General features: G+C 50.5%; 1 protein-coding gene across 3 annotated transcripts; it reads right to left on the minus strand.

Annotated features, from left to right (window-relative positions):
- Positions 1–11,290: 11,290 nt before the first annotated feature.
- Positions 11,291–42,072, minus strand: LOC132210521 (utrophin-like). 3 transcript variants are annotated; one of them, XR_009446643.1, is made up of 5 exons: positions 41,980–42,072; positions 33,722–33,883; positions 25,298–25,450; positions 19,341–19,609; positions 11,291–15,239 (listed from the first exon to the last, which is right to left on the minus strand). XR_009446643.1 is itself a non-coding variant. In XM_059650931.1 (5 exons), the coding sequence occupies exons 3-5, from the start codon at positions 25,353–25,355 to the stop codon at positions 15,093–15,095; spliced, it is 474 nt and encodes a 157-aa protein (XP_059506914.1). In that variant the 5' UTR covers positions 25,356–25,450; positions 33,722–33,883; positions 36,312–37,118; the 3' UTR covers positions 11,291–15,092. The 3 variants fall into 3 exon arrangements, 1 of the variants encoding a protein (XP_059506914.1); XM_059650931.1 differs by lacking the exon at positions 41,980–42,072 and adding an exon at positions 36,312–37,118; XR_009446644.1 differs by lacking the exons at positions 25,298–25,450; positions 41,980–42,072 and adding an exon at positions 36,312–37,146.
- Between the last annotated feature and the right edge of the window lie 24,850 nt (positions 42,073–66,922).

The following is a 66,922-nucleotide window of genomic DNA, read 5'->3' on the forward strand; positions in this document are numbered from 1 at the left end:
CTCTCTCTCTCTCGCACACACACACACACACTCACTCTCTCTCTAACACACACACACACATTCTCTCTCGCACAGACACACACAAATTCACTCTCACACAAACACTCACACATTCTCTTTCTCTCGCACACACACACACACATTCTCTCTCTCGCACACACATTCTCTCTCTCTCCCACACATACACATTCTCTCTGTCTCACACACACACACTCTCTCACACACAAACACACACTCTCTCTCTCTCTCTCACACACACACACACACATTCTCTCTCTCTCTCTCTCTCACGCACACACACACACAAACACACATTCTCACTCTCTCTCACACACACACACACACACACACACACATTCTCTCTCCCACACACTCACACACATTCTCTCTCTCACACACACATATTTTCTCTCTCTCTCTCTCACACACACACACACACACACACACACACACACGTTCTCTCTCTCTCTCTCTCACACACACACACACATTCTCTCTCTTACACACACACACACACACCTTCTCTCTCTTACACTCAAACACACACACACATTCTCACTCTCTCTCTCTCTCTCACACACACACACACATTCTCTCTTGCACAGACACACACAAATTCACTCTCACACAAACACTCACACACACTCTCTCTCTCTCTCTCACACACACACACACACCTTCTCTCTCTCACACGCACACACATTCTCACTCTCTCTCTCTCTCTCACACACACACACACACACACACACACACACACATTCTCTCTTGCACAGACACACACAAATTCACTCTCACACAAACACTCACACACACTCTCTCTCTCTCACACACACACCTTCTCTCTCTCACACGCACACACATTCTCTCTCTCTCTCTCACACACACACACACACACTCTCTCTCTTTCTTACACACACACACACACACACACACATTCTCGCTCTCTCACACACACCCATTCTCTCTGTCACACACACACACTCTCACACTTGCTCTCTCTCTCACACACAGACACTCTCACACATTCTCACTCTTAGGAAGTTAGGAAGCATGGACTGGGAGCAGTTGTTCCATGGTAAGGGAACTATAGACATGTGGAGACGGTTTAAGGAACAGTTGTTGGGAGTGATGAGTAAATATGTCCCTCTGAGACAGGCAAGAAGGGGTAAGATTAAGGAACCTTGGATGACGAGAGCGGTGGAGCTTCTAGTGAAAAGGAAGAAGGTAGCTTACATAAGGTGGAGGAAGCTAGGGTCAAGTTCAGCTAGAGAGGATTACATGCAGGCAAGGAAGGAGCTCAAAAATGGTCTGAGGAGAGCCAGGAGGGGGCACGAGAAAGGCTTGGCAGAAGGAATCCGGGAAAACACAAAGGCATTTTACACTTACGTGAGGAATAAGAGAATGGTCAAAGAAAGAGTAGGGCCGATCAGGGATAGCATAGGGAACTTGTGTGTGGAGCCTGAGGAGGTAGGGGAAGCCCTAAATGAGTTTTTTGCTTCTGTCTTTACGAAAGAAACGAACTTTGTAGTGAATGAAACCTTTGAAGAGCAGGTGTGCATGCTGGAATGGATAGAGATAGACGAAGCTGATGTGCTGAAAATTTTGTCAAACATTAAGATTGACAAGTCGCCAGGCCCGGATCAGATTTGTCCTCGGCTGCTTTGGGAAGCGAGAAATGCAATTGCTTCGCCACTTGCGAAGATCTTTGCATCCTCGCTCTCCACTGGAGTCGTACCTGAGGACTGGAGAGAGGCAAATGTAATTCCTCTCTTCAAGAAAGGAAATAGGGAAATCCCCGGCGATTATAGACCGGTAAGTCTCACGTCTGTCGTCTGCAAGGTGTTAGAAAGGATTCTGAGGGATAAGATTTATGACCATCTGGAAGAGCATGGCTTGATCAAATACAGTCAACACGGCTTTGTGAGGGGTAGGTCATGCCTTACAAACCTTATCGAGTTTTTTGAGGATGTGACTAGAAAGGTTGATGAGGGTCGAGCTGTGGATGTGGTGTATATGGACTTCAGTAAGGCATTTGATAAGGTTCCCCATGGTAGGCTCATTCAGAAGGTCAGGAGGAATGGGATACAAGGGAACTTAGCTGCTTGGATACAGAATTGGCTGGCCAACAGAAGACAGCGAGTGGTAGTAGAAGGAAAATATTCTGCCTGGAAGTCAGTGGTGAGTGGAGTTCCACAGGGCTCTGTCCTTGGGCCTCTACTGTTTGTAATTTTTATTAATGACTTGGACGAGGGAATTGAAGGATGGGTCAGCAAGTTTGCAGACGACACAAAGGTCGGAGGTGTCGTTGACAGTGTAGAGGGCTGTTGTAGGCTGCAGCGGGACATTGACAGGATGCAGAGATGGGCTGAGAGGTGGCAGATGGAGTTCAACCTGGATAAATGCGAGGTGATGCATTTTGGAAGGTCGAATTTGAAAGCTGAGTACAGGATTAAGGATAGGATTCTTGGCAGCGTGGAGGAACAGAGGGATCTTGGTGTGCAGATACATCGATCCCTTAAAATGGCCACCCAAGTGGACAGGGTTGTTAAGAAAGCATATGGTGTTTTGGCTTTCATTAACAGGGGGATTGAGTTTAAGAGTCGTGAGATCTTGTTGCAGCTCTATAAAACTTTGGTTAGACCGCACTTGGAATACTGCGTCCAGTTCTGGGCGCCCTATTATAGGAAAGATGTGGATGCTTTGGAGAGGGTTCAGAGGAGGTTTACCAGGATGCTGCCTGGACTGGAGGGCTTATCTTATGAAGAGAGGTTGACTGAGCTCGGTCTCTTTTCATTGGAGAAAAGGAGGAGGAGAGGGGACCTAATTGAGGTATACAAGATAATGAGAGGCATAGATAGAGTTGATAGCCAGAGACTATTTCCCAGGGCAGAAATGGCTCGCACGAGGGGTCATAGTTTTAAGCTGGTTGGTGGAAAGTATAGAGGGGATGTCAGAGGCAGGTTCTTTCCGCAGAAAGTTGTGAGAGCATGGAATGCGTTGCCGGCAGCAGTTGTGGAAGCAAGGTCTTTGGGGTCATTGAAGAGACTGCTGGACATGTATATGGTCACAGAAATTTGAGGGTGCATACATGAGGATCAATGGTCGGCACAACATTGTGGGCTGAAGGGCCTGTTCTGTGCTGTACTGTTCTATGTTCTGTGTTCTAAGATCAGCCAGGAAATATTGAACAGCGGGGCAGTCTCGAGGGGCCGGATGGCCTACTCCTGCTTAGTTCTGATGTTTTTCTATTATAATGTTATAGAGCCTCACAGAAAAAGGATATTTTAAAGCAATTGACCCTGCATTACTGAAGACGCGCCAGCCAGAGGTTCTGGGGAAGGATCACCTGACCCAAAACGTTAACTCTTTCTTTTCCCTCACAGATGCTGTCAGACTTGCTGAGCTTTTCCAGCAACTTTGTATATTTTCCCTGATTTGCAGCATCCGCAGTTCTTCCGGTTTTTAGTGTGTTTTGGGATTTATTTACAAGGGGCTCTTTACTTACAGCCAGCTCTGTCTTTTAGGGTTTATTTGTAAGGGGCCCTGTTTTACGGATAATATCCAGGTCGGCTCGATGTTGGGGTGTATTGACAGGTGCTCTGTGCCTTCGGCTTTGTTTCGAAGGAGCCCGGGATTTCACCTTTTACTTCCTGGGGGATATGTGTTCGTGTTCGTTTAAAGGGGTCTCTGTATTTGAGCGTATCATTACAGCGGGTGAAGTTGATATTGTAGAAGTTTGTTTAAACAGGACTCTGTGTTTTAGGGGTTATTTACAGTGAAGCCCGCTTTTTACGGATTGCAGAAAGGTGTTTGAGGGCCTCTGTGCAGGCGGCTCCGTGTGTGAGGGCGATGAGTGCGGCTGAAGCTTGGTTTAGTTTGGGCCTGAGGCTCTGGTGAGTGCCGGATTGGGCTAGCGTGAGGTCTGAGCTTTTCCAGCAATTTTGTTTTTGTTCCTGATTTTACTGTATCCACAGTTCCTTTTAGTTTTTACTTTTTTTTAGTGTTTATCTACAGGGGGCTCTGAATGTCAGGGTTTATACACTGGGGTTCCTGTGTTTTAGGCTTTATTTCACGGGTGCTGTTTGTTTTAGGAGGCTCTATTCTTTCGTGTTTATTTAAGGGGCATCTGTGTTTGGGGTTTATTCACAGTGAGCTTCGTGTTTTAGGGGTAATTTAGTGGGTTCTGTGTGTTCGGACTGAGATACGGGGGCTCTGTTTTCGGTTTAGTTAAAGGGGCCTTTTTTAAGGAGTTATTTACAGGGCGCTCGATGTTTTGGACATCAGCGACCATCTCACAATGATCACTCCCACAGATCTGACCCGCCGACAGTCCAGCAATCTGTTAGTCCTGAGCATCTAATCATGCAGCACTCCCATCAATTCTGACCCTCTGAGAAAGAGGCACTTTCTCAGACCAACACAGTGACAATGCCACAAGAGGCACTTTCTCAGACCAACACAGTGACAATGCCACAATTCCTCACTGCTGACAAAGTACTAACTTCTGACAGAGGTAATTCCTCAGTATTGAGCCTCCAATAGAAATGCAATACTTCCGTACTGACCTTCTGAATGTGTTGCTCACCATTAATTCTGAACCCGTTCCAATGAAGCTCCTCCTCTGTGTTCAGTCTCTCATAATAATGCACTCTGGCTGTTCTGATCCTCTGACAATGCTGCAATTATGTATGAATTATTATCTTGTATTATCAGTACAGGACTCCCTCAATGCTTCCTCCATTACACTGAGGTCTATCGTTTATATAGGCTCCAACAAACCTGCTCTTATTTATCGGGCCAGGTATTGCTTCACTTGTACAGATTTTGTCAAGTCCTGCTGATGTTTCTGGGAGGACTTTTTCTGACACCTCAGAATTGACCCCTGACCATGTTGCACTCCCCCCTCCCTTGTGACTGCACTTGAGCTGCAAGACCTCGGGGCTAAACTCCTAATTATGTAGCACCCATGAATTCTAAGCCCCGAAAATGAGATACTGCCTCAGTATTGACCCTCTGTTACTAATGCACTGAGTCAGAACAACCCTCCAGCAATGTGACCCTGCCTCAGAACTGACACTGAGAATGAGGCACTCCTTCAGCACTGCATCTCTAATCATACATTACATTGAGACATTCCTTGTGTACTGACCCTTTGAACAATCAGGCATTCCCTCAGTACTGACAGTCTGACGATTGTGCACTCCCTCGGTACTGGACCTCTGATAATGAGGCACTCCCGTAGTACTGACCTCTCATAGACCTGTAACACCTCAGCCCTTATGCTCTGACAGTGTTTCAATACCTCAGTGCTGATCTCCTGACAATGAGGAGCTCCATCAGATTTGACCACCTGACAGAACTGCAATACCTCAGTATTGCCCCTGTAATCAAGTGGCACTCCCTCAATTCTGACCCGATCACAATGAGGCTCTGCCTCTACGGAGTGCCTGAAAATGATGAAATCGCTCAGTGCGGACCCTGTGACAATGAGGCCCTCTCTCATTCTGACCATCTCACAATGCTGCGATACATCATTACTGATTGTGTAATGTGTGGGTCTCTCGCAATTCTAACCCATTTTTCATGAGGCACTGCGTCAGTTTTGACGCTGTGACAATAAAACAGCCCCACAGTTCTGATACGCTGATAGTGATTCAATACCTCCGTACTGACTCTCTGACAACGAGTCAGTGCCTCAGAACTGTCCCCCTGACAATAAGGGAAACCGTCATACTGACCCACTGCTTCTGAGGCCCTCCCTCCACACTGACCTCCCAGTGCAAAACTATTTCAGTACTGGCCCTTGAAATGTGAGCAACTTCCTTAATTTTGTCCCCCTTAAATGGCAGCACTCCCTCAGCATTGACCCTTTGACAATAACGCACTCCCACATTTCTGACCCTGTGACAATGAGGCACTCCCTACCCCTGATGCTCCGACAGCGCTTCAATACCTCAGTACTGATACTCTGGCAATGAGGCACTCTGTCAGGACTGACCCCAGGATAGAACTGTGATATGTCACAACTGACTTGATAATTGTTTCGCAGCCTCTCAGTCTGACCCCACTACAATGAGGCACTGGATCAGTATGGACCGCCTCTGACAAATGCGCTCCATCAGAACTAAACCTCTGACAAAGAGGGACTGCCTCAAGACAATGCTGTGATTGAGTCAATCCCTTAGCCCTGAATCTCTGATCATGTGGCTCTGTCTCAGCTCTGTCACCATTACCTTGAGACTTACCCTCCGTAATGTTCCTCTAACAATGAGGCACTTCCTCAACACTGACCATCCAGCATGGAGTCACTGCCTCAGCACGGACCACTTGACAACGAGACACTGGTGAAGAACTGACCTGCTCACAGAGCTGCAATATCTCAGTACTGACCCTCTCATCAAGGGACACTATCTGAATTCTGACACCTGCATAATGAGGCACTGCCTCAGCGTTCACCCTCTGACAAACTCCTGACGACCCCTGTAAAGACTGACAGCTTCCCTGGACGTCCTATAAATACTGACAGTCTCTCCTGGACCCACAATGAACACTGACACACTCCCCAGGGACTCTTTGTAAATACCCACACACACACACACACACACACACACACACACACACACACACAGGGGCACCCTGTAAATATTGACACACACACACAACCTGTGACACCCCGTAAATATTGACACACGACCTGGCAATCCCCTGTCAAGACCAACAGAGTCCCCGGGGACACACTGTAAATATTGACACATCTGTGTGACCCCCTGGAAATACTGACAAAGCCCCTGAAATCACCTGTAAAACTGACACACTCCGTGGGACCCCCTGTAAATATTGACACAGTCCCAGCAAATCCTGAAAATACTGACAGTCCCTGGGACCCTCTGCAAAGACTGACGCATTTCCCGGGGCCCCCTTTAAATACTGAAAAATTCCCGCGATCTTCAGGGGTTCAGGGACTGTGTCAGTATTGACAGGGGCTCTTGGTGAGAGTGTCAGTATTTACAGGGTGTTCCGCGGAATTTGTAATTATTTACAGGTGCTCCCGGGAGTGTGTCAGTAGTTACAGGCGGTCCCATGGAGGGTCAGTGTTTACAGGGCGTCTCAGGGATTGTGTCAGGATTGACAGGGAGACTTGGGGAGAGCGTCAGTAGTTCCAGGGGGGCCCGTGGACTTTGTTTTTTCAGCGGGTGTTAGGGAGAGCTACAGTATATCAAGGTGGTCCCAGGGAGTGTGCCAGTGTTTACAGGGATTCCAGGGGAGTGTGTCAGTATGCACCGAGCCCCTATAAATTCTGACACGCTCCGCAGGACTCCCTGTAAATACTGACATAGTACCTGAGAATCCCTGAAAATGCCACCACACTCCCAGGGACCCTCTGTAAACGCTGACACATTTCCCAGGGCCCGCTTTATATACTGAAAAATTCCCTCGGCCTCCTCTGTATACTGACACACATACCCGGACCCTTGTACGTATAGACACACTCGACGCAACTAACCACAAATACTGGGATATCCCGTAAATACCGACACACGCCTCACGACACACTGTAACTACTGTCACATTCCCTGGAATCCGCTGTAAATACTGAGAAACTCCCTGGGGCTGCATGTAAATACGGACACATTTCCCGGGGACCCCTCTAAACACGAACACATTCCCCGGGACTTCACCTAAACACTGACACATTCCACGCAACCCCCGTAAACACTGATAAACTCCCAGGACCCCCTGGAAATAACTACACATTCCCCATTCCCCCTGTAATTACCGATACACACCCCGGAACTCCCGCAAACACTGACACACTCCACCCCCTGTAACTGCCGATACTCTCCCTGGGACACCCTGCAAATGCTGATGCAATCACCGGGACCCCTGTAAATTCTGTCACACTCCTCGGGAAGCCCTCTAGATACTGACACATTCCCTAGACACCCTTTAAATACTGGCAACGTCCCAGAGAACCCCTGAAAATACTGCCACACTCCGCAGGACCCTTTGTAAATACTGATATATTCCCCGAGACCAGCTGCAAATATTGACACATTCCCTGTCCCCGCTATAAGTACCGAGAAACTCCCTGGGACTCCCTGTATATAATGACACATTTCCCAGGGTCCCCTCGAAACACTGACACATTCCCCAGGAGCTCCTCCAAATACTGACACACACCCCCAGACCCCTGTACAGACAAACTCCCTGCGACCCACTGTAAATCTTGACATACTCCCTGAGACCCCCTGGAAATACCGACACACCACCCCTCCCGGGACCCCCTGGAAATACTGTAGGGATTCTCTGATTCTATTCTATGATGCCTTTGTCCTGTGAATGAATAAATAAAGAAACCTGGTGAAGCCGCCAAACAGCATAGCCAGCAAGTGATAGATACAGCAAAGTGATCCCACCATCAATGGATCAAATCTGAGCTCTGCAGTCCTGCCACATCTCGTCATTTACTGTGGTGCACAATTAAACAACTGATTGGACGTGAAGACTCTACACATATCCCCATCCTCAACGATGGAAGAGCCCAGCACATCAGTGCAAAAGATAAGGCTGAAGTATTCATAGCAATCTTCAGGCAGAAGGGCCAAGTGGATGATTCATCTCGGGCTCCGCCAGCATCACAGATACCGGTCTTCAGTAAATTCAATTCACCCCACGTGATGTCAGGAAACACTTGCAGACACTGGATACTGCAAAAGGTCACAGGCCCTGACAATATTCTGGCAATAATACTGAAGACTTGTGCTCCAGGACGTGCCGCTCCCCGTGCCAAGCTGTTGCAGTGCAGTTTCAACACTGGTATCTACCCGACAATGTGGAAAATTGCCCAAGTATGTGCTGTATTGCAAACATCGGACAAATCCAACCTGGCCATATACTGCCCCATCAGGCTGTACTCAATCATCAGGAAAGTGATAGAAGGTGTCAGTAACATTGTTATCAGGCAGCACCTGCTCAGCGACGGCCAGTTTGGGTTACGTCAGGGCAGCTCAGCTCCTGACCTCATGACAGCCTTGGTTCAAACATGGACAATACAGCTGCATTCCAGAGGGGAAGTGAGAGCTCCAGCCTTTTACAACAAGACTACATTTGACCAAGCGTGGCATCAAGAAGCCCGAGCAAAACTGGACTCAATGGGTATAAGGGGACAAATTCTCCACTTGCTGGAGTCATACCTGGCACGCAAGAAAATGAATGATCTTATTGGAGGTCAGATATCTTCGCTCCAGGGGATCCCTGCAGGAGTTTCTCGTGGCAGTGACTGAGATATAACCACCTTCAGCTGCTTCATCAATGAAATTGCGTTTACAATAAGGCCAGAAGTTGGGATGTTCCTGATGATTGCACAATGTTCAGCATCATTCATGATTCCTCAGATCCGAAAGCAGTCCTTGTCCAAACGCAACTAGATCTGGGCAATACCCAGGCTTGGTCAGACAAGTGGAAGTTACATTCACACCACAGAAATACAAGGCAATAACCGTCACCAACAAGAGACAACCACCCCTTGACAAACAATTTGTTACATTCACTGCATCCCACACTGTCACCGTCATGGGGGTGAGCTTTGGACAAAAACTGAACCAGACTCACCACATAAACACAGTGACTATAAGAGCAGGTCAGAGGTGAGGAATGCTGCGGCGATGAACTCACCTCCTGATTCCCCAAAATGTGTCCACTGTCTGCAAGGCATAAGTCAGGACTGTGATGGAATGCTCCCCATTTACCAGGATGGCCGCAGCTGTAACAACATGCAAGAAGCTTGACTCCATCCAGGACAAAGCAGCCCAGTTGACTGACACGATATCGACAATCATCCACTCCCTCCACCACCAATGATGAGCGGCCTCAGCAGCACTCTGTACGATCTACAAGATGCACGGCAGAAATTCGCCAAAGCTCCTCATGCAGTACCTTCCAAACCCATGACAGCTTCCATCTCGAAGGACAAGGGCATCAAGTACACGGGAACACCTCCTTCTATCCCACTCCAAGCCACTCGTGATTCTGACTTCGAAATATGTCCGGAATACTTCACTGCGGCTGTTCAAAAGATGGGAATTCCCTCCCTCATGGCACTGTGGGGGCAACCCACAGCAGGAGAACGACAGCGGTTCGAGAAGGCAGCTCACCACCAACATCTCCAGGGCAATTCGGGATGGGCAATAAATGCTGGACCAGTCAGTGACACACACATCCAACAAATAATTGAAGAAATAAACTCTTATTAATTAGTGATTTTTCACAGTCTCACAGCCAGCCATGCCTCATATACACACATCTTAGTGACAATGTGGTGACCGTAACCAGACCCACAGTGAGCCTGGGCTCATCCACACTCCTCCCAGTCACATTTCTGATTTGAAAAATACACCTTTTTCACAAGAAATCTCTTTGTATATGTACAATGTCACAACTGCAGTTGCGTTCTGTCCAGCTGCATATCAAATAAACAAATAAAGCATTGGACTTTGGCTCCACCCAGCAAACCAAAGACCTCTCTTAGACATACAACAAAAATATTTTCATACATGTGAGACACGGGGAGGGTCCGATAACTGAATGGACCCCCATTTACCTTCAGCAGGAAAATCTCAGTGGTCCTTCCCGACTGTGCCTCGGCAGCAGCAGCCCCATCGTCCCAGTTGTGCCCCAAGCTTTTAGTGCATCAGTGGTAGCAGGACGGCCAACCCCTCACTCTTTCCCAGTGGGGTCGACCTGTTAATTACTCCGGGAAGCGTTTCTGTCTGAGCCTGGCCTGATCTACACATCTCCCAGGAACTATATGGTAACTGTAAACAGTCTTAAAGTGAGCCCGATTGATTCACCCTCCGATCAGTAACTTGCCAATGATTATTGCCTGTTTCATAATCAGTCCAGTCTCATCTACTCTTCCTCTGAGTGAATCCTTTCTGTCCTCTTCCATTCAGCCCGTGCCTTGGAGAATACAGCCAGATTCCCCTTCAGGCTGCATTTCATTCTCCTCACTGTCTCGGTGCTGCCACATACATCACCTGTCTCTCCATTTCCCTCTGTAATCGTTCTTGTGAAACCCCTCCCCCTCCCCGCCCCACCTTCCAGCTGCAATGCTGGAAGATCACCACATTGGGCATTGCCATTAGTGCTCCAGCTCATTGATATTTCTTCACAAAACAGAAACACAACTCATCAACAAGAGTAAGTGGCAGGCAAATGAGATACATCATACATCTGAAAGCAGTTTGTTGTTCAAAAGTGGAACTAACTTTAATTTGTATGTGTACAATAGAATCAGGAAGAATAATACATATATAGCATGCAACTCATTTCACTGAACACATTTGTGCAAATAAATGATATCTCTGCAGTTCAACCAATTTCAACAGCATAACATTAGAGACAGAGCATTTGGAAATGATACAGAAATTTCAGATACTAATGATTGAAAGAGGAGTACAGATTAAGATCGGGGAAACTGAACATGGTGTACACACAAAAATCCATTTCGCAAATGGAATGCCTCATTCAGGCAATTACATCTCTCTCCCTCAGTCTCAAATGGTCTTCTTCCCATTCGATTTTCTTGCACTCTCTGGGCCACCCCCAACAAGCAGTTCCCTTCCCTCCCCAGTTTAGCCTCATGCCTTCCTTTGCACTGGTATGTAATGGTACCTTTCTAGTACATGTTTGATTTTCGATGAACACATCACACTGGTTTGTGACCAGGTCGGCCAGTTGAACCTCACAGAATATGAGTTGCCTGATTGGTCCATATTCACAGCCCAAATCAGGGAGCCCTAGCTGACAGATAAGTCGTGTGAGGGTCAGAGATGCTGACACCCTGGCAACCATCTCTGAATGAGGCAGTGCTAAAGTTGAAGACAGTTCATTTGTAAATAAAAGTTGAATTGGAGATCGACACTGGCCTCAGTGTATTTAAAATACATTTCCAGCACTGGGTTTGAATATTATTGTTATCCTTTTGTTATCAAACATCTCTGTGTGCAGTGATCAGCAGGGTTATAACATGGAGATGTGGGAACAGGATTGTTTAGATTCCCTACAGTGTGGAAACAGGCCCTTTGGCCCAACAAGTGCACACCAAACCTTGGAGCATCCCACCCAGACCCACGCCCCTGAACACTATGGGCAATTTAGCATGGCCAATCCACCTAGCGTGCACCTCTTTGGACTGGGAGGAGACCGGAGCACCTGGAGGAAACCCACGCGGACAAAGGGACAAGGTGCAAATTCCACACAAACAGTTGCCTGAGCTGGAATTGAACCTGAGTCCCCAGTGCTGTGAAGCTGCAGTGCTAACCACTGAGCCACCGTGCCGCCCCATATCGTGTTGCTTTTGCACAAACTTTGACAAAGAGGAAAGGCCACTGATAATGGCAGATGCTGGAGAATCCAAAATAACAAAGTGTGGAGCTGGATGAACACAGCAGGCCAAGCAGCATCTCAGGAGCACAAAAGCTGACATTTCAGGCCTAGACCCTTCATCAGAGAGGGGGATGGGAGAGGGAAGTGGAACAAATAGGGAGAGGGGGGGATGCGGACCGAAGATGGAGAGAAAACAAGATAGGTAGAGAGGAGAGTACAGGTGAGGAGGGAGGGAGGGGATAGGTCAGTCCAGGGAAGACGGACAAGTCAAGGAGGCAGGATGAGGTGGTAGGTAGGAAATGGAGGTGTGGCTTGAGGTGGAAGGAAGGGATGGGTGAGAGGAACAACAGGTTAGGGAGGCGGAGACAGGCTGGGCTGGTTTTGTGATGCAGTAGCGGGAGGGGAAGAACTGGGCTGGTTTTGGGATGCAGTTGGGGAGGGGGAGATTTTGAAGCTTGTGAAGTCCACATTGATACCATTGGGTTGCAGGGTTCCCAAGCGGATGAGGAGTTGCTGTCCTTGCAACCTTCGGGTGGCATTCTTGTGGCACTGCAGGAGGCCCATGATGGACATGTCGTCTAAGGAATGGGAGGGGAAGTTAAAATGGTTCGCGACTGGGAGGTGCAGTTGTTTGTTGCGAACCGAGCGGAGGTGTTCTGCAAAGCGGTCCCCAAGCCTCCGCTTGGTTTCCTCAATGCAGAGCGGGTCAGGAGTGAGGGGGGTCAGGACTGCAGGGGCAACGCACTGTGAGCAGGTCAGCACGGAGGGGTAGGTCGCTGTGAGGGGGTCAGAACAGAGGGGGGAGGTCGCTGTGAGCGGGTCAAGACTGAGGTGGCAAGTCGCTGTGAGCGGGTAAGGACTGCAGAGAGAAGACGCTGTGAGCGGGTCAGTACTGCAGAGAGAAGTCGCTGTGAGCTGTTCAGGACTGCAGGGGCGAGTCAGTGTGAGCGGGTCAGGACTGCAGGGGCAGGTCGCTGCGAGCGGGTCAGAACGGAGGGGACAATTCGCTGCGAGAGGGTTAGGATGGAGGGGGCAATTCGCTGTGAGCATCTCACTGAGGCACTGTATCCCAGTTCCCTCGGTCACGGCATCCCAGTTCCCTCGGTCACGGCATCCCACTTCACTCGGTCACGGCATCCCACTTCACTCGGTCACTGCATCCCACTTCACTCGGTCACTGCATCCCATTTCACTCGGTCACTGCATCCATGCTGCGTGGTCCATGCTATGTATAAATGTGGCATAAAATCCTTACTTGGATGTTCATTTTCTCTTGTAATAACATGTGGCATCATTAGCATCCTTAATCACTTGCATTTAATCGGAAAGCATGGTACAAACACCAGATAACATGACAGTCCTAACAGAATGTATTTTCCAATGCTTTAAACATATAGTCATGTGTGTCTCAGTGAATAAAAATCCTCCTCATTTTACCCCAATTATATCTCATGATAAAGGGAGTATGTCTGAAAGTCGTCTCATCCGAAGGAAAACAGACTTGCTCCAGGAAAGCTGCTAAAATATATCAAGAAAAATATATATGAAATGATTCTAGAAATTTCTGCAACACAAAGATCAAAGGAAACAATAGTTTGATGAACACACTGTTAAGTGTTGCACTTACACATCACATTTTGGAAAACAAACCATACTGATTTTCTACTTTATAAAAAAAATTGTTCCAAGTCTTCATTATGCAGCACTGCAGTGAACTGCAAAGGTGTAGACTTTTAACCTGCATGGAAAGCATGTGCAGAAGTTAAAACAAACAAAAAAAAGCCACTTCTGTCCTAAAAAGACAATATTATATTACAAAAGGCCAGGGAAGTTGGAGAATGCAGCATCATGCTTCCTGCAGAGATCAAGTTTTGTCTGTGTTGTAAAAAACAAAAGAACTGTGGGCACTGTAAATCAGCAACAAAAGCAGAAGTTGCTGGAAAACCTCAGCAGGTCTGGCAGCATCAGTGAAGAGTGAGATCTGAGGAAGGGTCACAGGACGCGAAACATTAACTCTGACATTGTCTACGTCATCGTGAGTTATGTCTATTGCTTCAGCAAAATCCAACCAACTCTGAATGAAAATCAATGCTTAAGAAATATCCAAAACATCCGCTGTCCCCGTTGTGGCTTCCTCTACATTGGGGAAACGATGCAGAGGCTTGGGGACCGCTTTTCAGAACACCTACGCTCAGTTTGCAATAAACAACTGCACCTCCCAGTCACAACCATTTCAACTCCCCCTCCCATTCCTGAGAGGACACGTCCAACCTGGGCCTCCTGCAGTGCCATAATGACGCCACCCCAAGGTTGCAGGAACAGCAACTCATATTCTGCTTGGGAACCCTGCAGCCCAATGCTATCAGTGTGGATTTCACAAGCTTCCAAATCTCCTGTCCTCCCACTGCATCCCAAAACCAGCCCAGCTCGTCCCCGCCTCCCTAACCTATTCTTCCTCTCACCCATCCCCCCTCCCACCTCATGCCGCACCCCTATTTCCCTTCATCCCGCTCCCTTGACCTGTCCGGCCTCCCCAGACTGACCTATCCCCTCCCTGCCTCCCTACCCATACTCTCCTCTCCACCTATCTTCTCCTCCATCCATCTTCCATCCGCCTCCCCCTCTCTCCCTATTTATTCCAGAACCCGCACCCCCTCCCATTTTCTGAAGAAGGTTCTCGGACCGAAACATCAGCTTTTGTGCTCCTAAGATGCTGCTTGGCCTGCTGTCTTCATCCAGTTCCACACGGTGTTATCTCGCATTCTCCAGCATCTGCAGTTCCCATTATCTCTCCAAAACAAAGGCTGCTGTCTTTCAAAACCCAATCTCAGATTTTGCAGATAGTCCTTACCCTGAAAAAATACCAAATATGTATAAAGAGGAAAACTGGAGGTGAAACCATTCAAAAAATTTTCATTGGCACAACAAATGTTCCAACTGTAAAAGCAGGTTAAGCACCTGTATATAAGGAAACTTTAAACAGACACTTACAGCCAACAAATGTGAGAAATATCCATTTCTTGCTGGATTACCAATTTTGCTGTTGGGAAAATAGGCCTAGGCTTAGCAATGTAAATTCAAACAAGATGGCCCCCTCTCAGAACTCAACACTCACAGTCGTAGAGTTCTGTTTTCACAGGTTGGCGTATAATAGCATCAAGCACAATACACCAAATCTTCTTTGGTACCTTTTCCTTCCATAAAACCGCTTTTAGTAGATGCGCACAGAATTCATTTTATACACGTTGAACAGTTGGTAAGTTCAAGAGGCCAGTTCCAGCACTTTGACTTGCATCTGCTTCATCATCAAAACAGAACAAAATAAAGACCCACTCTTTGTAAGTCACGTTTTCCATTTTTCGTGACAAGGTGAAGTGCGAGAACTGCTCACTTGATGTTAAAATCTCCGAAGTATGTACCTATATATTTCAATTCTGTGAAATATGTGGAATGAGTTCGAGAGAAGGATTAATTTTCTTGTGCTGGGAGAGAGCTGGGACAGATAAAATAGGTTGAATGGCCTCCTCCCATGCTAAAAATGTCCATAACTGTTCTTGGCCCTGCTAAATTGAAGTGGCCATCCTTTCATTATGACTGTGAGACGCAGCATGTTACGATAGATGGCACAATGAAGAAATCCTTTGTTATTGATGAATTTTTCAGCACTCGGCATTCTTCCGAAGTCAAATGTTCGACATATACCTGTTGCGCTGACTTGGTTCCAAACAGTTATAATGTGGAGGTGCTGGTGTTGGACTAGGATGGATAAAGTCAGAGCTCACATGACATCAGGTTATAATCTGACAGGTTTATTTGAAATCACACAAGCTTTCGGAGTGCAGTCCCTTCATCAGGTGCGGTCAGGGAGGAAAACACACAGAAACACAATTGATAAGCAGACAGATCAAAACATCATACAACTGGTGTGAGTGGAGTGTCAGATAATAAGTCTTCATCCAGGATGTTTGTTTATTTGCATATATTTTGTTGAAGAAACACACAATTTGTAGTTACACTCAGTGTGGTATCTCATAAATTCTTGCTTTTGAAATAAAGGTTAAAACTCTAAGACAGATTCTGAACACAAGCCTCTAAACTACAAGTCAGAGTCTGACCTGAGATGTCACCTTTTGTACATTCCTGTTGCGCTGCCTGATTATCATGACAACACAGCACTGACATGGACTTTATAAACGCTTTACTTGCCTCTAACACTCTTGGTCACCTGTATAGAGTTATTATCTGAGACTGCACTCACGCCAATTCTATGATCTTTTGATCTCTGTGCTGATAAGTTGTGTCTCTCTGTGGTCACCTCACTAACTGCACCTGATGAAGGGGCTGCACTCCAAAAGCTTGTGTGATTTCAAATGAACCTGTTGGACGACAAGCTGGTGTCATGTGACTTCTGACTTCAAACAGTTATCGAATGTGTCTTCAATACTACCGTGACTTGACAATAAGTCAACTTCTTAAAATTTATAAAATGAGAATGTCAAGTGAAGTATGTCTAACCTTGAGCATTTAAAAAAGGAAATATTACAACCATAGTACAGTCAGGCAGTAAAAACAGAAGGAATGATTGAATCGACTGTGTCTGACACCACACAATTAATCCCCCTTATGGAAGAAAGATTGGCTGTGTTCTCTTTCTTCAGGAACATCCAGCTAATACCACCTTACTACTGCTTGTTTTATTCATCTGGTGTTCCATCTCATTTCTTGCAGTCTTGGTCAAACCTTCATGTAATTTATTTAAATTTTCAATGAAATAAATTTAACTTTATATTCCACAAATTTAACATTTCCTTTTAAGGTTTGAACAGTTCAGTTCGTACAGTGCACATGTGTTAATAATTGGGGAACATGATGGAAAAATCAAGATATATTGACAAGTAAACAAATGGCTAACTTCTGTTTCCTTGTCAGTAATGCCTTTTGAACAGAACATAAAGTTGCGCAACTATGTGGAGATAACAATTTAAAACTGGGAAGACCACTTTGTGGTCCCCACACCAATCTCTATTCACTACCTACTGATTGCATTACTCCGCCTTGGCAACAATGTAATATTACGCTTGTCTCAGCACAACCTTGGCATCTTGTTTATCCCATGATGAACGTCCGACAACACATTCATGCAATCCCTAAAGCTGTCTCTTTACATCTTTTCAATCCTGCCTACCTGTCTCTTGTCTTGGCTCATTCGCAGTGAAACCTTCATCTGGAACGACTTCACTTCTGGACCTGACAATTCCAATGCATTCCCTGTTGGAGTCCCACATTTGCCCATTGAAAACTTGACGTCGTCTAAAACTCCACTGCCCGAGTCTCACCTTGAACCAAATCCTCTTCTCTGTACTTTCTACCTGACTGATACTATTAACGGTAATTTTATTAAATTCTCATTTTTGTTTCCAAATCGTTCCTTGGCTATGCCTATGGCTATTTTGGTAATCTCCACCAGTCCAACCATACTTCAGGATATCTGCACTCGTCTAATTATGTCCTCTTGCCCACTCTTGATTTCAAACGGCCCACTACTCGTTGCCAAACATTTAATTGTGTCGGCTTCAAACCCAAGAAGAGACTTCCTACACCTTCAGCGAGCAAACTCACATCCAGAACCTCAACCCGAGCAACAAATCTTCTCAAAACTCGCTAACTTCCGACACCTCTTAGCCTCTGTACGTTTCCTCTTTTAAGGCAGTTTTTCAAACAATCCTCTTTCATCAAGCTCTTGATCGTCAGAACTAAGAACTTAATAAGGCTCAGTTGTATTCTGGGATCGTGAATACTCCTTTCAGACGCCTTCAAAGTTTCCCTCCATTAAAGAGATTTTATAAGTGGTCGAAGTCATTGCCAAGCAGAGGGGGACGAATTGGGGAGTTACTTCAAAGAGCTATGATATGCCAAACGACCTCCTTCCGCACTGGCCAACTCTGATTCTACCAAAACAAAAATGATTTTCAGACTTGGGAAGATCCCTCAAAAATGTCACAAGTCACCAGCTTATGGGCAGAGTCGAGCTGCTGAGATGATAGGCCAGGATTTAGAGGTACCAGGAGTGATAATATGCTGAACACAATCAAATTTTGAGGTTGTAGAATGATGTGGTCTTCATCATTTTTGACACTTTGACCATTTTCCTTCCTTTCCACAGAACAAGTCAAATAGCGGCAGCACAATGTTGCATGGACGCTCAAGCCTGCTCCACCGTCGATGATGATTGTGGCTGGTCTTCCACATCAATTAAACTGTTGCTCATATCTCATCCTCTGCTCAAAACATCGATCCATTCACGTGCAGTATCCCTCTCGCTAACTTAATGAGAATTCATTCCAATCACTGAACTCCTAATGCTGAGCCACCCCAGGTCAAAAAATTCAGCTGAGATCAGGAACTGATCTCGCCTGTATGGCTGAGCTGGCTTTTAAAAAGTTTGCCAGTGAGAGACATTCATTAAAAAAAAATTGCATGGATTGCTCTCCAATCCTAAACTCTATTCAAATTCAGTTGGCTGAACGGTTGGTTTTTGATGCAGACTGATGCCCTGCAGAGAGGGCTCAATTGCCATACCAGTGAGCTTACCACAAAGGGACTTCGCCTCAACCGCTCTACTTGACTGCGGCATGGTGATCTTCAGGTTAAATCATAACCAGTTGTCTCTCTCTAAGGAGTCGCCAAATGGCGTGCTAAGACTTTACCTTTAACCCTGATAACATGGCAACAAGCAGATAACTCAGCTGATGTCACTGACTAACAGAATCCTCAATTATACTGATATTCATGTTGTGATATCATCAGAAGGCATGCTCAACTAAGTTTTAATTTGCAAATTAAGTTAACAACCATTCAATCAATATTACTGAAGTACTCATATTACTGATCATCTCGATACAACATTGTGGTTACATCTGTTCATAAGTGAAGTGTAATGTAATTGCACTTACTGTGGTTTTATCAATGTGATCCTGCAATGAGTCAATAAGCAGGTCACCCACAGGTTGCCAATCAGTGTGGACCCCCTCAGCTGTTATCACATGTGCCTCAAGATCATCCAGAGCTTTCTGCAGTTCTTGAAGTTTCTCCAACGCCTTTTCCACCTGTTTCTGCCAGTTGCTCGCACGGGTTTTCAATTGCTCCCAATTTTCCTTCACTTCTGTTGACTGTTTGCGGACAGCTTTGGCAATTCTCTGGGCTCTCTCTTCCGGGGCAGGTTCTGGAAATATGGAATGCAAATAATTTATCAACTATTCATGATTTTGATCGATAGGTTTTCTTTCTAAACCCCTTTCCTTTAAAAGGTCTCTCTGGACTTTCTCCTGAAATTGGGATATATATTATAAGACTGAAGCACATCAATGATAAATTCTGTAATCAGCTAGCAGGTCGTCGAGTCATTAACAGAGAATCACAGAGAACCAATTCAAAGCCAAATAAAATTCCGCAGATATTTGAAATTTGTCACTACCAAGGAAGCTTTAAAAAACGAAAAGGATTAGTGATGAAATGGGTACAATTCTCAACAAAAGATTTGAAAAATCCTTTCAGTGTATCTTTCGTAGCTATGAGACAAACATCCAACACAAACCAACTTTCATCTTTCAGGACTGGCAAGTTAGAATGATAAACCCAAAGTCTACCCTGCACAGTTCTCTCTGGAACTCACTTAATGAGGTTGTTAAGAGATGTAGAGATACCAAAGTGCGCAGCTGGATGAACACAACAGGCCAAGCAGCATCTTAGGAGCACCAAAGCTGACATGTTGGGCCGAGACCTTTCATCAGAAAAGGGGGAGGGGGAGAGAGTTCTGAAATAAATAGCGAGAGAGGGGGAGGCGGATCAAAGATGGATAGAGGAGAAGTTAGGTGGAGAGGAGACAGACAAGTTAAAGAGGTGGGGATGGAGCCAGTCGAGGTGAGTGTAGGTGGGGAGGTAGGGAGGGGATAGGTCAGTCCGGGGAGGACGAACAGGTCTCGGGGGCGGGAAGAGGTTAGGAGGTTAGGAGGTAGGAAATGGGGGTGGGGTTTGAGGTTGCAGGATGGGATAGGTGGGCTGGTTTTGGATGCAGCCGAGGGGAGTGTGCAGCGTATCAGGGAGTCACCTGAGGGTGGTGGGAAAAACGTCTTTGGTGGTGGGTCGGATTGCAGATGGCAGAAGGGTCGGAGGACGAGGCATTGAATCCGGAGGTTGGTGGGGTGGTACGTGAGGGCGAGGAGGACACTGTTTTGGTAGTTATTATGGGGAGCGAGTGTGAGGGATGAGGTGTGGGAAATGCGGGTGACACGGTCGAGGGCGTTTTTGACCACTGAGGAGGGGGAAGTTCCGCTCCTTGAACAACCCTCAACAGTTTCTCTTTCAATTCCTCCCACTTCCAACAGACAAAGAGGGTGGCCAGGGTAGCCACATGGGCCCAAGCTATGCCTGCCTCTTTGGAGGTTACATGGAACGCTCCCTCTTCCGTACCTACACTGGCCCTCAACCCCACCTCTTCCTCCGTTACATTGATGACTGTATCGGCACCGCTCGTGTTCCCACAAGGGGCTCGAACAGTTCATCCACTTCACCAACACCTTCCTCCCGAACTTGAAGTTCACCTGGACAATCTCTGATACCTCTCTCTCCCTCCTGGACCTCTCTATTTCCAACCACTGAGAAACAAATATCCATTTCAACTCCACCAATTCCCACAGCTACCAAGATTACACCTCCTCCCACCATATTCCCGCAACACTTCATCCCCTATTCCCCATTCCTTTGCCTCTGCATCTGCGCTCCCAGGATGAGGTATGCTATTCCCGTATATCTCAGATGTCCTCATTTTTCAAAGACCACAACTTGCCCCGCTCGGTGGTTGATAACGCCCTCGACCGTGTCTCCAGCATTTCCTGCAACAAATCCCTCTCACCCCACCCTGCAACAACAACCAAAACAAAGTCTCCCTCGTCCTGACGTACCACCCCACCAACCTCCGGATACAACGCATCATCCTTCGAAACTTTCAGATTCTCTGGGAGGCTACGGAGGAGGTGGCGGAGCCTTTGGCCTTGATCTTTGAATCCTCATTGTCTACAGGTTTAGGACCAGAAGGCTAGAGGGTTGCAAATGTTGTGCCCTTGTTCAAGAAGGGCAGTAGAGATGACCCAGGTAATTACAAACCCAGTGAGCCTTACATCTGTTGTAGGAAATGTTTTGGAAAGGATTATAAGAGATAGGATTTATAATCATCGAGCAAGCACCAATTTGATGGGAGATAGTCAACATGGATTTGTCAAGGGTAGGTCGTGTCTCACAAGCCTCATTGAGTAATTTTGGAAGGTGACCAAGCATGTGGATGAGGGTCAGGCAGTTGACGTGGTGTACGTGGACTTCAGTCAAGCCTTCGATAAGGTTCCACATGGTAGGCTATTGGAGAAAACATGGAGACATGGGATTGAGGGAGCTTTAGCAGGTTGGATTAGAAACTGGCTTTGGCTAAGAAGGCAACCAGTGGTGCTTGATAGAAAATATTCAGCCTGGAGTCTGGTTACTCGTGATGTGTCTCAAGGATCTATTTTGGGACCACTGCTGTTTGTCATTTTCATACATGACTTGGACGGAGGCATTGGTAGATGGGTTAGTAAGTTTGCAGCTGACACTAAAGTCAGTGGAGTGGTGGACAATGTGGAAGAATGTTGCAGGTTACAGGTAGATTTTGGATGAACTGCAGAATTGGGCGGAAAGGTGGCAGATGGAGTTCAATGCGGATAAATGTGAGGTGATTCACTTTGGGATGAATAATAAGGCGGCAGAATATTGGGTCAATGGAAAGATTCTTGGTAGTGTTGCTGTGAAGAGGGTGTCCATCTACGTCAATCCCTGAAAATTGCCATCCAGGTTGATAGTGCTGTGAAGAAGGCTTACGGTCTTTTAGGTTTTATTGGCAGAGGGATTGAGATCCCTCTCAATCATGCTGCAACTGTCCAAAAAGCTGGTGCGGTCTCATTTGGAATATTGCGTACAGTTCTGGTCGCCCCATTACAGGAAGGATGTGGAAGCATTGGAAAAGGTGCAGAGGAGATGTTGCCTGGTCTGGAGCGAAGGTCTTCTGAAGAAAGGCTGAGGGACTTGGGTCTGTACTCATTGGAGAGAAGGTGGTTCAGAGGGGATTTAATAGAGACATACAAGATGATAAGTGGATGAGATCGGGTGGACAGTGAGGGTCTTTTTCCGAGGATGATGACATCAGCTTGTATGAGGGGGCACAGCTAAACAGTGAGGGGTAATAGATTTGAGATAGATGTCAGAGGCAGGTTCTTTACTCAGAGTGGTAAGGAGGTGGAACCCCCTGCCTGCCAATGCAGTTAGCTCAGCCACATTAGGGGCATTTCAACAGTCCTTGGATCAGCATATGGATGATAATGGGATCGTGTCGGGGGGATGGGCTTAGTTCAGTTCACTGGTCCATCCAGATCATCGCAATGGGCAAAAAAGCACACCGTTGTCTCTACTTCCCAGGAGGCTAAGGCAATTCCGTGTGTCCACAAGGGCAACTTTCACTGATGTACCACAGAAAGCATCCTATCTGGATGCATATCACAGCACGGTTCCTCTCGCAAAACAATGCCTAATTATTATGCTCCTGCCTTTCTTCTTCCAGGCAGAATTGGTTCTGCTTTGTCATAACTATATTGGGAGAAAATCCACGCTCAGTCTAAGTTAATTCTTCCAACAATTCAGATACCATGGAAGACTGAGCAATTAGTTGGTGTGTGTGTGAGAGAGAGAAAGAGAGAGAGAGACAAAGCTAGAGAGGTTGCGGGGAGGGGGGGGGGGGGTGGGGGTGGGGGGAGACAGAGAGAGTGCGAGAGAGCAAGAGAGAGCGCGAGAGAGCCAGAGAGCGCGAGAGAGCCAGAGAGCGCGAGAGAGACAGAGAGCGCGAGAGAGACAGAGAGCGCGAGAGAGACAGAGAGACAGACAGACAAACAGAATAGGCTACAGAATGTGAGAGTGTGTGAGCGCCTGCATCAGACAGTGAGAGAGATGTTGCTGAGGTGGAGATAGTTGAGAGTGTCGATCACCAACAATCTCTCCAGGTCCACCCAGATCGTCGCAATGGGCAAAAGCGCACACCAATGTCTCTATTTCCCCAGCAGGCTAAGGTAATTCGGTGTGTCCACAAGGTCAACTTTCATTTATGTACCAGAGAAAGCATCCTATCTGGATGCATGTCACGGCATGGTTTGGCAACAGCTCTTCCTGAGACCACAAGAAACTACAGAGTCATGAACACAGCATAGTCCATCATGCAAACCAGCCTTCCATTCGTTGATTCCACCTATACTTCCTGCTGCCTCGGGAAAGAAACTGACATAATCAAAGGCCCTTCTCACCCGCCAATTACACTCTCTTCTCCCTTTTTCTGAAGGGAAGGTGTCAACAAGTTTGCATACATGTGTGAAAAGATTCAAGAACAGCTTCTTCACCGCTGTTATTGGGCATCTGAATAGGACACTGAAAAGTTTAAATCTAATTTTCATCTCGCTCTCTGTGCATCTTCTCTGTAGCTGTCACTATGTTCCATTTCATTAATGCGCCTTGTATGGTATGATCTGTCTATACTGCATGCAGAAGAAAACTTGTCACTGTACTTGGGCACATGTGACAATGATGACTCAAATCAAATTGACTGTGTGCAAGAGAGAGGTGAGTGTATGATTGTGTTCAAGAGTGCAAAGACAGTGCATGAAAGCGTGTGTGCGCATGACAGAATGCGTGTGCCAGTGACTGTGCTCAAGAGTGTGTGAAAGAGAGTTAGCACAAGAAGGGAGCGTAACAGCATGCATGAGGGAGTGAGAGTGTCTCTAAGAGTGAGTGAGCTTGACAGCAAGCGAATTTGCAAGCCTAAGTGTGTGAGGGAGAGATTTGTGGTAGTGTGTGTGTACTTGAGAGTAAGAGCATTGGCAAAAGATCCTGCGACAGTGCATGCAATTGTGCCACAGAATGTGTGCAAGACTGTGTGGCGGTATGGACTATGAATGAGTGAGAATGTGACAGAGTGTGTTTGTGAGAGACTGTGTTCCTGACTTTTTTTTTGTGTGTGTAGTGTGTTTGTGCATGAGGGACAGGATATGCATGTGCAACATAGTGTGACTGTGAACTTCTGTTTGTGCCTGTGAGTGAAGTGATGGGGGAGAACAGGGAGAGGAGAGATAAAGACTGAGAGAGAGAGGGAGCATGAGAGAGAGATGAGATGAGGAATTAGAAATGATGAGTGGTCAATACCTGGAGGAAAAAAAGAACAGCGTCTGAGCATTAAGAGAAGCAGCTGGATCTGATATGGAGGCTATTGTTTTGTTGATTGTACTGAATGAAAAGCAAGTGTCACCTCTCAGTGTCAGGGGACAAGAGATGTGCATTAGAGAAGGAGATATAGTCAGCCTTGTTGTGGACAGCAGACACGTTGCAAATGCATAGAAACTGACATTAAAGCTTTCTTGTCAATATGTAAAGAGGTGAGACAAATATGACGAGTTAATATTGTACCTTTGCGCTCAGTAAAATCATAGAATCATGAATCAGAGAATCCATACTGTGTGGAAATAGATCCGTCAGCCCAACATGTCCACACTGCCCCTCACAGCATCCCACCCAGACCCATCCACCTATAACTCACCTAACCTACACATCACTGAACACCTTGGGAAAATTTAGCAGGGACAATCCACCGACCGTGCACATCTTTTGACTGTGGGAGGAAACTCGAGCACCCGGAGAAAACCCATGCGGGCACATGGAGAATGTGCAAACTCCACACAGAAAGTCACCAAAGGGTGGAATTGAGACAGCAGTGTTAACCAGAGCCACTGTGCTCTATATTATGCTCATTAAGCTGCAAGCATTTTTTTTTCAACGCAAGGAAACGTACCATCGTCACATAATCCAAGTGGTTTCAATCTTCTGTCAGCTTTGAGAACTTTATCCATATCCACAAGGGCAAGGTGATGTTAACGGTGTGAGACCGGTTAGTATGCAGCAGCTCGCCATGCAAAAAATTAACGGCACTTTCATTGCTTTTTTCCTAGGGGCGTAACAGAAAGACAAGAACATGAAAAAATCCTGAAATCTTTCTCCAATTTCAATCTCCAAGGGACCATCCACTCCTCAAAAGTCATAACCAAACTGAACATGGGCCTCCTGCAGTGCCACAAATGATGCCAAACGAAGGTTGCAAGAACAGCAACTCATATTCCGCTTGGGAACCCTGCAGCTCAATGGTATCAATGTGGATTTCACAAGCTTGAAAATCTCCTCTCCCCCCACTGCATCCCAAAACCAGCCCAGTTCGTCCCTGCCTTCCTAAACTGTTCTTCCTCTAACCTATCCCCTCCTCCCACCTCAAGACGCGCCTCAATTTCCGACGTTCTAAACTCATCCTGCCCTCTTGACCTGTCCGTCCCCCCCGGGCTGACTTATCTGCTCCCTACCTCCCCACCTATACTCTCGTCTACAGTTTCCATCCCGGCCTTTTTAAGTCGCGTGTCTCCTCCCCACCGATCTTCTCCTCTGACCGTCTTCGATCCGCCTCCCCCTCGCTCCCTATTTATTTCAGAACCCTCTCCCTATTCCCCTTTTCTGATGAAGGGTCTCGACTTGAAACGTCAGCTTTTGTGCTCCTAAGATGCTGCTTGGCCTGCTGTGTTCATCCAGCTCCACACTTGGTTCTCAGAGGGAGTGGTGGAGGCTGGTAAAATTACAACATTTGTGAGGCATCTGGAAGGGGATATGAATGAGGGAATGAGGGGGGTTAAGATGGCTATGTAGCAAACGCAGGAAAATGGGACTGGATCAATTAGGATATCTGGTTGACATGGACAAGTTGGACCAAAGGGTCCGTTTCCATATTCTACAGCTCGATGACTCTGACTTTATTTGGTAAGTTGGATTCAGAATGGGCTGAGTTGGCAGGAAGCAGAAGGTTATGGTTGATCCATGTTTCGTGACTGAAAGTCTGTGTCCAGTGAGGCTCTCCAGGGATTATTGTTCAAGCGCTCACTGCTGTGCTATATCAGAATGATTTAGACTTAAATGTTTCGAGGGGTGATCACTAAGTTTGTGAAACATATGAAAATTGCTGAGATGGTAACTTGTGATGAGGAGAGCCCAGGATTGCAGGGTGATGTCAACAGGCAGGCCAGAGTGATTTGTGTGGCAAATGGAAATTAATCTGAACACATACGAGGTGGTGCACTTGCGAACTACACACAAGACAAGGGAATTCAACAAAATCCATCAACAGCATTTTCCAACTCACAACCACTTCCATTTAGAGGGACAAGGGCAAAAGTAAGATAGGATTCCTGTGTGACAACCCTGCATTTCGCTCTGTCATGACATTGAGAGTACCCACAGCACATAGGCAACAGCTGTTCAAGAACTAAGCTCCCACCACCTTCTCTCTACTCGCATAATTGAATTCTGTTAACTAAATCGTAGAACTCTTGTTTTTGGAACACTAATTGGACCATTGTTATTAAATCGAAAATTATTGAAAATGCTTCAGAACTTGGAATTTGCCTGTGAAGGCAGGCTTTTGTTTTTAAAACTCTTCCATTCAAATTAAAATGCAACACACACACACAACGCATTGCTGCAGCAGCCAGGACATTATATTTCAAATCCTGGAGTAAAAGAAGGCTCCACAACCGATTGGAATCAGCTCAATGCTGCAGCCCAATGACCCACCGGTATACTTGAATTTTTTGAAACAGCATAGCCTGGGTTAGAGATCGTTTCAAGTCTTGACAGACCACCAAAACTGCCTGCAACATCAAGTTAATGTACCTTGGCTCGTTCTAGAAATGTAACGCATCATCTTTGAATTCATTTCCGAGATGTTGACATCACTGGGCCTAGTTGCCCTCGAGAAAGTCAGGATGATCTAGCTTCTTGAAACACTGCAGTCAATTTTGTGTAACTAGATTCACAATCCTGTTCGGAAGTCAGTTTCATGATTTTAACCATGAAGGAACTGAGATATATTTCAGTTTCAGGATCATCAGTAGCTTGAATAGGAACATCCTGCTGATGGGTCCCCATTTACCTATCGTTCTTGTCCTTCTAGTTACCAAATATCATCGTTTAAGACGACACGGCCAATAGAAATAGGTCCTTTGACCTGATCCTCCATCCAATAGGATAATGGTTCATGTCACACTCTGCATACCCACTTTGCTGTCCTTTCACCGTCACCCTTGAACCCCCAAAACTTGCCAAGAATGCATTTATCTCAGTCCTATGCGTGCTTTCGGACTTTTCCATCATGGATATCTATTGGCCAGGAGTTCCAAAGACACTCAGCGCTCCGAAAGAAGAAATTCCTTCTTATCTCAGTTGTAAACTGGTGCATCTTTATTTTGAGATAATGGGAACTGCAGATGCTGGAGAATCCAAGATAACAAAATCTGAGGCTGGATGAACACAGCAGGCAAAGCAGCATCTCAGGAGCACAAAAGCTGACGTTTCGGGCCTGGACCCTTCATCAGAGAGGGGGATGGGGTGAGGGTTCTGGAATAAATAGGGAGAGAGGGGGAGGCGGACACAAGATGGAGAGAAAAGAAGATAGGTGGAGAGAGCATAGGTGGGGAGGTAGGGAAGGGATAGGTCAGTCCAGGGAAGACAGACAGGTCAAGGAGGTGGGATGAGGTTAGTAGGTAGATGGGGGTGCGGCTTGGGGTGGGAGGAAGGGATGGGTGAGAGGAAGAACAGGTTAGGGAGGCAGAGACAGGTTGGACTGGTTTTGGGATGCAGTGGGTGGAGGGGAAGAGCTGGGCTGGTTGTGTGGTGCAGTGGGGGGAGGGGACGAACTGGGCTGGTTTAGGGATGCGGTTGGGGAAGGGGAGATTTTGAAACTGGTGAAGTCCACATTGATACCATTAGGCTGCAGGGTTCCCAGGCGGAATATGAGTTGCTGTTCCTGCAACCTTTGGGTGGCTGGCATCATTGTGGCACTGCAGGAGGCCCATGATGGACATGTCATCAAGAGAATGGGAGGGGGAGTGGAAATGGTTTGCGACTGGGAGGTGCAGTAGTTTGTTGCGAACTGAGCGGAGGTGTTCTGCAAAGCGGTCCCCAAGCCTCCGCTTGGTTTCCCCAATGTGGAGGAAGCCACACCGGGTACAGTGGATGCAGTATACCACATTGGCAGATGTGCAGGTGAACCTCTGCTTAATGTGGAATGTCATCTTGGGGCCTGGGATAGGGGTGAGGGAGGAAGTGTGGGGGCAAGTGGAGCATTTCCTGCGGTTGCAGGGGAAGGTGCCGGGTGTGGTGGGGTTGGAGGGCAGTGTGGAGCGAACAAGGGAGTCACGGAGAGAGTGGTCTCTCCGGAAAGCAGACAGGGGTGGGGATGGAAAAATGTCTTGGGTGGTGGGGTCAGATTGTAGATGGCACAAGTGTCAGAGGATGATGCGTTGTATCCGGAGGTTGGTGGGGTAGTGTGTGAGAACGAGGGGGATCCTCTTTGGGCGGTTGTGGCGGGGGCGGGGTGCGAGGGATGTGTTGCGGGAAATGCGGGAGGCGCGGTCAAGGGCGTTCTCGACCACTGTGGGGGGTAAGTTGCGGTCCTTGAAGAACTTGGACATCTGGGATGTGCGGGAGTGGAATGCCTCATCGTGGGAGCAGAAGCGGCAGAGGCGGAGGAATTGGGAATCGGGGATGGAATTTTTGCAGGAGGGTGGGTGGGAGGAGGTGTATTCCAGATAGCTGTGGGAGTCGGTGGGCTTGAAATGGACATCAGTTACAAGCTGGTTGCCTGAGATGGAGACTGAGGTGTCCAGGAAGGTGAGGGATGTGCTGGAGATGGCCCAGGTGAACTGAAGGTTGGGATGGAAGGTGTTGGTGAAGTGGATGAACTGTTCGAGCTCCTCTGGGGAGCCAGAGGCGGCGCCGATACAGTCATCAACGTAACGGGGGATGAGGTGGGGTTCGGGGTCTGTGTACGTGTGGAAGAGGGACTTTTCCACCTTCGGTCCGCCTCCCCATCTCTCCCTATTTATTCCAGAACCCTCACCCCATCCCCCTCTCTGAAGAAGGGTCCAGGCCTGAAACGTCAGCTTTTGTGCTCCTCAGATGCTGCTGGGCCTGCTGTGTTCATCCAGCCTCACATTTCATTATCTAACATCCTGGTAAATCTCTGTTTCTCTGTCATGCCTTGTCTTTCTAAATATTTTTGAGTCAACTCCAAATTTAGCCACAGCACATTCACCTCTTTCCTCAAAGTCATGAGTAAACAAGCTCAAGACCTGTGGTTCCATCAGCGCTACCTCATTTCTTACTGACAAGCCAACCCTGCTATCTCTGTCCATTTCTATCAGTGATAATGGGAACAGCAGATGCTGGAGAATCAAAGATAACAAGGTGTGGACCTGTATGAACACAGCAGGCCAAGCAGCATCTCAGGAGCACAAATGCTGACGTTTACTGAAGTATAAGGGTCTCGGCCCGAAACGTCAGCTTTTGCGCTCCTGAGATGCTGCTTGGCCTGTGTTCAACCACATTTGGTTGTCTCTGACCATTTGCCTGTTCTTTCTATAGGACATGAATCATTGGATATTTAGTTCCCAACAACAATGTCTCTGTGATACCAGAGCGATCAATCTGCACCACAAACTCATTCACTTTGTTTCATACACTCCCTGCAATTAAATACAAGATCCTCAGTCTGCCATTTTCGGCCACCGTTCTTATCTGCTGCACCTGAAGTCAGAGTCCTGACCATTTCCATACTTTTTGTCCTATTACTTGCTCTGGAAACTTTGCTGAGCACTTACCAGCTTCTAACTTTTTCCATAATTTTCCATGCAACTGAACTCACCCGCTCCACACTTTTTATTTTAACGCTCTACCCCCGAGACCGAGCTCTGTCTTTTGCCAGGACACTTGTCCCAATATGATTCTCGTCGAGCCTATGCCACCAGAACAACTCCCTCCTTCCCCATACCCATGCCAATGTCCCATGAATTCAAACACATTTCTGCCATGCCACCATTTGAACAATGCATTTACATCTTGAATTTTGTTCACACTGTGCCAAATTGCTCAGGTAAGAATGCAGAGATTACTACATTTCTGGTTCTGCTTTCTCACCTCAGCGCTCAGAATTCCTCAGCAGAACCTCTTTCCTCTTTCTTCCATACCAATGGTACCTTTGTGGACCACGATAGCTGGATTTCTACTCCTCCCACTTCAAGTTCCTTTGTAGCCGAGATGGAATATCCTGAACCTGGGCACCAGGCAGGCAACACAACTTTCGAGACTCTCGATCCTCATCACAACGAACAGTGTTCATTCCCCAAACTATACTACCTCTGATTATAACTACATTTCACTTTTTATCCCCTCCTGAATGTCCCCCCTGTACCACAGTGCTACAGTCAACTGACTCATCTTCCCTATACCCTGCACTCTCATCCACACAGGAAGAAAGAATCTCAAACCTGTTAGATAAGATCAAAGGCCAAGGTTCCTTCTGCACTACATCCTGGATCCTTCCACCTGCCCTGTTCTTTGTCACACTCTCACGTCCCTGGCCACTGACCGAGTTTCAGCTAGTTAATCGAAGGTGTGTGACTGCCTCCTGAAGCACAGCATTCCCTGGTAACTCTCCCCCGCATGATTTGTTGATTGGTCAAAACTGAGGTTCCAGTTCATCCACCCTGAGCTGGAGTATGGGGTCTGACCACTCCCCCGTCACGTAGGTATAAATCATCATCTGGCCTGGCATCTCCATTTCAATTGCTTCGATCTTAATTTGATTTAAAAACATTCTGGTCTTTTAGTTTGTAGCCTGTAAATATTTCTCCGACTTAGTTTCAATCTCAAAGTTCCCGATAATAGATTCTTAAACCACTAGCTATCACCAAACAATGAACCTGGTTCACCCTCTGGGTCCCTGATTCTGGCTTCAATTTACCCTGTTTCAAAAAAAAATGCTTATGAACTAACAGGCAAAACAAAACAAGCAAATGGCACCTCTTACACTCTGCACAGACATTGCCACCAAAATATACATTCACTCTAGATGCGATCTCTCATTCCAGAACATGCAAAGCATACTGATCCCGAGCAATACACTACCCTCAAAACCTCAGCTCTCAGCTTATTACTTTTGAGTACATTCTCAAATGCTTTCTCCAAGTCCAAACACAACACATTTACTGGTTTTCCTCTATTAATTCTCCTTCCAAAACTTGCTCCAAAAACCCAAACAATTAGCCAGACATAATTTCTCTTTGAGCAGGCTATGGTGTTTCTGTTTGATTAGATTATGACTTTCCAAATGTCCTGCTATTATTTTCTTCATCGCTGATTGCCACATATTTCCAACAATAGATGTTAGACTGGTTCGGTTGTAGTTATCTTCTTTTTGCCTCTCTCCTTTTTAAATAGGGATGTCACATCGGCATTTTTCCAGCCCTCAGATGCTTCTCTCGAATCTAAAACTTTTTGGGAAATTACAATCAATGCATACACCGACTCTGAAGCTCATTGTTTAGAATCTTAGAAAGTCAACCATCACGGCAAAGAGTCTAATCTGCTTTTACTCCATCAGATTGTCTACTACAACTTCTCTCATGGTACTGATGGTGTGGGAGTGATGTGTTTAATTCCTCCCTGTATTCTTTAGTAATAAGGGGATCCTTGAAGTATCTTCCACTGTAAAGACTACCCTTTTCTCATTGCCGTTGTTCCTGGATTTAAAAATTAACCTGGCCATCTCAGCCGAGCATATAATTAATGGCATGACCTCTAAAACCTTTTCTGCTAAAGTGTTCAATAGATTGCTACAACCTGAAAGAAGTAATTCTTCCCCTAAATTAATAGGCAACCAATTTGAAAATGTGGCCTCTGGTCGTAAAATCTTTCACAAATGGGAGTAATCTCTACGGATATACACCATCAAGCCTCTTCAGCATCTTAAATGTTGACAAAATAAGATTTGTTTCAATCTTATAAACTCCCATGAATGTAGTCCCACCCTGCCCAACTTTCCTCAGCATCGCAATCCCCTCTGCCATTTCCGAAATCAACCCAGTCAACATGAGGCGTACGGCCTCCGCAGCATTCACTCTGTGGCCGGACATGACTTCTAAGTTACCATCCTGCTGCTATGACTCTACTTCTATTTACGATACAGTCCTCTGTCCATCCGAACATACTACCCTTGAACACATGGGCTCTTTTCTTTTGAGACACCTTATGAGCTGTACCTTTTCAAACGCTTTGTTGAAATCTCAACGTACGACATCAACTGGTGGTCCTTCATCAGTAATGTTTGTTTCCTTCTCAAAGCACTGTAGCAAGTTTGTCAAGTATTATTTCCCCTTTATAAAAGGTTGATAACTCTGGGATGTTATAGCACACTCAGTACCCTGTTATTTCATCTTTCATTGCCGGCATGAACATCTCCCCAGGTTGACCTAAATTGGCAATACTTGCTTACTATTTTGTCAAAGTATCTTTGTAATAATGGTGTTATGTTCACAATCTTTCAATCCTCTGAGAATTTTCCACAATCTAAGGATTCTTGGAAGATTATCATCAGTGCCTCCATTGTATCTGTAGCTGCGTTGTTCAAGATGAGAGGCTACAACTCATCATACCCCTTGGATATTTTCTCTACTGATTGGAGTCATGTTTGGAATTCTGTGCAGTGACATTCACTTTTAACAGTTTGCTAAATACTACCAGGAACAGAAATTGCGATCCAGCTGCAACTAAACTAAAGCTTTCAGCACGGAAGAAAGTCTTTCAATTCATTATGAACCGAATAACTCCTGAAAAGGGCAATACAATTTGCCTCAGTCCATAAATGTTCCTTCTCCAACATCCTGAGATGCATTATCTGTATTTCTTCAAATTTACCACAGAATCTGTTTCAATCACCCTTTCAGCAACACGCATGACAACAATTCGGCATTTTTAGTCCCCCTGTAGCCTCCGTTGCACACGTGCATTGTTAGATGATTATTTATTTGTGTGCCTGCCTTTTTGCTTGAATGGAGAAAGGTAAATTTCTGTTCTTTTGTCATCAGAACTATTGCCTCCTCACTCTCATCTTCCTTGTTTTATCCTGTGCTGGAATATTTAATTTGTTGACATATCTGAAATATGTTGTTGAATGGATTGTGTTTTGTAACATTGCATTCCCCATAGACCACCTACCCATCCTGTTGCTTGTTCTAACAGTTATTATCTCGCAGAGTGGAAAATGCAGTTTGAAAGCAATGGAACGTTATCGATGAAGAACTTGATGCATAAATTGCTGCGATCTTCCAAACTACAAACTCACCTTCAATTCTTTCTCGGTCAGAGCATTATGCCGGCGCAAATGAATCGTGTTCTCAATGGGACTTCCAAAACCATGGAATTGAATTTGCATATTGATTTCTTCTTCCCTCTTCAGAAGTACAAAGTAGTATCGTGATGAAGCTTCCAAGGCGATGATTGTGTCCTTCAATGAATGGAAAAGTGACTCTTAGATTCATGGAAATATTTCACTACTTCTATAGACATGAAAGGCAAACATTCTCCCTGCATATGACCCAGTCTCATTTTATCGTATCTTTCTGATTTTACATGCCACGGGACAATCATTGCAGTGTAACAGAAATGTTGATCATGGAAATTCATCACTGTTTTCATAAATAATGGCAAATTTTCAACATCTTGCAATTGTATGAAGGCTCAGTCTCATCACACCTCGCCTGCTGCACAAAGACATTATTACACTGCTTTGAATGTTAGGACTGAAACAAAACACAGTCATGACACAAATGCATCAACGCACTACTTTCAATAGGATCTGATATCCTTGCCAGGCACTGGAGGGGTTGCGGAGACTGGTGCGTGGATAAAGTTGTTCCTCTGTTCAAGCAGGAAAACAGGGACTTTCCAGGAAACTACAGACTGGTGAGTGTCTCATGTCTCAAAAGTATGGGCTAATAAGGGACAGCCAGCATGGTATTATGCGAGGCAGGTTATGTCTTACCAAGTCAGTTGAAGTTTTCAAGGAGGTGACAAGGGTGATCAATTCGGGTAGAACAGTTGATAACATATACATGGATTTTACGAACGTTTTCAATAAGGTCCCTCATGGTATGCTCATCCAGAAGATTAAGATCCATGAGATCCATGGTGACTTGGCCTGCCCATATAAGGCAGACGGTAGCGGTGGAAGGCTAACAAAGATAACACAGTATAGGGCTGGAGGAACACAGCAGGCCAGGCAGCAGCAACAATGTCAGCTTTCCTGTTCCTCTGATGCTGCCTGACCTGCTGCGTTCCTCCAGCTCCACACTTGGTTAACTCTGATTCCAGCATCTACAGTTCTTGCCGTCTCAGTGGTGGAAAGCTGTTTTTCTGGCTGCAGCTCAGTGACGAGTGGTGTTCCGCATCGATGTGATTTCTGCTGTTTGTGATATGTGTAAATGACTTGGTTGCAAATGTAGACGGGGGATTAGAAAGTTTAGTAAGATGATATAAGGACCAGTGGACTTGTGGACAGCATGGAAGGTTGTCAAAGGACACAGCAAGATACAGACCAATTGCAAACACGAGCGGAGAAATGGCCGATGGAATTTAATCTGGGCAGGCATGAGGTGTTGCATTTTAGGAGACCAAGTGTTAAGGAAAGGGATACACAGTTAATGGCAGGACCCCATACAGCAGTGATGTCCAGAGGGATCTTGGGGTCCTAGACCACAACTCCCTGACAGTAGCCACACAAGTAGATAGGGTGGTCAAGAAGGCATATCGCATGCTTGCCTTTATTCATAGGGGAACTCAGTGCAAGAGTCAGGATGTCACATTGCAGCTTTACAAGAGTTTGGTGAGACCACACAGAGTATTGCATTCAATTCTGGCCGCCACATTACACTAAGGACGTGCAGGCTTTGGACAGGGTGCAGAAGAGATTTACCAGCATGCTGACTGGAATAGAGGGTATGAACGAGAGGGAGAAGCTGGAAAAACTCTTCGCTTTCTCTGGAGCAGAAGCAGCTGAGGGCAGGGTTGATAGAAGTCTATAAAATTAGGAGATACATAAATACAGCTAACGGTCAGAAAATTTCTCCCCCGGAGTTGAAGTGTCCACTATTAGGGGGCATGCATTTAAGCTGAGACGGGGCAAGTTCAAAAGAGATGTGAGGGGCAAATATTTCACACTGAGCATGTTAAAAGTGTGGAATACATTGCCCGGGGTGGTAGTGGATGCAGATATGATGAAAGCATTTAACAGGGGCTTTTAGTTAAGTGCACGAATAGGTAAGGAATGGAGGACTATGGATCAAGGACAGGCAGAAGGGATTAGTTCATTTGTTGTCTTGTTTGGCCCAACATGGTGGGCCAAAGGGCACATTCCTGTTGCTGCAGTGTTCCAAGTTTTATGCTCACTTGTATCATGTGTGCAAAAAGTAGGATTGGGAAGAATTTTTGAGAAGTGTTTGTGAACATTATTTCATGTAAGGACAAACGGGATAAGGATCAGGTGACACAGCACAAACAGATTTTGGAGCCCATGATGAATCATACGGACCTCACAAGCACCAATGATCAGAGGGATCTCAGGATCTTGATGTGCATGCCTGTTGATCCCCCAATGTAATGGACCAGGTCGTTGAAGTGGTTTGGAAGGCACATTGGATACTTGTCTTTAATAGACTGAATATTAAGTGATAGAGTTTCAGAATAGGCAGGCTATGTACAAAATGTTGGTTAGGCCCAACGGTGAAGTCAACGATGAGAAAATACAGTGAGACTCTGACAACGATCAGGCTTGGCCTGATAAAGGATAAGTTACGTTTGCACCATACAAGTGCTAAGCAGCAATCAGCTCCAACAAGAGAGAATATGACCAGATCAAAAAAATTCCATGTCCTTACCCTCACATCATCCTTCCATTTATTTTTTTTTTAAACGTGCAAGTACTATCCAAGCCATGCAAGGCTATGGGCCAGGTGTTGGAAATGAGGTTAGAACAATTCAGTGCTTGTCCTTGACTGTCACAGAATCCGTGAGCTTAAGAATGTATTTCTCCTGTATTGTCGACGACTCAGGTGCTTGGCTATCCACTAAACCAAGGTTAACACTGATCTAAAACTAAACTGGGTCAGTTATACAATCAGCAGTAGCCAGGTCCATGGTACAAACCACCCTGCTGTGGGACAGGGTCAGGCAAATCCAAGTGGGCGAACGTGGTTGGAGACTCATTCGTTGGGGGCATAGATTCTGGAGCCACATTTGAGACACCAGGGCTGCGTGTTGCTTCCCTGCTGCCAAGGTCAAGGACATCTCTGATTTGTTGCCAGAAATTCTTAAGGGGGAGGGTGAGCAGCCAGAGGCCACTGTGCACGTTGGTACCAATGACAGAGGCACAAAGAGGGATGACATTCTGTGGACTGTGTACAAGGAGTTAGCAAAGAGGCTGAAAGGCAGGACCTCGAGGGTAATAATTTATGGGTTGCCACGAGTGCCACATTTTATCGAGTTAATTCGTAGAAAGATAGGTGAGATGAATGCATGGTTAAGGAGCTGGCACAGGGGACAGGATTTCCGGTTCATGGATAATTGGGACCATTTCTGAGCAAGGGGTGACCTGTGTAAGAGGGATGGGAGGCAAGACGCTGTGAGCGGGTCAGGATTGAGGGGCAAGTCGCTCTGAGCAGGTCAGGACTGCAGGGGGCAAGTCGCTGTGAGCGTGACAGGGCTGCAGGGGGCCGGTCCCCGCGAGCGCGACGGGGCCGCGGGGTGCCGGTCCCCGCGAGCGCGACGGGGCCGCGGGGTGCCGGTCCCCGCGAGCGCGACGGGGCCGCGGGGTGCCGGTCCCCGCGAGCGCGACGGGGCCGCGGGGTGCCGGTCCCCGCGAGCGCGACGGGGCCGCGGGGTGCCGGTCCCCGCGAGCGCGACGGGGGCCGCGGGGTGCCGGTCCCCGCGAGCGCGACGGGGCCGCGGGGTGCCGGTCCCCGCGAGCGCGACGGGGCCGCGGGGTGCCGGTCCCCGCGAGCGCGACGGGGCCGCGGGGCGCCGGTCCCCGCGAGCGCGACGGGGCCGCGGGGCGCCGGTCCCCGCGAGCGCGACGGGGCCGCGGGGCGCCGGTCCCCGCGAGCGCGACGGGGCCGCGGGGCGCCGGTCCCCGCGAGCGCGACGGGGCCGCGGGGCGCCGGTCCCCGCGAGCGCGACGGGGCCGCGGGGCGCCGGTCCCCGCGAGCGCGACGGGGCCGCGGGGCGCCGGTCCCCGCGAGCGCGACGGGGCCGCGGGGCGCCGGTCCCCGCGAGCGCGACGGGGCCGCGGGGCGCCGGTCCCCGCGAGCGCGACGGGGCCGCGGGGCGCCGGTCCCCGCGAGCGCGACGGGGCCGCGGGGCGCCGGTCCCCGCGAGCGCGACGGGGCCGCGGGGCGCCGGTCCCCGCGAGCGCGACGGGGCCGCGGGGCGCCGGTCCCCGCGAGCGCGACGGGGCCGCGGGGCGCCGGTCCCCGCGAGCGCGACGGGGCCGCGGGGGGCCCGTCCCCGCGAGCGCGACGGGGCCGCGGGGGGCCCGTCCCCGCGAGCGCGACGGGGCCGCGGGGGGCCCGTCCCCGCGAGCGCGACGGGGCCACGGGGGGCCCGTCCCCGCGAGCGGGTCCGGGCCGCGGGGGGCCCGTCCCCGTGAGCGGGTCCGGGCCGCGGGGGGGCCGTCCCCGTGAGCGGGTCCGGGCCGCGGGGGACAGTCCCCGTGAGCGCGACGGGGCTGCAGAGGACAGTCCCTGTCAGCGGGTTAGGGCTGGGGGGCTGCTGGAGGACGAACAGGAGGGGGAGTGGAGGACGAACAGGAGGGGGGTGGGGAGTGGAGGACGAGGAGGAGCGGGGTGGGGTGTGGAGGAGCGGGGTGGGGTGTGGAGGACGAGGAGGAGGGGGAGGGGGGTGGGGGGAGAGGAGGAGGAGGAGATGGAGGAGGAGGGTGGGGGGGAGTGGAGGACGAGCAGGAGGGTGAGGGGGAGGGGGAGGAGGAGGAGGAGGAGTGGGGGTGGGGGGAGGAGGAGGAGGAGGAGGAGTGGGGGTGGGGGGAGGAGGAGGAGGAGGGGGAGGGGGGGGGTGGGGGGAGGAGGAGGGGGAGGGGGGGTGGGGGGAGGGGGAGTGGGGGGAGGGGGAGGGGGAGGAGATGGTGGAGGAGGGTGGGGGGGAGAGGAGGAGGGTGGTGGGGGGAGAGGAGGAGGGTGGTGGGGGGGAGAGGAGGAGGGTGGTGGGGGGGACAGGAGGAGGGTGGTGGGGGGGGAGAGGAGGAGGAGGAGGAGGAGGAGGAGGGTAGGGGGTGGAAGGTGGAGGAGGGTAGGGGTGGAAGGAGGAGGAGGGTAGGGGTGGAAGGAGGAGGAGGGTAGGGGTGGAAGGAGGAGGAGGGTAAGGGGTGGAAGGAGGAGGAGGGTAAGGGGTGGAAGGAGGAGGGTGGTGGGGGAAGGAGGAGGGTGGTGGGGGAAGGAGGAGGGTGGTGGGGGAAGGAGGAGGGGTTGGGGGGGAAGGGGGGGTTGGAGGAGAAAGGGGGGGGTTGGAGGAGAAAGGGGGGGGTTGGAGGAGAAAGTGGGGGGGTTGGGGGAGAAAGGAGGTGGGGGTTGGGGGAGAAAGGAGGGGGGGTTGGGGGAGAAAGGAGGGGGGGTTGGTGGGAGAAAGGAGGGGGGGTTGGTGGGAGAAAGGAGGGGGGGTTGGTGGGAGAAAGGAGGGGGGGTTGGTGGGAGAAAGGAGGGGGGGGAGGAGGGAAAGGAAGAGGAGGGAGGGGGGAAAGGAAGAGGAGGGAGGGGGGAAAGGAAGAGGAGGGAGGGGGGGAAAGGAAGAGGAGGGAGGGGGGAAAGGAAGAGGAGGGAGGGGGAAAGGAAGAGGAGGGAGGGGGAAAAGGAAGAGGAGGGAGGGGGAAAAGGAAGAGGAGGAGAGTGGGGGGTTGGAAGGAGGAGGAGGGTAGGGGTTGGAAGGAGGAGGGGGGTAGGGGTTCGATTAGATTCCCTACAGTGTGGAAACAGGCCCTTCGGCCCAACAAGTCCACACCGCCCCTTGAAGCATCCCACCCAGACCCATCCCCCTATAACCCACACACCACTGAACACTACAGGCAATTTAGCATGGCCAATCCACCTAGCCTGCACATCTTTGGACTGTGGGAGGAAACCGGAGCACCCGGAGGAAACCCATGCAGACATGGGGAGAATGTGCAAACTCCACACACACAGTCGCCTCAGGTTGGAATTGAACCCGGGTCCCTGGTGCTGTGAGGCTGCAGTGCTAACCACTGAGCTACCGTGCCGCCACTAGGTTGGAAGGAGGAGGGGGGTAGGGGGTGGAAGGAGGAGGGGGTGGAAGGAGGAGGGGGGGAAGGGGTGGAAGGAGGAGGGGGGGGAAGGGGTGGAAGGAGGAGGGGGGGGAAGGGGTGGAAGGAGGAGGGGGGGGAAGGGGTGGAAGGAGGAGGGGGGGGAAGGGGTGGAAGGAGGAGGGGGGGGAAGGGGTGGAAGGAGGAGGGGGGGGGAAGGGGTGGAAGGAGGAGGAGGGGAAGGGGTGGAAGGAGGAGGGGGGGAAGGAGGAGGAGGGGAAGGGGTGGAAGGAGGAGGAGGGGAAGGGGTGGAAGGAGGAGGAGGGGAAGGGGTGGAAGGAGAAGGGGGGGGAGGGGGTGGAAGGAGAAGGGGGGGGAGGGGGTGGAAGGAGAAGGGGGGGAGGGGGTGGAAGGAGAAGGGGGGGAGGGGGTGGAAGGAGAAGGGGGGGAGGGGGGTGGAAGGAGAAGGGGGGGAGGGGGTGGAAGGAGAAGGGGGGTGGGGGTGGAAGGAGGAGGGGGGTGGGGGTGGAGGGGGTGGGGGTGGAAGGAGGAGGGGGGTGGAAGGAGGAGGGGGGTGGGGGTGGAGGGGGTGGGGGTGGAGGGGGGGGGGAGGGGGGGAGGGGGGGAAGGAGGAGGGGGGAGGGGGGGGAAGGGGGGGGAAGGAGGAGGGGGGAGGGGGGGGAAGGGGGGGGAAGGGGGGGGAGGAGGAGGGGGGAGGGGGGGGAAGGGGGGGGAGGAGGAGGGGGGAGGGGGTGGAAGGAGGAGGGGGGAGGGGGTGGAAGGAGGAGGGGGGTAGGGGGTGGAAGGAGGAGGGGGTAGGGGGTGGAAGGAGGAGGGGGTAGGGGGTGGAAGGAGGAGGGGGTAGGGGGTGGAAGGAGGAGGGGGGTAGGGGGTGGAAGGAAGAGGGGGGTAGGGGGTGGAAGGAGGAGGGGGGTAGGGGGGAGGAGGAGGGGGAGGAGGAGGAGGAAGAGGAGGGTGGGGGGGAGGAGGAAGAGGGTGGTGAGGGGGGTAGGAAGAGGGTGGTGAGGGGGGTAGGTGGGGGGTGAGGGGGGGAGGTGGAGGGTGAGGGCAAAGGAGGTTGTGGAGGAGGGTGGTGGGGAAAGGAAGAGGAGGGTGGTGGGCAAAGGAGGAGGAGGGTGGGAGGGTGGATGGAGGAGGAGGGTGGGGCGGGTGGAAGGAGGAAGAGGGTGCGGGGGGGTGGAAGGAGGAAGAGGGTGCGGGGGGGTGGAAGGAGGAAGAGGGTGCGGGGGGGTGGAAGGAGGAGGGGTGACGGGGGGGAACGGAGAGGACTGTGGGGGGGATGGAGGAAGAGGGTTGTGGGGGACGAGGAGGAGGGTGGGTGGGGACGAGGAGGAGGGTGGGTGGGGACGAGGAGGAGGGTGGGTGGGGACGAGGAGGAGGGTGGAGTGGTTGAGAGTGGGGTCAGAGCTGCAGGGGCCAGTCGCCGTGAGCGGGTCAGGGACGCGGGGGGCGCCCAGTCCCCGCGAGCGCGGCGGGGGGCCCAGTCCCCCGCGAGCGCGGCGGGGGGCCCAGTCCCCGCGACGCGGCGGGGGGCCCAGTCCCCGCGAGCGCGGCGGGGGGCCCAGTCCCCGCGAGCGCGGCGGGGGGGCCCAGTCCCCGCGAGCGCGGCGGGGGGCCCAGTCCCCGCGAGCGCGGCGGGGGGCCCAGTCCCCGCGAGCGCGGCAGGGCTGCGGGGGCCCAGTCCCCGCGAGCGCGGCAGGGCTGCGGGGGGCCCAGTCCCCGCGAGCGCGGCAGGGCTGCGGGGGGCCCAGTCGCCGCGAGCGCGGCAGGGCTGCGGGGGGCCCAGTCGCCGCGAGCGCGGCAGGGCTGCGGGGGGCCCAGTCCCCGCGAGCGCGGCAGGGCTGCGGGGGGCCCAGTCCCCGCGAGCGCGGCAGGGCTGCGGGGGGCCCAGTCCCCGCGAGCGCGGCAGGGCTGCGGGGGGCCCAGTCCCCCGCGAGCGCGGCAGGGCTGCGGGGGGCCCAGTCCCCGCGAGCGCGGCAGGGGCTGCGGGGGGCCCAGTCCCCGCGAGCGCGGCAGGGCTGCGGGGGGGCCCAGTCCCGCGAGCGGCGGCAGGGCTGCGGGGGGCCCAGTCCCCGCGAGCGCGGCAGGGCTGCGGGGGGCCCAGTCCCCGCGAGCGCGGCAGGGCTGCGGGGGGCCCAGTCGCCGCGAGCGCGGCAGGGCTGCGGGGGGCCCAGTCGCCGCGAGCGGGGCAGGGCTGCGGGGGCACGTCAACTCCCAAATGGGCATTGATACATCAGTAAATCTCACATCAATAAACTTACGTCTCAAAGTTCTCGCCTTCTACAACTGTTTGTACTGGTAAATCACCCAAGCGAGGCTGTTTGGCAAAGTATTTCTTGGATCTGAACTTACTTTTCAGCACCTTGGTGAAATCACGTACATCGTCACCTGATGTTGTCTGAAAATGTAAAATAAATCAAATTTAGTTAAGAATTAATAATGAGCCAATCTACTCAACTCACTCTATAATCCATGCTATCCCTGCTAAATGTCTTTGAGGATCTAAAATTAAAGAGTCTGCAATTCTGAGGGATAAAGTCGCTATCTTTCTCTAAGATTATGATAAAGGTTAGATATGTCTGAATGTGAATTTCGAACAATTAAGCTTGAGTTTCATAGAGTCATACAGCATGAAAAAAGATCCTTTGGTCCAACCAGTCTATGCTGATCACAATCCCAAATTGAGTCAAAGATGAGATCTATACATTGGTGAGAAATTATCTTGGTTTGCAGATTCAACGTCAAAATAGTCCCAGACGGGACCACAGGGCTGCTCTCACAGTAGACAGAGAGATAACTGGAGGTGGTTTAAATTGAAGGTTGCCACACCTCAGATGAGGAGACAGGTTGAGAAGGAGACACCTTCATAGTAACTTCACAAGGTGTAGGATTCCATGCTGTTGGTATCACTGAATTACAAACCAGCCAACCGAGCGAACTGGCTCCCAGGCAAAATATACAATCAGTTTGGGTAGAGAGATGAACAGCAACGGAAAGTCGTCACAGCTGTGACAGTTTCAGATTCATACATCCCCTGACACAAGATACAGGCCAGGAGAGCATACAGTCTATAGACCAAGAGGTAATCGGATCTTCTAAGAAAGATGTTACAATAAACTGTGAATCCAATTGGCACAGGTAGCCTGAATATTCACGGGATGTGGATGTTGCTGGCTAAGCCCAATTATGAAGAATGGATGGCCGGAGCAGGACGGGGGGTGGGGGGAGGGGGAAGGAGCAGGACGGGGGGTGGGGGGAGGGGGAAGGAGCAGGACGGGGGGTGGGGGGAGGGGGAAGGAGCAGGACGGGGGGGGTGGGGGGGAGAAGGAGCAGGACGGGGGGGGGAGAAGGAGCAGGACGGGGGGGGGGAGAAGGAGCAGGACGGGGGGGGGGGGAGAAGGAGCAGGACGGGGGGGGGGGAGAAGGAGCAGGACGGGGGGGGGGGAGAAGGAGCAGGACGGGGGGGGGGAGAAGGAGCAGGACGGGGGGGGGGAAGGAGCAGGACGGGGGGGGGGGAAGGAGCAGGACGGGGGGGGGGGGGAAGGAGCAGGACGGGGGGGGGGGGGAAGGAGCAGGACGGGGGGGGGGGAAGGAGCAGGACGGGGGGGGGGGGGAAGGAGCAGGACGGGGGGGGGGGGAAGGAGCAGGACGGGGGGGGGGGAAGGAGCAGGACGGGGGGGGGGGAAGGAGCAGGACGGGGGGGGGGGAAGGAGCAGGACGGGGGGTGGGGTGGGGTGGGGGGGGAAGGAGCAGGACGGGGGGGGGGTGGGGTGGGGGGGGAAGGAGCAGGACGGGGGGGGGGGTGGGGTGGGGGGGGAAGGAGCAGGACGGGGGGGGGGGGTGGGGTGGGGGGGGAAGGAGCAGGACGGGGGGTGGGGTGGGGGGGGAAGGAGCAGGACGGGGGGTGGGGGGGGAAGGAGCAGGAGGGAGGGAGGGGAAGGGGGAGGAGGGGGAGGGGAAGGGGGAGGGGAAGGGGGAGGAGGGGGAGGGGAAGGGGGAGGAGGGGGAGGGGAAGGGGGAGGAGGGGAAGGGGGAGGAGGGGGAGGGGAAGGGGGAGGAGGGGGAGGGGAAGGGGGGGGGAGGGGGAGGGAAGGGGGGGAGGGGGAGGGGAAGGGGGGGAGGGGGAGGGGAAGGGGGGGAGGGGGGGGGAGGGGGAGGGGGAGGGGAAGGGGGGGAGGGGGAGGGGAAGGGGGGGGAGGGGAAGGGGGAGGGGAAGGGGGGGGAGGGGAAGGGGGGGGGAGGGGGAGGGGAAGGAGGGGGAGGGGAAGGGGAAGGGGGGGGGGGGAGGGGAAGGGGAAGGGGGGGGGGGAGGGGAAGGGGAAGGGGGGGGGGGAGGGGAAGGGGAAGGGGGGGGGGGAGGGGAAGGGGAAGGGGGGGGGGAAGGGGGAGGGGAAGGGGGGGGAGGGGGAAGGGGGGGGGGGGGGGAGGGGGAGGGGGGGGAGGGGGAGGGGAAGGGGGGGAGGGGGAGGGGGAGGGGGGGGGGAGGGGGAGGGGGGGGGGGGAGGGGGAGGGGGGGGGGGAGGGGGAGGGGGAGGGGGAGGGGGGGGGGGAGGGGGAGGGGGAGGGGGAGGGGGGGGGGGAGGGGGGGGAGGGGGAGGGGGGGGGGGGAGGGGGAGGGGGGGAGGGGAAGGGGGGGAGGGGAAGGGGGGGAGGGGAAGGGGGGGGAGGGGAAGGGGGGGAGGGGAAGGGAAGAGGAGCGGGGGGGGAGGGGAAGGGAAGAGGAGCGGGGGGGGAAGGGAAGAGGAGCGGGGGGGGAGGGGAAGAGGAGCGGGGGGGGAGGGGAAGAGGAGCGGGGGGGGAGGGGAAGGGGAAGAGGGGGGGGGAGGGGAAGGGGAAGAGGGGGGGGGAGGGGAAGGGGAAGAGGGGGGGGGAGGGGAAGGGGAAGAGGGGGGGGGAGGGGAAGGGGAAGAGGGGGGGGAGGGGAAGGGGAAGAGGGGGGGGGTGGGGGAGGGGAAGAGGGGGGGGGGTGGGGGAGGGGAAGAGGGGGGGGGAGGGGAAGAGGGGGGGGGAGGGGAAGAGGGGGGGGGAGGGGAAGAGGGGGGGGGGAGGGGAAGAGGGGGGGGGAGGGGGAGGGGAAGAGGGGGGGGGAGGGGGAGGGGAAGAGGGGGGGGGGGGAGGGGAAGAGGGGGGGGGAGGGGGAGGGGAAGAGGGGGGGGAGGGGGAGGGGAAGAGGGGGGGGAGGGGGAGGGGAAGAGGGGGGGGGGAGGGGAAGAGGAGCGGGAGGGGTGGGGAAGAGGAGCGGGGGGGGAGGGGAAGGGGAAGAGGGGGGGGGAGGGGAAGGGGAAGAGGGGGGGGGAGGGGAAGGGGAAGAGGGGGGGGAGGGGAAGGGGAAGAGGGGGGGGGTGGGGGAGGGGAAGAGGGGGGGGGAGGGGGAGGGGAAGAGGGGGGGGGAGGGGAGGGGAAGAGGGGGGGGGAGGGGGAGGGGAAGAGGGGGAAGAGGGGGGGGGAAGAGGGGGAAGAGGGGGGGGGAGGGGGAGGGGAAGAGGGGAGGGGGAGGGGAAGAGGGGAGGGGGAGGGGAAGAGGGGAGGGGGAGGGGAAGAGGGGAGGGGGAGGGGAAGGGGGGGGGGGAGGGGAAGAGGAGCGGGAGGGGTGGGGAAGAGGAGCGGGAGGGGTGGGGAAGAGGAGCGGGAGGGGGGGGGAAGAGGAGCGGGAGGGGGGGGGAAGAGGAGCGGGAGGGGGGGGGAAGAGGAGCGGGAGGGGGGGGGGGAAGAGGAGCGGGAGGGGGGGGGGGAAGAGGAGCGGGAGGGGGGGGGGGAAGAGGAGCGGGAGGGGGGGGGGGAAGAGGAGCGGGAGGGGGGGGGAAGAGGAGCGGGAGGGGGGGGGAAGAGGAGCGGGAGGGGGGGGGAAGAGGAGCGGGAGGGGGGGGGGGAAGAGGAGCGGGAGGGGGGGGGGAAAGAGGAGCGGGAGGGGGGGGGGAAAGAGGAGCGGGAGGGGGGGGGGGAAAGAGGAGCGGGAGGGGGGGGGGGAAAGAGGAGCGGGAGGGGGGGGGGGAAAGAGGAGCGGGAGGGGGGGGGGGAAAGAGGAGCGGGAGGGGGGGGGGGGAAAGAGGAGCGGGAGGGGGGGGGGGAAAGAGGAGCGGGAGGGGGGGGGGGAAGAGGAGCGGGAGGGGGGGGGGGAAGAGGAGCGGGAGGGGGGGGGGAAGAGGAGCGGGAGGGGGGGGGGGAGAGGAGCGGGAGGGGGGGGAGAGGAGCGGGAGGGGGGGGGAGAGGAGCGGGAGGGGGGGGGAAGAGGAGCGGGAGGGGGGGGGAAGAGGAGCGGGAGGGGGGGAAGAGGAGCGGGAGGGGGGGGAAGAGGAGCGGGAGGTGGGGGGAAGGAGCGGGAGGTGGGGGGAAGGAGCGGGAGGTGGGGGGAAGGAGCGGGACGACGTGGAGGGGGGGGGGAAGGAGCGGGACGACGGGGTGGGGGGGAAGGAGCGGGACGACGGGGGGGGGGGAAGGAGCGGGACGACGGGGGGGGGGGGGGAAGGAGCGGGACGACGGGGGGGGGGGGGGAAGGAGCGGGACGACGGGGGGGGGGGGGAAGGAGCGGGACGACGGGGGGGGGGGGGGGGGAAGGAGCAAAGGAGATGAACACAGCAGACAGGCTGACATCAGCTTCCCTGCGTCTCTGATGCTGCTTGTCCTGCTGTGTTCATCCACATCAACACCTTGTTACCCCCCATTGTCCTTTGTTTGTGTTTTCTTGCTCTTCCTCCCTCGCTCTGATTCTCTCCCCCTCTCTCACCTCTGCTGGCTCTAATTTCACTCCCTTGTCATGTTCCCTTATTTCCATCTTTCTGTCCCTTCTCTCTCTCTCTCCGCCCACAAACTCACTCTGGCTTTATTCACAGGGGGAGAAAGTACAAGAGGAAAGGAAACCAAAGCACGCAGCGCCTTCGGCTGAGAGAGAAATAAAGAACTGCCGGAGATTTTCCAAACCCTGACACAGGGGTTGCCTCTCTCTCTCTTGACAGTCTCTGTGACTGCCCCATCAAACCCCACACCCATTCCCGTCCCATGGTGTCTCTCCACAAACCCACCTCCGGGTGGAAATGCATACACAAGTTGCTGGAAATGCTCAGCATCTGTGAAGAAAAAGTCCCGAGGTAGCGTTTGGGTGCGATGACCCTTTCCCTCAGAGCTCCGGCTAGAAATGCTCCAGCCTCTGAGACAGGGTCCCCTTGAGGTCGGAGAGCTGCGGGTCGATCTCGGCTGTTCCCTTGGCGCAGGGCATCAGGAGCTCCCCTCAGCTCCAGGAAGGGCTATGTTCACCCCCCTACTCCCACCCCCCAAACCTGATACTGACAGTGGTGGTGTCCTTCCCTCATCCCAGGGAGCCCCTCCTGCCTTCTCACCTTGTCGTCGGAGTACTATTCGGCCACAGAGGGCTGTGCGATAAAGATCCTACTTCCCACAGCGGCGGGTGGAGGGGGCATCCCTTCGTTCCTGAAACACCCCCTCCCATCCAATCTTGTGGCAATGGCTGTTCGGCTGCAGAAAGCGGCACTGCCCGTGACCCCAAACCTCTCCTAACCCAACCCCGACCACGACCTTTTTGCAGCAGCTGTCGGCCACTCAGTCACAGGGCTGTACGATAGTGGCTCTCCCCATGTCCCCTCACTTCCAGAACGGCTATCCTCCAACTCCCATCCCACCCCATCCGCCTCCTTCCCTTTACCTTGTAGTACGAGAGCTGTAGGCTGTTCGGCTACGGAAACCCGCGCAGGGCTGGATAATAGACACCCTCCCAATGTCCCCAGCCTTCCCCTCACCCAGGGAGGGGTATTCTCACCCCCAAAACATCCATTCCCAATCCCTCACTTTGGGACAGGAGCAGTGCAGGATGTGAAACAGGGACCGTGCTCATGTCCCCAATCCTCCCTTCACCCCAAACCACCACCCCCAGCTTACCTTGCAGTAGGAGATAGTTGTAGGCTGCTCAGCTACGGAAGGCGTCGCGGACCCGCGGCCGGGTGCTCGGGCTCGGTGCCAGGCAGCTGTTCAGGCAGGTGGCTGTGCCCAGGAGCCGGGCGAAAAGGACTTCTCCCACCTCGGATCCCCGCTCCCGGCACAGGCGGCGCAGGGCCGAGCCACTGAGCAGCGAGCGCTCCGGCAGCCCGGATGCCTGCTCCCAGCCCGGTGGTCATGCTGGAGGCGGCTGGAGAACAGGAGGTTGTAGGGTAGGGGTCCGGGAGCGTGGTGCGATGATCCCTGTTGCCGAACAGCTGGGTCCTCAGAACCTCCTCGGGAAAAGGGTTCCAGACAGCGGACTCGTCACCGAGGGAGAGGGGGGGAAAGGCGTGAGTAGGAACAGGAGAGGAAGGGGATTGACTGAGAGGGAGAAAGAGACAGACCCTGTGTGTGTGAGAAAGAGTGTGTGTGTGTGTGAGAGAGAGGGGATTAGAAATGCAGTCTGATTGTGGATGGGTTGGGTTCAAACAGATTTTTAAACTTTGTTCAAAAAAACTCAACGCTCCCTGCTGAGCGGGTGGAGAGGCTCGGATAGAGAGGAAGAGAGACACAGGGAAGGGTGGGGGGTGGGGAGAGACAAGTTCACAGGGAGAGACGGAGAGACAGGGGAGAGAGAACGGCAGAAGCACACACAGACGGAGCCAGATACAAGACGAGAGATAGAGAGGGGCGCACACATAGACCAAAGAGACAGAGTGAAAGAGGAGAGAGACAGAAGTGCACAGCGAGGTGGCAGAGACAAGACGACAGAGAGAGACAGAGACACAGAGTGAGGCACACACAGAGAGATGGAGAGACAGAGATTGTGTGTGTGGCGGGGGGTGGGTTTGGAGAAAATGGGAGAGAGAGAGACAGAGTCGTCGAGTTGTACAGCAGGGAAACAGACCCTTCAGTCCAACTCCTCCAGGCCGACCAGACACCGTAACTGACTCGTTCTGTTTGCCAGCCTGGAGCCCATATCCCTCCAGCCCCTTCCTATTCATGTGTCCCTGCAGGTGACTTCTCAATACTGTGAGTATAACAGCCTCTGCCACTCCTCTGGCAGTTCATGCCACACACAGACCACACTCGGGAGAACACGTTGGCGCCAAATCCCCCTCCCATCCGCTGAGAAAAGGAACCGGAAATGACATCACCAACCCGAGGAAACCGGAACACTTAAAGAGAAGGCGGGACCTAACTCCAGCGCTTCCCTGGATGCTCCGATGATTTGACCTGGAACGGAGTTGAAACGTCTGCAAACTAACCTTCCAGCTCAGTGAGCAATCTTACACCCAGAACCTCAACCCTGAGCTACAAATCTTCTCAAAACTCGATAATGCTTTGCCACTTGATTAACAGATGCATCCTATTTTTAAAAAAAAATAAACTTTTTTTGCTGGATGTATGACTGACTGACCAGTGTTTATTGTCCTTCCTTAACTGAGCCTTGGGAGCTCTGCAGACCAATGGGATCAACGTGCATTTCACAAGCTCCAAAATCTCCCCTCCCACCACTGCATCCCAAAACCAGCCCAGCTCGTCCCCTAATCTGTTCTTCCTCTTACCGATTCCGTCCTCCCAGCTCAAGCCAAACCCCCATTCCCGACCTCCAAACCTCTTCCCACTCGCTCGAGCAGTCCGTCCTCCCCACACTGACCTATCCCCTCCCTACCTCCACACCCACACTCACCTCTACTGGCTTCATGTCCGCCCCTTTTACTTAAGACCAGAAGACATCGGAGTGGAAGTAGGGCCATTCGGCCCATCAAGTCCACTCCACCATTTAAATCATGGCTCAGGGGCATTTCAACTCCACTTCCCTGAACTCTCCCCGTTGCCCTTGATTCCTCATGAGATCAAGAATTAGTCGATCTCTGCCTCGAAGGCATCCAACGTCCTGGCCCCGACTGCACTCCGTGGCAATGATTTCCACAAGCCCGCCATTCTCCGGCTTTACAAATGTCATTTCGTTTCCGTTTCAAATTTACCCCCTCTAATTTTAAGGCTGTGCCCACGGGTCCTAGCCTCCCGACCTCACGGAAACAACTTCCTAGCGTCCACCCCTTCCGAGGCAGACATTATGTTGTAAGTTTCTATTAGATCTCCCCTCAAACTTCTAAACTCTGATGAGTACAATCCCAGGATCCTTAGCCGTTCATCATATGTCAAACCTACCACTCCAGGGATCATCCGTGTGAATCTCCGCTGGACACGCTCCAGGGCTAGTATGTCCTTTCTGAGGTGTGGGGCTCAAAATTGGACACGGTATTCTAAATGGGGCCTAACTAGAGCTTTATAAAGCCTCAGAAGCACATTGCTGCTTTTATATTCCAACCCTCTTGCGATAAAGGACAACATTACATTCGCTTTCTTAATTACGGACTCTACCTGCAAGTTAACCTTTAGAGAATCCTGGACCAACACTTCTAGATTCCTTTGTACTTGAGCTTTACGAATTTTCTCACCATTTCGAAAATAGTCCATGCCCGTATTCTTTTTACCAAAGTGCAAAACCCCACATTTACTCACATTTGAATTTCATCAGCCATTTCCTGGACCATTCTCCTAAACTGTCTAACTCTTTCTGCCGCCTCTCCACCTCCTCAGTACTACCTGCCTGTCCACCTATCTTCGTATCATCGGAAAACTTCGCCAGAATGACCCCGGTCCCTTCATCCATATCATCAATACATAAGGTGAACAGCTGCAGCCCCGACACCGAATCCTGCGACACCAATCGTCACTGGTTGCCATGCCGAAAAACAGCCTTTTACCCCAACTCTCTGCCTTCTATCAGACAGCCAATCCTCAATCCAAGCCAGTAGCTCATCTCGAACACCACGGGCCCTCACCGTGCTCAGCAGCCTCCCGTGATCACTTATGTAAGGCCTTTTGGAAGTCTAGATAGATAACATCCACTGGGTTTCCCTGGGCTAACATACTTGTTACCTCTTCAAAGAATTCTAACAGGTTTGGCAGGCACGACCTCCCCTTACTAAATCCATGCTGACTTGTTCTCATCTGACCCTGCACTTCCAGGAATTTCAAAATCTCATCCTTGACAATGATTCAAGAATTTTATCAACTACCGAGGTCAGGTTAATCGGCCTGTAATTTTCCATCTTTTACCTTGATCCTTTCTTAAACAAGGGGTTTACAACAGCAATTTTCCAATCATCTGGGACTTACCCTGACTCCAGGGACTTTTGAAAGATCACATCCAAAGCCTCTGCTATTTCCTCAGCCACCTTCCTCAGAACTCGAGGATGTAGCCCTTCGGGGCCAGGAGATTTAGCAATTTTTAGACCTTTTAGCTTTTCTAGCACTTTCTCTTTTGTAATGCCTACCATACTCAACTTTGCCCCCTGACTCTCCCTAAGTGTTGGCATACTACTCATGTCTTCCACTGTGAAGACTGACGCAAAGTACTTATTAAGTCCTTCAGCTACTTCCTTATCTCCCATCACTAGCCTTCCAGCATCAATTTGGAGCGGCCCAGTGTCTACTTTTGCCTCATGTTTGTTTCTTACGTATTGAAAGAAGCTTTCACTGTGATTTCTAATATGACTAGCTAGCCTACCTTCATATTTGATCCTCTCCTTCCTTATTGCTCGTCTGTCTCCTCTGCACCTATCTTCCCCTCTGTCCATCTTCATTCTGCCTTCCACCTCTCCCTGTTTATTTCAGAACCATCTCCTCCTCCCTCTTTTCTGATGAAGGGTTTCGGCCCGAAATGTCAGCTTTTATGTTCCTGAGATGCTGCTTGGCCTGCTGTGTTCATCCAGCTCCACACTTTGTTATCTTGGATTCTCCAGCATCTGCAGTTCCCTTTTTTTGTATTTTGGGGGCAGCTGCTGTCAATACCCACCCAAACAAAAGCTTCATTTGTCATTTTCAAAATTGGTAATAGCCCACAATCTGCTGAGTGAACAAAAAAAGTACCCATTTGCCTGTGACTCTCAGATGGATTTCTTTCTGATTTATTTATTCTTTAATGAGGCATAGCTGTTGCTGATTGTCCAGCATGAACTGACTTCTTGAACAGCTTCATGTTGCTGTACAGAGACCCACAATGCTGTTCCAAAAGAGATTACGAAGATTGACTCAGTAACAACCATTCATTTCCAAATAAGTTTGTGAGTAGCTTGGAGGTGATTTTTACTGGGGTTAGTGCTATCATGTCTGATGTCCTTGCCCTTGAAGATGAGGTTTCTAAGTCTGGAAAAGTGTGTGTCAGAATAGTGGGTAAAAAATGTGGCAGTGCATCTTGTACAGGGACACATTATTGGCTCTTGGAGTTGGCTGTGGAGAGAATGGATACGGTGCCAATCAAGGGGCTGCTTTGGCCTAGACTCAAGATTGTTTTCAGTGTTGTTGGACCTGCACCGTCATTGACACACTTCTGACTTGAGAATTGGAGGAGGGCTGCAGGCTTCGGAGTGTCAGCAGTTTCTACATCAAATCGCAGAGTCGTCTTGCTTTGTCTCTGAGTCTGTGGTCCCGAATGATATCTAAAACCAGGTCATCTCTCTTGTAAGCTTGTTATTCTAAACTGGACATTGCGGTTTCTTTACTCAGAGAGTAGTCAGGGAATGGAACGCTTTGCCTGCAACGGTAGTAGATTCGCCAACTTGCGGTACATTTAAGTCGTCATTGGATAAGCACATGGACGTACCTGGAATAGTGTAGGTTAGATGGGCTTCAGATCGGTATGACAGGTCGGCACAACATCGAGGGCTGAACGGCCTGCACTCCGCTGTAATGTCCTATGTTCTAATGGTCTCTTCATTATAGAAAAGAGGTGATTGCATTTGAGCATGTGTGGAGGACATTCGTCAGGATGTTCTGAGGGGGTGAAGCATTTTAACTCGATGGAGAGTCTGGATAAGTTTGAGATAACAGGAACTGTCAATGCTGAAGTCTGAGATAACACAGCGTGGAGCTGGAGGAACACTGCAGGCCAGGCAGCATCACTGTTTTATCTGGATAACGTTGGCTTGTTTTCTTCCGAATAGAGAAGGTTGAAGAAGGTCCTGAAAAAATGGTCTGCATTCTGATGGGTCTAGGTGAGGGAAGCAGAACGACCATTCATGGGGTGGGAGGTCGGGGGGGTGGGGGGGAAGAGATACATTCATTTAAGCTAAAAGGCTCAGAAGGAATTTCAGGAAAGAAAAGACACCCAGAAGGTGCTGGGTGTTTGGAATTCATTGTCTGGGACTTTAGTTGAGGTGGTGGATAATCTTTTCACTTTAAAGAAAAAGGGTTGGTACAGCACTTAAAATGAAATAACATTCAAGGCAACGGGCCTATTGCTGAAACATGAGCCGAATGTGAACTTAGTGTGGCTTCAGTGGTTACAGACACAATGGAATGAAGTGCATGTTCAATTCACACGGATGATCCCTGGAATGGTAGGCTTAACCTATGATGAATGGCTAAGGATCCTGGGATTGTACTCACTACAGTTTAGAAGGTTGAGGGGAGAACTAATAAAAACTTACAAGATAATGTATGGTTTAGAAGAGGTGGATGCTAGGAGGTTGTTTCCGTTAGCAGGGGAGACGAGGACCCGTGGGCGCAGCCTTAAAATTCGAGAGGGTCAATTTAAAACTGAAATCAGACGACATTTCTTCAGGCAGAAAGTGGTGGGCTTGTGGAATTCATTGCCGCAGAGTGCAGTGCGGGCCGGGATGTTGGACCCCTTCAAGGCAGAGATCGACAAATTCTTGATCTCAAAAGGAATCAAGGGCAACGCGGAGAGTGCAGGGAAGTGGTGTTGAAATGCCCATCAGCCATGATTTAAATGGTGGAGTGGACTTGTTGTGCCGAATGGCCTTACCTCCATTCCTATGTCTCATGGCCTTATGGTCTAATTCTGGAGAATTCTCTTATTCTATGATTCTGGAGCAGGGGACAGTGAGTGGACAGCACAGGACAGTTCACCCAACTTCTCCTTTACCAATCTTCTATCTGCCTCCTCACTTCTCCCTATTTTTTTCAGAATCCCCTTCTCCTCCCCCATTTTTGAAGAAGGGTCTCGACCCGAAACGTCAGCTTTCTTGCTTCTCTGATGCTGTTCGGCCCGCTGTGTTCATCCAGTTCTACACCTTGTTCTCTCAGATTCTCCAGCATTGGCATGTTCCTACTATCTCTTGCGGAAGCTTACTTGTTTTTGCACCCAAACTGTGGTGAGAATGTGGAATGCACTGACTGTGTGGGTGGTAGAGGCAGAAACCACGATAACATTTAACAAGTCTTTGATTGGGCATTTGCGATGCCAAGGCATACAAGGCTCTGGGTCGAGTGCTGGGAAATGTGATGAGAATAGTTCGGGACTTGCATCTTGTGAGGGCACATACAATTTGCTGAAGGGTCTGTTCCATTGCCATAGCACTCTATTATGCTGTCCCTCAATGATCCTATGACAAGTAAGTGAAGGTTTACAGAAACAGGAACTTTTAAAGGACAATGCCAAAAGGAAAAGTGATGCACAGTCAAAGTGCATGGAAGAATTTAACCAAGGATTAACACCACTGAAGAACTGGAATTTGTGCCAATGCACCAAACCTGCAGATGAAAATGCAGTGTCCAGTTTGATTGCAAACTGCAACGACCACCAGTTAGTAACATGATCCATGGAAATATCTGAATGCCTGTTGTTGTGATCTCAAGCATTTACCTGCATCGAGTGAAATCCACCACCATAGTTCTGTTGCATCGTTAGCCACCTCGCAATCGGTGTTGCGTAGTCAATATCATTCCTTGACAATGCTTGAAGCAAGGCATAAGCAGTGGTTTCCACAGTCATCGCAAAAGCCTATGCTGCTTCAATTGGATACGGCTTCTCGTCCTCCAACAATGGAGGCTTTCCAGTTACCAACATCAGAATCTGTCATTTGACAAAGGGATTAGCTGAGAATAAAGTTGACATCATATAGATTTTTGTTTGCATTTCACCAACACAACAATGGTTTTGCTGGTCAAGATCCAGCATTATCTCACCACTGATGTCTATAACATTCTCCATACTTCCCGCTCAGTGATGGGTCCTTTTGTTTGGGAAAAATAGACACCTTCGAATGCAAATGAATCAAGATGAGCTTTAGTTTCTCATCAGGCTACATGGCAGTTATTACAAGATGTTATGAACAAAAGGTGAAGGAGCAGTTGAAACCATTCATAGCATCAGTCTGGATGATCTTCTTGCCCTCATCCTGAGGAGGCATCACAGATCTTAACTTACACGCAATTCAAATTATTTAATGCAATGACAAGACTGAATGTTCCGGATACTGCAAATGCCATGGCACCTGACAGCATCCCATAAACTGTATGGGAACAATGTGCCCCAAGGACACCACACCAACAGTAAATGTTTTCCAGTACATTTTTAAACACTTGCAACACTCACATTTCAGAGAAAGATGACCTATCACGCAACCGGCAGACAAATTGTCCTGACCAATTATGACCTCAATGTATTCTCAATCATCAGCAAAGTAATGCAACATCTGGATGACAGTGCTGTCAAACAGTTGCACACTAAGTTTCAGTTTACTTTTCGTCATGCCACACTTCTCGTAACCTCATTCAGGATTTACCACAAATATGATCAGAGATCCTGAGCTTGAAAAGGAAGGAAAGTGCAATCTGTCATTTCCACCAAGGCAACTTCTGATTGAATGTGGTGTGAAGCAGAGGAATGGAAAATTGAGTCAGTGGCATTCACTGGATACCTGCACTGGTTGAAGTCATGTCTTCATTTGAACCAAAGTGGAGACATGAATGTTCACTGAATATTGTCCAGGTGTCCAGCAGAATTCATGACTTTTCCAACAGTGAAGTCAACGATGAGAAAATACAGTGAGACGTGGACAATGATCAGGCTTGGCCTGATAAAGGATAAGTAACATTTGCACCAGACAAGAGCTAAGCAGCAATCAGCTCCAACAAGAGCGAATATGACCATATCACAAAATTCCATGTCCTTACCCTCACATCATCCTTACATTTTTTTTAAATGGGCAAGTGTTATCCAAGCCATGCAGGGCAATGGGCCAGGTGTTGGAAATGAGGTAAGAACAATTCAGTGCTTGTCTTTGATTCTCACAGAATCCGTGAGCTTAAGAATTTAATTCTCCTGTACTGTAGACCACTGAGGTGCTTGGCTATCCACTTAATCAAGGTTAACACTGATCTAAAACTAAACTGGAACGGTTATATAATCAGCAGCAGCCAGGTCCTTGGTACAAACCGCCCTGCTGTGGGACAGGGTCAGGCAAATCCAAGTGAGTGATCGTGGTTGGAGACTCATTCGTTGGGGGCATAGTTGCTGTAGCCACATTTGAGATACCAGGGCTGTGTGTTGCTTCCCTGGTACCAAGGTCAAGGACATCTTTGAGTGGTTGCAAGAAATTCTTAAGGGGGAGGGTGAGCAGCCAGAGGCCATTGTGCACATTGGAACCAATGACGTAGGTAGAAAGAGGGATGAGATCCTGTGGACTGTGTACAAGGAGTCAGCCAAGAGGCTGAAAGGCAGGACCTGGAGGGTAATAATTTATGGGTTGCCACGGGTGCCACTTGTTAGTGAGTTAAGTCAGAGAAAGATAGGTGAGATGAATGCATTGGTTAAGGAGCTGGTACTGGGGGCAGGCTTTCAGGTTCATGGATAATTGTGACCGCTTCTTGGGCAAGGGGTGACCTGTGTAAGAGGGATGGGTTGCACCTAAACTGAACGGGAACAAATACCCTCACAGGGAGGTTTGCTCGTGCTACTTGGGAGGATTTAAAGACCGGCAGGCAGCTGGGAACCAGAGCAGCAGGTCAGCAAGCAGATGAATTGATGGCAGGTACATGTTGGGACCAATAAATCAGAAAAGAATGGCAGTCAGAGTCAGGTACGTGAACATGATGGCACGAACAATCTGAAATATGTTTATTTCACTGCAAGGAGTATTACAGGTAAGGCAGATGAGCTTAGAACCTGGATCAGTACATGGGACTCTGATGTTGAGGCCATTACAGAGGCTTGGTTGAGACAGAGACCGGACTGGGTGCTCAATGTTCCAGGGTTTCATTGCTTTAGACAAGATAGAGGGAAAGATAAAAGAAGGAGGTGCACTCCTAACCTGTGGGAAATGTTCCATCTGTACCTCGAAAGGACATTCTGGAGGGCTTGCCCACTGAGGCAATAGAGGTAGCGTTCAAAAATAAGATAGACACAATCACTCTGATCAGATTAAACTAATAGCCTGCTCCCCTGTTGCCACTGACACACTGAGGAACAAATATGTAGGCGGCTTTTGAAATGATGCAATAACTCAGAGTTGTCACAGTCAGTGAATTTAACCTCCCCGGTATTGACTGGGACTCCCTTACAACAAGAGTTTAAATGAGGCTGAATTTGTAAAGTCTATCCAAGAGAGTTTCTTGACACAGTATATGGATAGAAGATGGGCCATACTGGACTTTGTCCTGGTCAGCTAACTGGTGAGAAGAGTGGGAAAGCATTTTGGAAATAGTGATCACAACTCCTTCAATTTTAAGATTGCTATGAAGAAGTATAAGTCAGGACCTTGGGGGAGAGAAAATTATATCAATTTTAGGTAGGAGCTGGGGAGTGTTAATTGGGAGGAGCTGTTACATTTGCCATATGGGAATTGTTTAAAGGCCTGCTTATGAGTTTAGGATCAGGGAGAAGGAAGGACAAGGATGGCAAGGTAAAAGACTCTTGGATAATTGGGGAGGTTGTGAAGTTCGTCAAAAGGGAAAAACAAAAATATGTCAAGTTTAGGAAGCTAAAATCGAACAGGGCCGACATAAAGAAAGCAGAAAAAGAAAGGCGATGAAATGACCTTGGCAAGGAGGGTTGAAGGAAATCCCAAGGCATTCTATGCATACATCAAAAACAAGGGGATAAATAGTGAGAAGGTGGGACCATTCAGGATAAAGGAGGGAACTTGTGTTTGGAAGCAGAGGATGTGGGCAAGATCCGAAACGAGGACCGTGCATCACTATTCACTCAGGCGAAGGGTGTGGAGGATAGTGGGATTTGTGTGGAGCATGCTCATATGATAACAGCATTTTGAAATCAAGAAAGAGCATTAAGGTGGATAAGTCCTCAGGACCCAAAGGTATCTCCTCAAGGGTTTTGAGTGAGGTGAGAGAGGAGATTGTCGGGGCATTCAGCAATATCTTTGTATCCTTGGTCGCCACTGGAGGGGTACTGGAGGATTAGCAAGTTGCTAAATGTTCTTCTTCTGTTCAAGAAGGGAAATAAGGTCAATCCAGGAAACTATAGACTAGCGAGTATCTCATCGTTCATTGGAAGCTATTGGAGAGAATTCTTAGGGATTGTATTTATCTGTATTTGGAACAGCATGGCCTAATTAGGGACAGTCAGCATGGCTTTGTGCAGGGCAGGTCTTACTAACTTGACTGAATTTTTTGAGGAGGTGACGAATGTGATCAATGAAGGTAGAGCAGTGGATATTGTTTTCATGGATTTTTGCAATACTTTCAACAAGGTGCCTCATGGTCGGATCATCCAGAAAATTAAGATGCACCGAGTCCATGGTGGCTTGGATGCTTGGATTCACAACTGGCTTGCCCAGAGAAGACAGAGGCAAGAGGTGGAATGGTGCTTTTCAGGCTGCAGATCCAGGACGATTGGTGTTCCGCAGGGATCTGTGCTGGGACCTCTGCTGTTTGTGGTCTATACAAAATGACTGAGGTGAAAATATAGATGGATGGGTTAGCAAGTTTGCAGACAATAGAATGATTGGGAGAATCGTGATGAGTGTAGACGTCATAAAAGGATACAGATCAGTTGCAGAAACGGCAAGTGGATTTTAATCCATTAAATGTGAGATGCTCCACTTTGAGAAATCAACTATTACGGAAAAATATACAGTTAATGGCACCCCTCAGTGCAGACACCCTCAGTGCAGAATTGTTAAGGTGGGGATGCAGGTGCACTCAATCTGTTCATTGAGAACTGTCGACGTGATATCACCTCAATTTCTCTGTTCCCTGCACCAAACCCAACCTACGTCCTGCCCAACTGACTGCCCTCCACGCACTCATATCTCACCCTAACTTTGTTATTAAGCCTGCCGATAAGGTGGTGCTGTTGTGGTCTGGTGAGCTGAAGTCTACCTTGCAGAGGCTGAGCGCCAGCTCTCAGATACCTCCTCCGACTTCTCCTGGACCATGACCGCACCGGGCCATTGTATCTACTACAGTAACTGATCTTGGTCTATCTGGTGATCTTCCCCCTCTGTTTCCAAGCTGAAAGGCCACAGCTCCCCACAGGTTGCTCCTACGTCCCCCTAAAAATCCACAAATGAGACTGTCCTGGCAGACCCATTGTTTCAGCCTGTTCCTGCCCCACAGAACTCATCTCTTCCGACCTTGACTCAATCTTCTGTCCCCTGGTCCAAGCCCTGCCCACGTACATCCAGAAATACTCTGACATCTTACGCAGGTTTAGAAACAACAGTTTGCCGGTTCCAGCTGCGTCCTCTTTACCATGAACGTGTAATTCCTTTACAAATCCACTCCCCACCGGGAGGTTCTTAGGGATGTCCTCTTCATCCTGGAGCAAAGACCTGAACATTCCCCTCCCACCACCACCCTCCTCCACTTGGTCGACCTCATCCTCACCCTCAACAACTTGTTTTTTAACTCCTCTCATTTCCTTCGGGTAAGAGGAGCAGCTCCGGGCACCTGCATGGGCCCGAGTTATACCTGTCTCTTCACGGGGTACGTGGAACATTCCCACCCACAACACTTTCTCCGATACATCAATGATATCATCCGGCTGCTTCTCTCTCTTGTCTGAAATTGGAAAACTTCATCAACTTCACCTCCAATTTCCATCCTGCCCTCACTTTCACCTGCTCTATCTCTGACTCCACCCTTCCCTTCCTCAACATTTCTGCTTCCATTCCTGGGGGTAGGCTTCGCACTAATATCCATTACAAACTCTCTGACTCTCACAGCTACCTGGTCTATATATCCTCACAACCCACTTTCTGTTAAGACTCCAACCTCTTCTCTCACTTCCTCCATCTCCATCGAACATGTTCTCATGAGGTCAACATCAACAAGGGAGCCTCCAAAATGTCCACCTTCTTCCTCAACTGAGGATTCTCCAGCTCCGTGGTCAACAGGGCCCTCAACTGTGTCCAACCCAGCACCTTTGCCCTCACCTTTTCTCTTCCCTCCCAAGATAGCAATAAGGTTCCACTTGACCTTACCTATCAACCCACATGCCCACATCCAGACCAACCTCAGGCACCATTTCAACCACCACCAGCAGGATGCCGCCACCAGACACATATTCCCCTCCCCTCCCTTATCCTCCTTAACCGGATCACCAGGAGGAAATGCAAGCAGACACGGGGAGAACGTGCAAACTTCGCACAGATAATTGCCCGAGGCTGCAGTGCGAACCACTGAGCCACTGTGCTGCCCAGAATCTTGGTGGTGTGGATGAGCAGAAAGATCTCGATGTCCATGTGCGTAGATCCCTGAAAGTTGCCACTCAGATTGATAGGCTTGTTCAGAAGGCGTACGGCGTGTTAGGTTTTATTGGGACAGAGTTTGAGTTTCGGAGCCATGAGGTCATGTTGCAGCTGTACAAAACACTGGTGCAGCCGCACTTGGAGTATTGCGTACAGTTCTGATCGCCACATTATCGGAAGGATTATTAGGTTTATTAGGATCTTGTCTGGTGTGGAAGGAAGGTCTTATGAGGAAAAGCTTCGGGGCTTGAGGCTGTTTTTGTCAGAAGAAGGTGAAGAGGCAACTTAATAGAGACATACAAGATAGTCAGAGGATTCGATAGGGTGGACAGCGATAGTCTTTTTCCTCGATGGGGATGGCGAGCACGAGTGGAGATAGGTTTAAATTGAGGGGAGATAGATATGGGACAGAAGTCAGAGAGAGGTTCTTTATTCAGAGAGTTGTATGGGTGCGGAACGCCCTGTCTGCAACAGGAGTAGATTGCCAAGTTTCAGGGCATTTAAATGAACATTGCTAAATATATGGATGGTAATGGAATAGTGTCGGTTAGATGGGCTTCAGGTTGGATTCACAGGTCGGCGCAACATCGAGGGCCGAAGGGCCTGTACTGCGCTGTAATGTTCTATGTTCTATGTCATAATACTTCAGTGAATTCTGGTTACCCTGCCGTAGGAAGAACGCTGTTAAACTATACCGAGTGCAAAAATAATTACAAAAGGTCATTGCCGGGACTGGAGGGTTTATGAGGAGTGGTGGATAGGCTCGGACTTTTTCCCTGGAGTATCGGAGACAAAGGGGTGACTTCCAGAGGTGTAAAAAATCATGATGGGCATTGATAAGGGGAATAACCAAGGTAGGGGAGTCCAAAGCTAGAAGGGAGTAGGTTCAAATGTGAAAGGGGAAAGATTTAAAAGTGACCCGACAGGCAACTTTTCCCACACAGAGGGTGGTGCATGAATGCAATGAGCTGCCAACAGACGTGGTAGAGGCAGATAAAATTTCTGTATTTAAAAGACATTTGGACAGGTACACAATTAGGAAAGGTTTAGACGGAAACCAAACGCAGGCAAATGGGACCGGTTAAGTTTGGGACACCTGATCAGTACAGATGATTAGGAGTGAGGGTCCTGATTCTGTGCTGTATGACTCTATGAATCTATGACTGAAGAGCTAACTAGGTGTGTGGATGAGGGCAATGCATTTGATACAGTCTACTTGGGCTTCAGCAAAGCTTTTGACAAGATTCCCCATTTGAAGACTGTTAGAACAGGAAACAGTCCATGGGATCCGAGGACACGTGCGCAGGAAATCATAACTCATGTAATTTGAATGAGTTTTTTAAAGTAGTAATGAAGAGCATTGATTAAGGCAGAAACATGGACGTATATGGGTTTCAGTAAGGCGTTCAAGAAGGTTCCTCACAGTAGTCCAGTAGGGAAGTTAAATCACACGGAGCACAGGGAGAGCTAGCCATAGAACATAGAACATTACAGCACAATACAGGCCCTTGGGCCCTCGATCTTGTGCTGACCTGTCATGCCGATCTCAAGCCCATCTAACCTGCACTATTCCATGTACGTCCATATGCTTATCCAATGACCACTTAAATGTACCTGAAGTTGGCAAATCTACTACCGTTGCAGGCAAAGCTTTCCATTCCCTTACTACTCTCTGAGTAAAGAAACTACCTCTGACATCTGTCCTGTATCTTTCACCCCTCAATTTAAAGCTCTGCACCCCATTTCCATCAGTCACTGCACCCATTTCCAACAGTCACTGTATCTCTTTCCCGCAGTCACTTCGTCCCATTTCCATCAGTCAGTGAAGCCCATTTCACTCAGTCACTGCATCCCATATCCCTCAGTCACAGCAGCCCATTTCACTCAGTCACTGCATCCCATTTCACTCAGTCACTGCATCCCATTTCACTCAGTCACTGCAGCCCATTTTACAGAGTCATTGCATCCCATTTCACAGAGTCACTTCAGCTCATTTCACTAATTCACTGCATCCCACTTCACTCAGCCACTTCCTCCCAGTCCACTCAGTCAATGTGTCCCATTACCGTCAGTCACTGCATCCCATTTATCTCAGTCACTACAAACCCATTACCTCAGTGACTGCATCCCATTACCCTCAGTCACTGCATCCCATTTCACTCAGAAACGGCATCCCATTTCACTCAGTCACTGCATCCCATTTATCTCTGTCACTGCATCCCATTTATCTCAGTCACTGCATCTCATTTCCCTCAGTCACTGCAGCCCATGTCACTCATTCGCAGCATCCCATTTCCCTCAGTCAGTGCATCCCATTTACCTCAGTCACTGCATCCCATTTATCTCAATCACTGCAGCCCATTCCACTCAGTCAATGCATCGCATTTCACAGAGTCACTGCATCCCATTACTGTCAGTCAGACAATCCCATTACCCTCAGTCAGAGCATCCCTTTTCCCACAGTCACTGCATCCCATTTCCACCAGTCACTGCAACCCATTTATCTCAGTCACTGCATCCCATTTCCATCAGTCACTGCATCCCATTTCCCTCAGTCACTGCATCCCATTTCCCTCAGTCACTGCGACCCATTTCCTGCAGTCACTGCATCCCATTTCCCGCAGTCACTGCATCCCATTTCACTCAGCCACTGCATCCCATTTCACTCAGTCACTGCACCCCATTTCACTCAGTCACTGCACCCCATTTCACTCAGTCTCTGCATCCCATTTCCCGCAGTCACTGCATCCCATTTCACTCAGCCACTGCATCCCATTTCACTCAGTCACTGCACCCCATTTCACTCAGTCACTGCACCCCATTTCACTCAGTCTCTGCATCCCATTCCCCTGTCACTGCATCCCATTACCCTCAGTCACTGCATGCCATTTCCCACAGTCACTGCATCTCCATTCCCTCAGTCACTGCATCCCATTTCCCTCAGTCACTGCATCCCAGTTCACTCAGTCACTGCATCCCAGTTCACTCAGAAACGGTATCGCATTTCCCTCATTCACTGCATCCCATGACCATCAGTCACTGCATTCCCTTTCACTCAGTCACTGCATCCCATTTCACTCAGTCACTGCATCCCATTTCCCTCAGTCACAGCATCCCATTTCCCACAGTCACTGCATCTCATTTTCCTCAGTCACTGCAATCCACTTCATTCAGTCACCGCATGCCATTTCACACAGACACGGCATCCCATTTCACTGAGTCACTGCGTCCCATTACGAGCAGTCACAGCATCACATTTTCAACAGTCACTACATCTCCATTCCCTCGGTCACTGCATCCCATTTATCTCAGTCACTGCATCCCATTTATCTCAGTCACTGCATCCCATTTCACTCAGCCACTGCATTCCATTTCACTCAGCCACTGCATCCCATTTCACTCAGTCACTGCAGCCAATTTCACTCAGTCACTGCATCCCACTGCCCTCAGTCACTGCACCCCATTTCATAGTCACTGCATCCCATTTCCCCCAGTCACAGCACCCCATTTCACTCAGTCACTGCATCCCATTTCATTCAGAAACGGCATCCCAGTTCACTCTGAAACGGCATCGCATTCCCCTCAGTCACTGCATCCCATTACCATCAGTCACTGCATTCCCTTTCACTCAGTCACTGCATCACATTTTCAACACTCACTACATCTCCATTCCCTCAGTCACTGCATCCCATTTCAATCAGTCACTGCATCCCATTTCACTCAGTCACTGCATCCCATTTCACTCAGCCACTGCATCTCCTCTCCTCAGTCACTGCATCCAATTTCACTCAGTCACTGCAGCCAATTTCACTCAATCACTGCATCCCACTTCCCTCAGTCACTGCACCCCATTTCACTCAGTCACTGCATCCCATTTCACTCAGTCACTGCATTTCATTTCACTCAGCCACTGCACCTCCTCTCCTCAGTCACTGCATCCAATTTCACTCAGTCACTGCAGCCAATTTCACTCAATCACTGCATCCCACTTCCCTCAGTCACTGCACCCCATTTCACTCAGTCACCGCATCCCATTTCACTCAGAAACGGCATCCCAGTTTACTCAGAAACGGCATCCCATTACCCTCAGTCACAGCATTCCGTTTCCCACAGTCACTGCATTCCCTTTCAGTCAGTCACTGCATCCCATTTCAGTCAGACACTGCATCCCATTACACTGAGTCACAGCATCCCAGTTCACTCAGTCTTGGCATCCCATTCCCCTCACCCACTGAAACCCATTACCCTCAGTCATAGCATCCCATTTCCGTCAGTCACAGCACACTATTTCCATCAGTCACTGCATCCCATTTCCATCAGTCACTGCATCCCATTTCTATCAGTCGCTGCATCCCATTTCCATCAGTCACGGCATCCCATTTCCCTCAGTCACTGCAACCCATTTCCTGCAGTCACTGCAACCCATTTCCCTCAGTCACTGCATCGCATTCCCCTCAGTCAGTGCATCCCATTTCCCTCGGCCACTGCATCCCATTTCACTCGGCCACTGCATCCCATTTCACTCGGCCACTGCATCTCATTTCACTCGGCCACTGCATCTCATTTCACTCAGTCACTGCATCCCATTTCCCTCAGTCACTGTATCCCATTTCCCTCAGTCACTGCACCCCATTTCATAGTCACTGCATCCCATTTCCCCTAGTCACAGCACCCCATTTCACTCAGTCACTGCATCCCATTTCACTCAGAAACGGCATCCCAGTTCACTCAGAAACAGCATTGCATTCCCCTCAGTCACTGCATCCCATTTCACTCAGCCACTGCATCCCATTTCACTCAGTCACTGCATCCCATTTCACTCAGTCACTGCATCCCATTCCCCTCAGTCAATGCATCACATTTCACTCAGTCACTGCATCCCATTTCACTCAGTCACTGCAACCCTTTACCTTCAGTCCCAGCATCCAGTTTCCACAGTCACTGCACCCAATTTCACTCAGTCACAGCGTCCCATTTCACTCAGTCACAGCGTCCCATTTCCCTCAGTCACTGCGTCCTATTTCACTTAGTCACTGCGTCCCATTTTCCTCAGTCACTGCATCCCATTTCACTCAGTCACTGCACACCATTTCACTCAGTCACTGCACACCATTTCTCACAGTCACTGCATCCCAGTTCACACAGCCATGCGTCCCATTTCCCTCAGTCACTGCATCTCATTTCACTCAGCCACTGCACACCATTTCTCACAGTCACTGCATCCCAGTTCACACAGCCATGCGCCCCATTTCCCTCAGTCACTGCATCTCATTTCACTCAGCCACTGCATCCCATTTCACTCAGTCACTGCATCCCAGTTCACACTGTCACTGCATCCCAGATCACACAGCCACTGCATCTCATTTCACTCAGCGACTGCATCCCATTTCCATCAGTCACTGCATCCCATTTCTATCAGTCACTGCATCCCATTTCCATCAGTCACGGCATCCCATTTCCCTCAGTCACTGCAACCCATTTCCCTCAGTCACTGCATCGCATTCCCCTCAGTCAGTGCATCCCATTTCCCTCGGCCACTGCATCCCATTTCACTCGGCCACTGCATCCCATTTCACTCGGCCACTGCATCTCATTTCACTCAGTCACTGCATCCCATTTCCCTCAGTCACTGTATCCCATTTCCCTCAGTCACTGCACCCCATTTCATAGTCACTGCATCCCATTTCCCCTAGTCACAGCACCCCATTTCACTCAGTCACTGCATCCCATTTCACTCAGAAACGGCATCCCAGTTCACTCAGAAACAGCATTGCATTCCCCTCAGTCACTGCATCCCATTTCACTCAGCCACTGCATCCCATTTCACTCAGCCACTGCATCCCATTTCACTCAGTCACTGCATCCCATTTCACTCAGTCACTGCATCCCATTCCCCTCAGTCAATGCATCACATTTCACTCAGTCACTGCATCCCATTTCACTCAGTCACTGCAACCCTTTACCTTCAGTCCCAGCATCCAGTTTCCACAGTCACTGCACCCAATTTCACTCAGTCACAGCGTCCCATTTCACTCAGTCACAGCGTCCCATTTCCCTCAGTCACTGCGTCCTATTTCACTTAGTCACTGCGTCCCATTTTCCTCAGTCACTGCATCCCATTTCACTCAGTCACTGCACACCATTTCACTCAGTCACTGCACACCATTTCTCACAGTCACTGCATCCCAGTTCACACAGCCATGCGTCCCATTTCCCTCAGTCACTGCATCTCATTTCACTCAGCCACTGCACACCATTTCTCACAGTCACTGCATCCCAGTTCACACAGCCATGCGTCCCATTTCCCTCAGTCACTGCATCTCATTTCACTCAGCCACTGCATCCCATTTCACTCAGTCACTGCATCCCAGTTCACACTGTCACTGCATCCCAGATCACACAGCCACTGCATCTCATTTCACTCAGCGACTGCATCCCATTTCACTCAGCGACTGCATCCCATTTCTCTCAGTCACTGCATCCCAATTAACGGAGACAGTGAATCCCATTTAACTGAGACAGTGCATCCATTTCCCTCAGTCACTGCATCCCATTTCCGTCAGTCACTGCATCCCAATTAACGGAGACAGTGAATCCCATTTAACTGAGACAGTGCATCCATTTCACTCAGCGACTGCATCCCATTTCACTCAGTCACTGCATTCCATTTCCGTCAGTCACTGCATCCCAATTAACGGAGACAGTGAATCCCATTTAACTGAGACAGTGCATCCATTTCACTCAG

Source organism: Stegostoma tigrinum, chromosome 14, assembly GCF_030684315.1.
Source record: "Stegostoma tigrinum isolate sSteTig4 chromosome 14, sSteTig4.hap1, whole genome shotgun sequence".
NCBI classification, from domain to species: domain Eukaryota; kingdom Metazoa; phylum Chordata; class Chondrichthyes; order Orectolobiformes; family Stegostomatidae; genus Stegostoma; species Stegostoma tigrinum.

Bases quoted from the DNA above. Each gene is read 5' to 3' on its own strand.
- LOC132210521 (XM_059650931.1), bottom strand. From the start codon at position 25,355: ATGGATAAAGTTCTCAAAGCTGACAGAAGATTGAAACCACTTGGATTA. The intron at 19,610-25,297 runs GTACGTTTCCTT...CCATATTTCCAG, and splicing joins ACTTGGATTATGTGACGATG to AACCTGCCCCGGAAGAGAGA. The intron at 15,240-19,340 runs GTAAGTGCAATT...GTATTTTTTCAG, and splicing joins ATCACATTGATAAAACCACA to GGTAAGGACTATCTGCAAAA.